The 51,170-nt window shown below is 46.1% G+C and overlaps 1 protein-coding gene across 5 annotated transcripts; it reads right to left on the bottom strand.

Annotated features, from left to right (window-relative positions):
• Positions 1-6,546: 6,546 nt before the first annotated feature.
• Uvssa (UV stimulated scaffold protein A) lies at positions 6,547-46,853 on the bottom strand. 5 transcript variants are annotated; one of them, XM_035452587.1, is made up of 15 exons: positions 46,747-46,853; positions 46,123-46,222; positions 37,413-37,743; positions 36,602-36,722; positions 35,445-35,789; positions 34,723-34,890; positions 34,388-34,500; positions 34,036-34,164; positions 23,809-23,914; positions 16,028-16,199; positions 15,204-15,326; positions 13,852-14,035; positions 13,219-13,330; positions 10,900-11,074; positions 6,547-10,143 (listed from the first exon to the last, which is right to left on the bottom strand). In XM_035452587.1, the coding sequence occupies exons 2-15, from the start codon at positions 46,218-46,220 to the stop codon at positions 10,050-10,052; spliced, it is 2,271 nt and encodes a 756-aa protein (XP_035308478.1). In that variant the 5' UTR covers positions 46,221-46,222; positions 46,747-46,853; the 3' UTR covers positions 6,547-10,049. The 5 variants fall into 5 exon arrangements, with proteins under 5 accessions (XP_035308478.1, XP_035308479.1, XP_035308477.1 ...); XM_035452588.1 differs by having other exon boundaries at positions 37,413-37,589; XM_035452586.1 differs by lacking the exon at positions 46,747-46,853 and adding an exon at positions 46,545-46,740.
• Positions 46,854-51,170: the final 4,317 nt, after the last annotated feature.

Genomic DNA, 51,170 nt, shown 5'->3' with positions numbered 1-51,170 from the left:
TGCAGTCCACCCCCCAGGACCCACAGCCTGAGCAGGTGAAGAAGCTGTTGAATCCCAAGGGCCAGCAGCTGCTTTTCTTAGAGTGCTGAGCCTTGGCCCCACTTGGACCCAGGTGCTCTGACGTGTTCCTCTTGACTCAGGGGCCTACACTGCAGCAAATACAGTGAGACTGGGTACTGGGCATTATGGAAGCCCTGTGGACAGTGCCCAGCTAGCTGAGTGGCACTGCCCAAACCCTCACTGCAGCCCCATCCTGCCAGCCACACTGGCAAATCTTTCTTATAATAAAGTCAGAGAGACCCACAGAAAATGAAGACAAAAATCACCAGGCTAATCGGTTAGTCCTAAGTCACAAGTCACACCTTACAAACTCTCTCCTACTACCCCATCCCTGATATTGCAATTTTACCTCACGACAGACATATACAAGAGTTCTTTGACCTAAATTGCATCACAAAGCTGCACAAATAAAAAGGCTGCCTATATCTCACCAGGTAGACGGCTCAGGTACCAGACCAGAACCATTGCAAGGGGGACTTGAACACGCAGTACAGGTGCTCTTTCAGACCTGAGAAGAGGTGTGGAGGGACAAGCATTAGGCTTGTAAAAATTGTATTTCCTAGTTCATATTTTTAGGCCAGTGATTTAAAGGGCAATATGGATGCACAAAGTAATAGAAGAAAACAAGGAATAATCACGGCAACTCCTGGGCTTAGCAGTTCCAATTCCAGATTGGTGTGCTCCAGCATTGTAACAATGGGTAAGGACTGATGCAGGACAGCACATCCATCCTCACAGCAGTGTCCTGCAGGGAGATCCTTCTAGAAGGTAGAATGAAGACCACTGTTCACAAAAGTAACCAACAAAACTTTTCAAAACTCTGAAAGTTAAAAAAGGTTTCTAATAGCCAATGCCCTAGGATGCTTACTAAAAGATGGCTGAGGGATAGGGTTCAGTTCAGTGGTGGGGCACCAACGTGTACACACACGTGCACACATACACATGCAAGGCCTTGGGTTCTGTCCCCAACACTGCACACACAAATACAACTGTTTCTGGTAGCACACACTTGTGATCCCAGCCTTCAAGAGGCTGAAGCAGGAGGCTCTTGAAGTCAGCCTGAGGTATATGTACCAAAAAACAAACTCAGAAGCCAGGCGTTGGTGGCGCACACCTTTAATCCCAGCACTTAGCAGAGGCAGGTGGATCTCTGTGAGTTCGAGACCAGCCTGGTCTACAAGAGCTAGTTCCAGGACAGCCTCCAAAGCCACAGAGAAACCATGTCTTGAAAAACAAAACAAAACAAAACAAAAAACCAAAAAAAAAAACCAAAAAAAAACCCTCGAAAACAAAAGCCAGCCCCCAGCCCAGTTGTCTGACTTCCATGTGTGCTTGGTCATCTTTGGCTTTGATATTCCTACCAACTTCTTCATTATATCCCTAAACATCAGCAGAGCGGCAGGGAAAGTTGTCCCAGGCATGCTTAGTAGCTGAAAATCCCCAACATGTTACTCAGCACAGTTGCCAAACAAAACACGCTTTAACAAAGAGCTAGGTGTCAATCACAAGACTGTTCTAGATGGGAAACACTAGAAATTGAGTGTTATGTGCCAACGTCAAGGAAACTCATACAAGACAAATTGTAAATCAAGACCAGTATCTTGTGGTTGGAGACTATGGTACCAAGTGCTTGGCTGAGATTCTGATCTTCAGGATCTTGTGGAGACAGAAGTTTTGGGCTTAGGAGAAGGAGAGAGAGGGAGGGAGAGAGAGAGAGAGAGAGAGAGAGAGAGAGAGAGAGAGAGAGAGAGAGAGAGAGAGAGAGAGGAGAGAGAGAGAGAGGAGACAGGGAGGGAGGAGGAGGGAAGGAAGGAGGGAGGGAGGGAGGGAGAGAGAGAGAGAGAGAGAGAGAGAGAGAGAAAAGAAAGAAAAAAACCGTCTATTGTGTTTACAACCAAAGGAAAGGTTTCAAGGAATTAAATACTTACACAACACAGAAATGGAGGAAACAAACAGTGGGTAAAAGTCCACACCTATCAGCAACACTAGATGACTGCAGAAATGAGGGGGGAGATTAACACTGTCAGTCTCCACAGTGGGCAGGAAACACAGCTACACAGACATGATGAAGGAGAAAGAGTGGGAAGAGATACACCACGAAGTAGTCATCCAGAGAGAGCTGAGAGGCTACACTGTTACAAGAGGAGGGAGACTTTGGGCCAAAGACAAGGGTCTATCCATTAGGAAGAAATGGCAAGTACAAAGGAGCTTAACACAGCCCCAAAATACACGAAGCTAAAACTATCAGAATGAGGGCAACAGAGACAACAGCTGAAGATTTCAATATCCTGCTTCAAAGGACAGATAAGGGAGGGCTGGTCAGCACACCAGGAGGGTGAAGTTTGCAGGCATCACAGTACTAAACAATGGCTGGTTCCTTGGCAGATGGATGATCATACAATGTGCTTTGTATATTCTTCAGTAAGAATAAGAAATCCTTGACATAAGGGATGTCTCGTGTTTATGGAAATTAAATAACAAACTTCTAATCAATTGAGAAAAGAAAAGAATAGGTGAAAATTTAGAAAGCTCTTTGAAATTAAAAAAAAGTTCTGGGTGAGGGGCACGTGCTTTGAATCCAAATACTTGAGAGATGGAAGTCTGCCGTTCAGGGGTTTAAAGCTAGCTGGGTAAGGTAAGACCCTGTCTCAAAAACAAAACAAAAATTTAAAAGACAAAAACATAATATGAAAAACTTAAAAGATGAAAGTAAAATAATGCTTAAACCAAACCTTGCAGCTAATAAATACCTCTATTAAAATAAGATTTTAAATCAATAAGCTAATTGATTTATGAAATTTAAGAAATATGAAAAGGAGAAAATATCCAAAACAACCCCCCAAAATAATAAGTCAGAGTGGAAATCTATAAAATAAAAAAAATGGAAAAATAACATGGAGCCAGGCAGTAGTGGTGCACACCTTTAATCCCAGCACTCGAGAGGCAGAGGCAGGTGGATCTCTGGGAGTTGGAGACCAGTCTGGTCTACAGAGTGAGTTCCAGGACAGCTAGGGCTGTTTCACAGAGAAACCATTTTGGCAAACAAAACAAAAACAATGACAACAACCAAAAAGAAAACAAAAAAATAACATCAAAAACATGCAATAGTTAAAACAACTAAAACACCATAGTTTAAAAAAACTACAAGTGACCAAGACAAAATGGACAAAGTCCTAGAAAGAGACACTATGAAACTAGACTAATCAGGCATGGAAAAATTAAAGATGGAGAATAATAAAGACATAACTAGGAAAAATACTAAATTGACAATAAAAAATGTTCTGCAAAGAGAAGTCTAAGACCAAATGGCTTTACTGATGCAGTCCACCCAATGTTTAATACCAATTCTTCACTGACTCTCCTAAAATAGAAGAGAGAAAGGAATACTTTTCAACTCAATCTATGAGGCCAAAGGCACCCTGACCCCAAAGCCAAAACATGGCAACACTGTTGTAATTTAAGAAAAGCAGTGTGTGTGTGGGGGTGTTGGAGAGATGGCTCATAGGTTAAGAGCACTGGCTGCTCTTCCGGGGATCCTGAGTTCAATTCCCAGCAACCACATGGTGGCTCACAACCATCCACAATGAGATCTGGTGCCCTCTTCTGGCATGCAGGCTTATATTCAGACAGAACACTGTATACATAACAAATAAATAAATAAATCTTACAAAACAGAAGAGAAAAGCAGTTCGAAAGAGAAAGACCCCATACAACAGGGTTCAAGCAGATGGGGTTTTTTATTAAGAAAAGTGATCATAAGAAGGGGAAAGGGAAGGAGGGAGCCCAGTCTCTGGAGACAGGAGCAGCAGGAGAGAGGAGAAAGGGGGAAAGAGAGAGAGAGAGAGAGAGGGCGAAAGAGGGGGACAGGCAGAGAGAGGGAGAGAAAGAAAGAGAAGGATGGGAGGTGGGCAGGGCCCTTTTAAAAGGGAACATAGTGAATATGCATAGGTGGTGCTCTTAGTGGCTGCAACTGAGGGAGTATCCTGTCAGAACCCCAACGACAGGCCAGTACAGATGCCTGAATACTAACAAACACAAGAAACTAGAAACCAGATGTAAAATACCAGCAAAGGGATGAGCATAAGAAAAGAATTAGACACCATGAGCAAAGGGAGTCTGTCCCATGAATGCAAGATTAGCTCAACATATGAATAGCATATAATATATTGCATCTGTCTGGACAATCATACGATCAATTCAATAAACACAGGAAAAGCATTTAGGAGTGAGACAAAACATTTTATAAAATTGAACCTTTTAAGACAAAATACTCAACGACACACACAAAAGCTGACTCAAGCCGGGTGGTGGTGGTGCACGCCTTTAATCCCAGCACTCGGGAGGCAGAGGCAGGCAGATCTCTGTGAGTTCCAGACCAGTCTGGTCTATAAGAGCTAGTTCCAAGACAGCCTCCAAAGCCACAGAGAAACCCTGTCTCAAAAAACAAACAAACAAAAAAGTTGACTCAAAATGGATTAAAGTCTCTACACATAAGAACTAAAGCTGTACAGTTCTCACAGGACCAGAGTGGTAGTAGATGACTTTGATCTCAGCACTTGGGGCACAGAGGTAGGTAGATCTCTGTGAGTTTCAGGGTTACAAAGTAAGACCCTGTTTCAAAACAAAACAAACAATAAAGAAAAGAAAAAAAAAAGAAAAAGAATGGCAAAATCAACTCTTAGCAAAAAAAAAAAAAATTAAATCTTTGTGGCTTGAAATTAGGCAATGGTTTCTTTGAAATTATACCAAAACCACAAGCAACAAAAGAAAAAAGTAAAACAACTTGATTAAAATTAAAAAGGAACATGATAAAGAGCACCTACAAACCCCCACAGCTAATATCACACTCCGTGCATGTGTGGGAGGTCAGGAGTGAGATGGAGACCTCAGCTTTCCTCACATCCTTTAGCACTGGACTGGAGGCACTGTCCAGAGTAATTCAGCACAAGAGACAGAGTGGGGGAGAGAGCCAACTCCGTATCTGGAAAGGAGAAAGGAAACGTCTCTCCTTATGGATACCAGGACTGTGCATAGAGAATTCTAAGGAACACACAGAAATACACAAAGCTATTAGAGCTAACAGAAAAGCTTCACAGAATGGCAGGATACAAGATCAAAATAAAAAATCAACTGTATTTCTATACATTAGCAACAAATATTCTAAACACAGAACTTAGAACAATCATATGTATAAAAACTTTAAATTACGTAGGGATTTAAAAACACAAGTGACATATAAAAAACTATAAAACACTGCAATTAGACAATTCTATTAAATGGAATGCTACCAGAAGTTCATGACTCATAAGTCTTAGTATTAGGAGGTCACAATTTCACAAAGTGATATTAAATTGAATGAAATCCCTATCAAAATTTTATCTCCTGGGACATAAGGCAGGAAGTGAAAAATTGGTCCTAAAATTCATTTGGAAATATACAGACTCAGAAAAGCCAAATCTAAAAGCATAACAGCAGGAATGCTCGAACCTATCTGATCCAAAGCTTACCATGTGGCTACAGTAATTAAGAGCCACAGTCTTGGCATTGCTGTGGATGTCAATGGGAAAAGAAACAGGAAACAAACCACAAGCCCACATCCAGGTGTATGGTTAGTTTTATGTCAACTTGACACAAGCTAGAGTTATCCAAGTGGAGGGAGCCTCAATTGAGAAAAATGCCTCCATAAGCCTGGGTTGCAGGGTAAGCCTGTATTTCTTAATTAGTGATTGATGGAGGAGAGCCTAGTCCACTATGGGAGATGCTATCCCTGGGCTGATGACCCTGGGTTCTACAAGAAAGCAGGTTGAGCAAGCCAATAAGCAGCACCCCTCCTCGACCTCTCTACATTAGCTCCTGCTTCCAGGTTCCTGCCCTGCTTGAGTTCCTGTCCTGACTTCCTTTGATAATGAACTGTGACGTGGAAGCATAAGCGGAATAAACCCTTTCCTCCCCAACCTTCTTTGGTCATGGTGTTTCCTCGCAGCTATAATAACCCTAACTAAGACAATGGCCAATGATTATAATGGTTAGCAATCAAAAAAATGATTTAACGGTAAAGGGTAATGTTTTCAGTAAAGGTGCAAGGACAACTATAGTCCTGAATGCAAACAATAAAGCTGGTCTATCTCACAGTACATACAAAACCTCATTCAAAAAGGGTCAGAACTTTACATGTAAGAGCTAAAACTATACAATTCTCAGAAGAACAGCACTCAAGAGGCAAGAGACTGGCAGAGTTTGAGGCCAGCTTGGTTTACATAGTGAGTTCCAGTGTAGCCAGGGCTATGTAGAGAGACCCTGTTTCAACAAAACAAACAAAACAACAAAATAAATAAAAATCTTAGAAGAACACCTAGGAGTAAATTGAGCAATACATATACATATAAATACATACATATATATATACATACACATACATATATATATATATATATATATATACACACAATATTTTAGAAATAGTAACAATAGCACAAACAGCAAAAATAAATATATAAATGTACTTTATTAAAATAAAAAACTTTGGGGCCAGTAAGATGGTTTCAGTGAGTAAAGGCACATGCTGAGTTCAACCCCCAGGACTCATATGGTTATAGGAAAGAATGGACTCTTTAAAGCTGTCTTCTGACCTCCATACATGCATGTGTGTATCCACACACACACACACACACACACACACACACACTGTAATTTTAAAAAGATTAAGAAGTTTAAAGGGAACTATCAAGGTGAAAAGACAAGGAGAAAACATTACATAGGGAATGCAGCATTTAGAACATCTACAGAAACTCATACAAGACAACCCAATTGAAAACGGGAAGTTATTTGAGCAGATACAAGTGGCCAATAAACACAAATGACTGCCATTAGTCATTAGAAAAGTGAGAATCAAAATTATAAGGTATACTTTCCACTAAAACAAAACCAAACCAAACCTGAGAGGTTAGATACAAAATGGCTCAGCAGTTACGAATAGTGGCTGCTTTCCCACAGGTCTCAGGTTTAATTCCCAGCACCCACAAAACCGCTAACGACTGTAACTCCAGTTCCAGGGGATTTGACCTGCCTTTTCTGGCCTCTGTAGAAACCAGGATAAACATGGTGCAGACATACATGCAGGCAAAACACCAATAACATAAAAAATAAAAATTCTTTAAAGAATTTATGCATATGAGTGTTTTGCTTGCATGTAGGTGCACCATATGTGTCTTATCCACTTCTTCTAAAGTTTCTAACTTAATGACCAATAGATTTTAAAAGTATTCCCTATAGTACTCTGAATCTCACTGGTATTTGTTGTGAGTTTCCCTGTTCAACTCTAATTCTTTTAATATGAATCATACCTTTGCTTCTTTTGGTTAGTTGGACCAAGGATCTGCTGATAGCTTGTCAAAGAATCAACTTTCAGATTCATTAATTCTCTGTATTTTCTTTTGATTTCATTAATTTATGCTGTTATTTTTACTTATCCCTCTCTAATGGAATTTGTTCTTGTTTTTCCAAACTATTGAATTACATAATTAAGTCATTTATTTAGTGCTTTTCTGATTTTTGGGGGGTGGCTGTTCAAGACAGGGTTTCTCTGTGTGTAGCCCTGGCTGTCCTGGAACTCTATAGACCAGGCTGGCCTCAAACTTAAGTGCTTCTGTCTCCCGAGTGCTTAGATTAAAGGCATGTGCCACCAACTCCTGGTGTGATCTATTTTAGAGAAGTGTCCATGGCCTACTGTGTAGAATGTATATTCTTTAGTGTCTGGGTGAAACATTCTGTATATATTGGTTAGTTCCATTTGATGTACAATATCACTTAATTCTGATGTTTCTGTTTATTTTTTTTATCCAGATGACCTGTCTACTGGAGAAAGTGGGGTACTGAAATCACCCACTACTACTGACTTGGAGTAATCTGTGTCTTTAAGTTCAATAGTATGTTTCTTATGAAATTGGGTGGGCCAGAGTTTGGTGCATACAGAACTGTAATGTATTCTTGGTCAACTGTCCTTGGTTAGAATGAAGTGTCTTTCTTTATCTTTTCTGATTAATTTTAGTCTGAAATATATATGTTTTTCAAGAGAGGGTTTCTTTATGTAATCCTGGCTGTCCTGGAACTCACTATACAGACCAAACTGCCTCTGCCACCCAAGTGCTAGGATTAAAGGCATGCACCATCACCACCTGCTTATTTTGCCAGATATTAAAACAGCAATACTGACTAATCAAGGTGGCACATGGCTTTAATTCTACCACTTGGAAGGCAGAAGCAGGCAGAGCTCTGTGAGTTCAAGGCCCACCTGGTTTATACAGCAGGCCAAAACTACATAGTGAGACAAAAAAAAAGTCTTAAAAAATAAAAATAGAAAAAAATAAAAATAGAAAGGTAGTGATACCTACTTGCTTCTGGACCCATTTGCTAGACTATTTTTTCCATCCTTCACTTCAAGGTATCCCTGATCTTTGAAGGTGAGTTCTTAATCCATTCAACTAACCAGTATCTCTTGATTGGAGAGCTGAGGTCATTATAGAGTTATCATTTAAAGGTGTGTGTTGGTTACTGTTGTTTTGCTCTTTGTATTCTTTGTCCTGTTTTATGATTTCATAATTACAGCTTCACTTGTTTTCTTTCTGTAGTCTCTCTCTCTCTCTCTTTTTTTGTTTTTGTTTTTTTCGAGACAGGGTTTCTCTGTGGGTTTGGAGGCTGTCCTGGAACTAGCTATTGTAGACCAGGCTGGTCTCAAACTCACAGAGATCCACCTGTCTCTGCCTCCCAAGTGCTGGGATTAAAGGCGTGCGCCACCAATGCCTGGCTCTTTCTGTAGTCTCTTAACTCTGCTTATTCCTCTCTTCGGTCCAAAGTATTGCTTCTAGTAGTATTCTCTCTGTGTAGGGTTGGCTGGTAGACATGAAGTATTGCTATGTATTACAACATGTAAGAACCTTAAAATAAAGGGAAAGAAACCAGAAACAAAAGGCTATGGACTCACCCAGGAGTGGTGGCACATGCCTTTACACCTTTAATCTCAGTACTCAAGAGGCAAAGGCAGGAGGATCTCTGTGAGTTCGAGGCCATCCTGGTCTACATAGTGAGCTCCAGGACTGTCAGAACTACATAAAGAGACCACATCTCAAAAAAACAAAACACAAAAACAAAAAGCTACAAACCCAATTATTCTAGAAAACACAAATCCTCAACAGAAAGGGAGCTTTGAAGTGGGGTTGGTAAGCAATTTGTCCTAGGGGGATAAAGTTCTGGAAGCAGACAGTGTCATTGTACTGTGCATGTACTAGGTAAGCTGCATATATGAGTTAGGGCTCAAAAGAGCCATTCCACAGAGCTCTGTACTAGGAGTTGTACATCTGTATTAAACAATGTGTGCATGAAAGGGTGGGTTTCTAAAGCCATCACCAAGTCCACAGCCCTAATGGGAACACACTTATTGCTCAAGACCTGACTTACAACCAGATGGGGTGCCTGCCTTTACCCGACTCCAATGCGGTAAGCTATTCTGAAGGGCTTTTCCTCCCCTGGAAACACACTCTCCTTACAAAGTCTGGCTGGCCTGTCACTTACTAAATATACTAGGTTAGTTTTTAACTTGTGTTGATTCTCCTGCTCTGCCTCCTAAGTGCCAGGATTACAGGTGTGCATCACCTCATATATCTTTTTGTTGTTTTTTAAGCAGCCTTGCTCTGTAACCCATACTGACCTAGAACTCACAGTCCTGTTTATGTCCCCAAGAGCTGGAATTTTAAGTGTGTTGCCATATGCATGGTTAAAATTGTTGGAAACCAAACCCTGGCCTTACTGCTAAGCTACATTCCCTGGCCTACTGGAGGGCATTTTAAGATACCATTTTCCATTGTTACTTACATACATAAACACTAAGTTCTGATTCTACCCAGACCTAACCCTATGCTCCTATCCTAGTAAACTGGTGGAAGTAAAAGAACTGACAGCCAAAGGGGACCACAGCACATTCATCCCATACCCCTTTAATTCAGTGCATAATTAAATTGGTTTGCAAACTTCTCATGTTTCTTCTGGTCCATCTGGTTCATGGCAGCAACTACTCTCTGCACAGCTGCCCTATGGAGAGAGCAAAGTAAGATATGACTAAGGACCTGACAAGACTTGGGGTCCTGGGTTGGCTTGCTGCCTTTGGACCTCATAAAGGCTTCCACTGGGTATTGGACTTCTATAAGGTGGGGCTCAGACAGAATGGGGCTCACCAGTCTGAGCTATAACCCACCATGGGCCTTGGTTGTATCTCCCAGTCCTGAAGGCAATTGCAAGAGCACACTTGGTCATCCCAGACTGCACCCCAGGGTGAAGGCACAGTGAACATGGGCCTCATGTCTAGAGGTCAGAGGATTCAGCAGAAAGAGAAAAAGGAGAAGGCAGGAGGCCTATTCGGCCCAGCCTCCACCTCACCCAAGGCTGACCAAGGAGCTTACTGATGAAGTGTCTGGACCCAGCAGTATTGGACACTATGTCTGTCTTCCCTGAGGTGACCCCTGTAACCTCAGTACAGAGCGGAGTTACCCAGGGCACAGCAAAGTAAGCATGTGGCCTTTTAGGACCATTTTGCTGGAACTGGCTCTACTTACAGAGAGGAGGCTGTGGACTCCTAAGAAGAGTACTAAAGGAACCCAGCTGCAGCTCTGTTCCCAACCAGCTCTTGGCATGGCCTGTCTCTTGTCAGGGCTGGAGGTCACTGTGATGGTTAATCCTGGTTATCACCTTGATTAATACAATCACCAGAAGCTCCTGGCAACTTGGGTGGCTCTCCCCCAACATATCCTAGACCAAAGTCCGAGGCCTTAGCCAGTGACAAGCTCTTACTTGGCAAAGATCTTCTTCTCTAGGCGGGCCCTGGTGGTGTTGGCATGCTCTCGAAGGTCAGTGAGATTGGGGTGCTTCTTCTTTTTCCCTTTGCCCTTCTTGCTGTACTTTGATGAGCCGAGGTCCACCCCTGTGGCTGCCTCCACATCCTTCATAAACTCAGGGTCCTGCCAATCTGAACAAAACTTGTGGATTTCAAAAGGTGCCTGACACCAGCCAGGGGTGACCCTTGTGGGTTTCTTCCTGATGGAGGGAGGGCTGGAGCCTGCCTGCTGCATGCTCCAGTACCATAGTCTGAGAGCATCTGTGCTGAGTGGCATGGCTACTTTGGGGATGAGATCCACACAGGGACATCTCTTTACTTATTCCCACTGCCCTGCTTCTATTACTTAGTCCCCTAGAATCCTGAGGATTCAAGGCAGGCCCAGCCCAACAGCCACTCCTGGCATTCCTGACCATTCCAGCAGGACAATACGCAAGGCCACTGGCCATAGAATCAGAGTGTCTATAGGCTGGGCTATGGTCAACCAGGCCAAGCAGCCCAGCGAGGCCAACTGTGGTGCTTTCTGACATATTTGCTGGCTAACGGGCATGTGAGGCAAGGGTGTCCAGAGTTGAGGTGTATGGCAGGCTAGAAATGGGTTCTCTGGCTCACAGAAAATGTGGTTATGGGACTCAGAGTGCAGAGCAGAGTTACCCCTCTTGTGAGCTGGGCACTACTTGTGGTGCCAGGCCAGACCCATGGCAAGACCACTCATGTGTAGGGCTGCTGAGATGGCTAGCCATAAAAATAAGCACCAGGCTCTTCTGGGGGTCAGAGCCTGCGACACCCGAGTTCCCTTGCCAGTCTCTGCTGGCTCACCTCCAGAGGCTGCCCTAAGCTCTGTTGGGCATGACATTGCTCCAGCCTGGCTTGGGGAAGTCAGCCTAGTGAAGAGTGAAGGCAAAGTAAAGCTAACTCTTCCAGGGTAAGCCTTGTAGGCAGAAGGACGCCTGACATTCCTCACTACAAGGGCACCCAAATGTCAAAGATCCATGAGCTGGGGCAGAGTGGACAGGGAACAGTGCCTGGAAAGGGTGGCAGCAAAGCCAGACTGTGAGAGGGGCACGTCCACTGAGGGAGAAGCAAGCACGCCAGACAGACAGATGGCTTGGCCTCTCCAAGCTGATTTTTTTGAAGTGAAGGAACTCAGGACTGCACGATTCAGATACAGGGACGATTAATCCAAGATTAAGGAAAACTGTCTAAACAGTTTATCTCCCAGTAATAAGAAGGCGTCACAGTTTAGGAACCTGGTGAATGGAGCAATTGTTTAAACACAACGAAAAAATGCCGGCATCCAGTGGAGATGGAATGAGCACCTCAGGAAAATGAAGGAGCAATTTAAAAGCCTTTGAAGAAAATCAATAGACGCTGGGGCTGTGTGGCCTTCCTGGGCGCTGAAGGGCCCTGGAGCACTGTGTGCATTGTCACCGAGGTTAGCACCAGGGAAAAGAAAATTGCCCCGTGTGCGAGGGAGGCGGGATCAATACTGCAGTTAGTAAAGAGATGCTATTTCACATCTGACTGGCCAGCACCGGGCTTGGCCCGTGGCCTGATACCTGTTTGTTAACAAGCCACCGAGGGCTGGAAAACTAGATACTCTTCAGGGTTGACACAAAAATAGGCACTTAATTTGCTCTTGAGAGTGAGCCACCAGGGAAGGTTTCTCCCGCAGATGAACAGGTCAGGCCCTCCCCACTGCTATACAGCCCAGACATGTCTCTGGGCACAGGATGAAACAGGAATCCGCAACTCAGCTCCACAGGGCAAGAAGCCATGAAGGAGCCTGTAGACCTGTCCCTTTACAGAAGGGTCTTCTATGGGCTGACCACAGCCTCCAGGATAGGTTTAAACACTAGTCTGAGTTTGATCACCCATGTAGATAGTGAGGTGAGTTGGAGCTGAGCAGGGCAAGTCAGAGCCAGCAGACAGACCACCAAGACTCTAGGTGCAAGAATTAGAGAGGGGACCATATCAGGAGAGAGATTGCTGCAATTTCCTCATCTGCTCAGGAAGCAGGAATAAGAACTGGAACCTGGGGGACTGCAGCTTACCTAGTATATCAAAGACCCTGGGTTCAATTCCTCTGTGCAGATGCTGATATGGTGGTGTATGGAGTCAGGAGTATCTACTTGAAGATAACTACTTCACTAGTTCTGTGTAGCCAACCTTGCCCATGGAGCCCCTGACCTGCTTCTCAGTTACAAATGGAATTTGCAACTTGGTGACCACAACTTGGCTGCACCTGCAGCCCTCTCGTGCTCCCACACGCTTACCTGGATGTGCCTGCTGCCGCTGAAGCTGTTGCCTTTGCTCACGGGCTCTGTCCTCTGGGTTGAGGGGCTGCCCCTTGTCATCTCTGGGGATGATCTTCCCATGGAATGGGCACTATACAACAAGCATAAAACATTGATGGCCAGGAGATGGCACAAATAGTTCTAGAGGAGGAGGCACAGCCAAGCCCTGTAATTATGTGCCCTCTTCAAGGAGCGGGAGATCTGGGGAGTGACAGCAGCAGGAGTCTGAGAACTCATGTCTGTCTGTCCAAACCAACTTCTCACCATTCTACTACTGTCTCCATGCATGTACATACTTCTCCAAGCTCAGGGCAGCCCACACAGGGCTCTAGCTGCAGAGCAGCAGTCTGGTTGTTTTGGTAGTCCCTTAGAAATCAATGCCAGGGCCCAGGGTAGAGAACCCCAAGCATGATTCTCTGATGACCAGTGGCTAAGCAATTATGACACGGCTTATAAGGCCTCTTCTACAGGGCTCCTCAGGACCCACACGTATCTCTGGTCTAGAATGAAGGCAAAGGCAAAGAGGACAAGCACTTCCCCAGGCCACTGGTGGTGGAGCCTCTCCCTGGGTAGCCAGAGCTTCATGCAAATGGCCTTGGCCACCAGCCTTACCTTGAGCCGATCCTGTCGTTCGCAGAGCTTGCCATTAGGCCTCAGGGCCCGGCACTGGTGCTGCACAGGCTCAAACTTCCCTGCAAAGGTAATGTGTCGGCTATGGAGCATCTCAGAAACCTGGGCACTGTCCACCTCCTCTTCTATCTCGCTGGGTTTCCAGAAGCGGTGTTGAGAGTCAGATCTGCAAGATGCACCAGAGACCCTCAAAGTAGCTACTCTGGATCCAAAAGAGGGAGTCTGGCCCAATCCCAATTGCACTTCAGCCCTGAGGAGAGCACTGGCTAGTGGTGGCCTTGAAGCCTTCCTGGACTAGAGAACACAATCATTCCAACTGGGTTCAAATACTGATGTTTATGAACCAGCCAAGGATGGTGGGTATAACCACTAGCCTGAGCTCAGATTCTCCTTGCAAAGCAGGACAGCAGCTCCAGGGCCCCAGGCTATGGCTTTGAGAGTAACATGAATCCATGTCAAGGGTCTCTTTGCCACTGAGTGGGAGAATATGGCTCTGGCATTGACAATGCCAATGCCCCAGAGGAAGAAGTAATATAAATTCATATCCAGTCTACATGCAGTGCCAAGAGACCCAAAGGATGGAGCTTTCACTATCTTGCTATCACCAAACATTGCTACCTCCCTTTCCCGGACCCAGCAGTGCTAAGGATTGGACCTAAGGCCTCATGCATGAGGTAGGAAAGCACTCTACCACTGAACTATGGCCCCAGCCCATCATCTAACCTTGTTAAAGCCACTTTTCTCTGGATGCCAGAGAATGGGGCAGGCTTTACCACTCTGCCCCCTAACTGACACATAGCAGGACCTGGTTCCTTTTCCTTAGACTTCTAGAGGTCCCAACTCCTACCATGTAAGCTTAGCACCCAGGCAGTCCAGTCTGAGCTTCACCCAATCATTGGCTTTACTAGTCTTAGACTCCCAGCTCTAGCTGTTAAATACAGGGCCAGCAAATGCAACTTGGGCCCTTCCAGCCACCCCTGACTCCTTCCTTCTACATGAGTTTTCACCTGTACTCCTAGATGTGTTCTGCTCCCCTATCTTCTCTTAGCATCTGCAGCCTGGGTTCTGCTGGCATAGCCCCACTCAGAAGGTCCTTGGGGAACAAGAATCCAGCCTCTGACCCCAGTTAACACTGTGCTCATCAGCTGCCTGCATTTTGAGCCACAATGGCAAGGAGGGTCTCAGGACTGAGCTTCCCCCTTAGCTGGATGGACTTCACTGACCTCCTGAAAAAGCAACAATAAGGCTCAAGCACCAGTGTTCTAAGAGCCAGAGCACAGATATACAAGGCCAGGCCGTGCTCTGAGTCTTGGAACCAGATAATTTACACTCACTTAAGGATCTTTCCCGATGTCAGCTTCTCCTGGCCCCAGTAGCACAGGTCCACTCCAAAGGGTACAATAGGTGCTCGGGCCCATTCTGCCTGCTTCTGGGCTTCCTCTGGCCCCAGGAATACCCTGAAAGCAGATCAGTACATGTGGGCTACCCATTCCTTGTATGGCCACTTGCCTTTCCCTCCCAGAGGGAAAGCCCAGAGGCCTGGGGTCAGCATGAATAAACTACATTGGGTCTGAGATTTCAGAATGGCTGCTGAAATCCAGCAAACAACCTGGCCTTACTGAGCACTGGCTCTGATCTGTGATGTGAACTTGTCTCACATTTTCTTCAAGAATGGGACCTGGCTGCAGGACCTTGTAGGGGAAGCTGTAGCCACGCCTACTTAGGGATTGTAGGGGAAGCTGTAGCCACGCCTACTTAGGGGCTGGCTACAGGTGTGCCTGACCACGCTTGTGAGGGTATGACTGCGTTTGCGCTTTCGTTTCACTTTGTTTCTTGCGGTACAGACTGCTACCACGCCGGCTGGCTAGGTTGCTCTGTAAGTAAGGCTTTTCCCAGTTAAATACCCTTATATTTCTACCTGACTCCGTATTGGTAATTTCCCACTATAGGACCTCTAAAGGGTTGCTGCTGGCCCAGCTGAGCACCATGTCCCACATCAACAGGTGTTGTTTGTCTAGGGTTACATACACCAGGTTACCTCTCAAAGTGGGGTGGGGATGAGGGTTCTTGGAGAACCTGTTCAAGCCAGCCTCTGCTCCAGATAGGAGGTGGCAGTATCAGGCAATGGGGCCCAGCAAAGTGGGCCATCTAGAGTCACCTCGTAGAGGAGGGTGAGTTGGACGGCAAACAGTCCTGGAGCCGCAACAGCTGGGCAGCTGCAGAGGTGGGGTCTGATGCCTCCTCTTCCTTTCTCATCCTTGTCCTCTCCTGTAAGCTGCACACAGCTGGACCTTTCTCCAGAGTCTTCAGTGGGGCCTTGGGCTCCAGCCCTGAAATGACACATGTCCACTTCTAACATCACTCTGCAACCCTGGGCAAATTGGGGGAGCACCATGTGGCCAGACCTCAGATGCACCCCTCCAACAGCACAAGAAATGCCTGTCATCTCAACTTCTTAGATAGGAGCCACACTCTTATGTAGGGACATGGCAAGAACTCAGGCTGGCCTAGTCTACAGGAACTGTCACCAGAAGCCTACTCAGAGTTGTTCACAGCATGGACCAACAACATTGTCACCTTTGCCCACGGCTTCCCACAGTGATAGGATGCACTTCGTACTGTGTGTTTTTGTGTGTCAACTTGACACAAGCTAGAGCCATCAGAGAGAAAGGAGCCTCAGTTGGGGAAATGCCTCCATGAGACCTGGCTGTAAGGCATTTTCTCAATTAGTGATCAATGTGGGGTGGGGGGTCTTAGCCCATGGTGCATGGTGCCATCCCTGGGTGCTATAAGAAAGCAGGCTGAGCAAGCTATGAGGAACAAGCCAATATGCAGGACTCCTCCATGGCCTCTGCATCAGCTCCTGCCTCCAGGATCCTGCCTTGCTTGAGTTCCTGTCCTGAATTTCTTCAGTGATGAACAGCAATGTGAAAATATAAGCCAAATAAACCACCCCCTCCCTGCCCCCCAACTTGCTTTTTGGTCATGGTATTTCACTGCAGCAATGGAAACCTCAAATAAGTCAGACTTCTATATACAAAACCTGCCACACTAAAATGAGGCTACCCATAGTGCGAACAGAGTTCCCTCCCCCTGACAGCAGGTCTCCCTCCCTTCACTGAGCAAGGAACAGAGAAAACCAGCCTTTGTATGAGGGTGACACATGATTCAAGCTGAGACTTAGTAGTACCTTTTCTCCTCTGTATTGTCCTCAGAAGAAGCACTCAAGGTTGTTCCCAACTTCTGCCCTAAACTTCAAAAGCCACAGGAGTAGCTATAGTTAGGTTTGGGTTCTGTGACTGCAATACCTTTTCTGTGGCTGTGGGGCAGATCAAGTTCCTGGCTACAGTATGCCACCCTGGAATACCTGCCCTGCTACCATCTAGAGGAGGTTATGATGTTGACACATGACAACAGGATTTGTACAGGATATGGCAGATGATGCCAACCTTAGCTCAGTGTTCACTCTCACATCTCCAATGGCAGAGTCCTGCCCCCTCTTGGGTCTGGGTCTTAGGAGGTTGCGTGTAGGGCCAACTCTGACCCTTGGTGACCTCAGAGCATAGTCTGAACTGGAACTCCAGAGGCTCTACCCACTTCTCACATTCACTGCAGGAGCAACCTCAGCTGGATAACAGCCCTGCTACCAGTGAGACCTGCACTGACAGAAAAGCTCAGACTTCTGAGTGCCCTGCCACCAAAGGGAGAGGATAGATGATGCACCATTTCTTAGACTAGGCAAATTCTACAGCTGAGATAGAGCAAGAAGGAAAACAAGCTGGGGAGGACTGTAGACAGCAGAGCACCATTCTGGCAGTCAGAAAAGGGAGGTGTTGAAGACATCGTCTATCAAAGATGAGAAGCAAGGGGCTAGAGAGATGGCTTAGTGCTAAGAGAACCAGCAGTTCTTTTAGAGGACCCAGGTTCAATTTCTAGCACCTTGTGATAGCTTATAACTGCCCGATTCCAATGCCAGGGGACCTGATACCTTCTTATGGCCTCTTCAAGTGCTAGGCACACAAATGGTGCACAAACACACAAGCTGGCAAAACATCCATACACATGAAATAAAAATTTATGAAAAAGGGGGTGAGGAGCAGGAAATACAGCAGAAGAGCAATTACTTGCTGTGTGCCTGTGGGGCAGAGGGACCAATGAGAGCCCACATGAGCAAACTTGCACAGCTCAGCAGTGTGAAGGGCAGATACACAGGTACTGGTGTCCTTGTTTCTAGAATTCCAGAGGAAATAAAATATAACCGGAGTGTGGGAAACAGTTGAAGAATGAGCCAGTTTTCCTGAAATTAAGGGACTTGCTGCCAGAGGAGGCAAAGGGACAACTATGGCTGAAAGAGGAAGTTAGAGAACATTAATGATAACAAAGAAAAAGGTGAGCTGAAAACCCCATTGGAAGCAGCACTTTCAGCCATAGCAGCAAGTTAAAGGCCTTGAAATGCCATCTTGAAGGGTACAAGGAAGGGCTGTGGGTATAGTGTTGCGGCAGAGCTTGAACCTAGTATGTGTGAAGCTCTGGGTCCCACCCTCAGCACCACAGAAGAGAAAAAAGACAAAAGAAAGTGTGTAGGAAGAAGAGCCAAGCCGAATACCCTGCTGAGCTGTCACGCCCACCACAGGCACAGGAAGGGGGTCTTGTGGACCCAAGACCTTACAAGGACCACCACTTACAGATTCTTTAAGAACACCCTTAGCAAGCTGGGTGTTGGTGGCGCACGCCTTTAATCCCTCGGGAGGCAGAGGCAGGGGCAGGTGGATCTCTGTGAGTTGGAGGCCAGCCTGGTCTACAGAGAGTTCCAGGACAGCCTCCAAAGCCCAGAGAAATCCTGTCTCAAAAAAACAAAAACAAAAACAAGAAACCCTTAGCATAAGTGATCCATTAGGAAAAAAGATCTAAATCACAAGTGCAGGACATGATAACGATGAGTAAATGACTTGCTATCAGGACACTAGGATACCAGGGTACTAGGGTACCAGGGTGGCCCAATGCCATGGAAGTAGAATAAGAGGGTCCTTGATCACCTGTCTTATATAGAGGACAGCATAGAAACCATAAAAAATTAGTGAGTGAGAGGGCTGAGGGCTGGGTAGAAAAGCATGCTTAACACATGTGCAGCCCTGGGATCCTGGGTTCTGCCCCAGAACCACAAAATGAAGCAATGAATGATAAAACTAGGCGAGTCATAAAATTAGAGACAGCCATCAGAAGGGTACAAAGATACTTTTTTGTTTGTTTGTTTGTTTGTTTTGAGACAGAGTTTCTCTGTGTAGTTTTGGAGCCTGTCCTGGAACTCGAGCTGTAGACCAGGCTGGCCTTGAACTCACAGAGATCCTCTTGTCTCTGCCTCCTGAGTGCTGGGGCCAAAGATATATCTTTAACCAAAGAATAAAGCCGAACAGTAATAGCAGCAGCAAAGCCAGAAAAAGTGTGGTGCCCAGTTCTGAGTACACCGAGGACCACCTGTCACATGGACTAGTAAGTAAATCGGTATGTGACTGGGCAAGTCAAATATGTTCATCTAATAAATAGCTACTGAGAGGCTAAAAGAAAGTAGTTAATAAACAATCAAAAGACAGCTGAGAAAACGGGTTAATACCAGGAAAGTAGATCTGAAGTTTAAAAACTAGTATAAAGAAACAAATACATGAAGGTATTATAAATGTGGATGGATCTGTACCTAATCATCAAAATATAAGCTGGATGTCACTTGTCATCCAGAACTTGGGGTGCTCAGGTTGGAGAATCTCAAGGTCAAAGCCAGTCTGGGTTACATAGTAAGAGCCTAAATCAAGAAAAAATTCATTTAAAAAATGCTAAGTCTGGGCATTAATTTCTAGACTCAAGGTCAATGAGTGCTTTAGGTATATAATACAAGCATGTGATTACAGTACTCAGAAGGCTTGGGTAAGAGGATTTCAAGTTGAAGGCAGCTTGAACTCAATGCAGGATACTGTTTCCAAAACCAAACAAAACAAAGTCTATGCACACAAAGAGACATTCATCAAGGCCAAAGCACCCGAGGCCCTTGGGAAGGCAAAGCCTACAGCTCTGAGGGGTCACAGCACTAAGTCACCAGAGTTTTGAATTCATCATGGGCTTGCTATAGCAGAGGTCAGCCTGACATAGGACAGAAACAACCAGCCCTGGAGGCAACAGGCCAAATCTGTTTTACAGCCTGTTTCTATGACAAAGTTTTACTGGTTCTAGCTATGGCCATTTGTCTGTGTTGCTTTTAGAGTGGAACCATGACACAGACCTGATGTAGCCCAGAAAGCCAAAATATTTACTTGGTGGCCCTTTATAGAAACATTTGTTATCTCTGCTCTGGTACACACTATGTACAGGTAAGGGCTCCTGTCTCTTGGAGATTCATGGGTGGGGTGCAGAAGACTTGTGCAGGGTCACTCTGAAAGGGCAATGGAGTCACAGTCTGCCACCTAAGGCTTAGGTACACTGTGCCAGAAGATAACAGGCAGCCCCTTCTCTGCTCTGTCCTTAAAAACAGTGTCCAAGGTTTGGTTGGCAAACACTTCCATGTGACCCTCCGTGTTTCCCATTACAATGTTACCGGCAATGTGGAAGCCAGCGGTAAGCTCAGCCCTGCATACATACATACATACACAGCAGGGAGGCAAGGCTGGTAAATGAACAATGTGACATTTAGATAGATACAATCGCAGCCAAAAGATCAATATGAGAATTCCTAAGAGTTACAAGAATGAAATATATTTTTCATTGATTTGTTGTTTTAAACCATTAAGAAGATGGGTAAGCGTGTTAGAGCAGGGTAAACACTCAGGGCACCGAACACACCACTGTTTTCACACCGTCGTAGAAAATCAATCTCACTGACATATTTTCAAAGTTAAAACCCAAAAAGCAGAGCATGCTTCTCAGGCCAGAGGATGTGTGACCCTAAAGAGTGAGACATCATCCTGCTGACCACCACGGCCCTGCTGCCTTGCAGGGCCTGACTCCAGTCTCTTGGCCAAAATTTACTCCCATAGTTGCTTTTAGAAAGAATCATAAAAATGTCCAAAGCTCCTTTTTTTGTTTAAATTGGCCAAGTGGCACCTATTTGCCTGAAGCACTAAAGCAGACAGTGCGGGAGAGATGGATCGATAGGAGGAAATGGAGAGGCTGGGGCTCCGCACAAAGTTAGGCTGCCTCTCGCTGACATTATTGATTTTACCTAGTTCAGCTGGCCTTGTAATTAAAATGTAAATTTGAGAAAGAGATTATGTCCTGACAGAAATGGTAGGATTAAGGGGAAGATAAAAGCCCCTCAGTGAAAATTCAGAGAAAGAAATGAGAAAGAAAAAAGAGCCTGATTTCCTCAGCTGTGTGGATTTAGACTGAATCTAACACTTCAGATTCGCCTGTGTTTAATTGGAAAAACAGTGATGGACTATAAACTAGTATTATGAACTGAGCTCTCTCACACTGTCTGTCTGTCTGGACACTCCAGCCTAGGCTGCTGACTTAGTTCCCAGGACTCCCGAGGGAGTCTCCATTTGGTGCAATGACGGAGGCTTTCCACTTTCCTTTCCTGCCACAAGTCCTGTCCATGGGGCTAGGACTTGTCCTTCTTACCCCAGCCCCTCCTGTGAATGTTCCAGGAATCATCACACACTCTAGGTGTGTCATGTATCCTGGCCTCGAGGGCCCACCAACCCTTCCTTGGTACCAGTGGCCCTCAGCCCGGTGGTGGCACTGATGGCCAGATTATATGTACTGAGTGTAGCTGTTGTAGGTCCACCTGTACATTCAGCCAGCCCACCCAGCCTCTGCCATGTTTTCCACTTGAAGTCATCTTGAAAACACAAAACAACAACACCTGGCTCAGACCACATCAGCCACCACTGCCTTCCAGGTTTAAAGTAGATGCCTTGAGCCTCTCCAAGAAAGGGATGAATTACAGGTAATGAAGCAGACACAAGGGCCTCTGCCTTTGTTAGGTTAGAATGAAGCCCCTTACCAGTTTTGGAGGCCCTTCCATGACAAGGTATACATGGAATAATACGTGGTGAACAGAGGCTGCTGTCCCCATTGGCACCATCAATGGCCATTCCCAAGCCACAGGCCAAAGACATCCTCTCCTATGATGGAATGAAGCTGTTTTGTTCTTGGCGGACAATCCTCAGTGTCAGCTTGTCACTGCTGGCCCTACTACATGTAACCTGGAGCTCCTCTAAGCCCATGTAAAGTCACACTTACCATATCTGCTAGAAGGACATGGAACATCAGAACAGGACACAGAGGCCCAAGCTAAAAAATTCTAGTGCAACCATGAGCCCTGAATCAGTGCTGGCTCCCAGGCTCCACTGAAGACCCAGTCAGCTCCTCTGAAGAGCCAGTCAGTCCCCAGCTTAAGAAGGAAAATGTGGCTTCCAAGGAGGACAGAAGAACATCTAGTCAGATAAGACCCTGTGCACAAGTAGGTGCTACCCACACTGTCTGGACCACGAGAAGTGTCCCTGCTTTACCTGACCTCACAGCCCACTGTTCTAAATATCAGCACCTTGCTAGACCAGAGCCTCATCCAGCTGAGGGTAAAAGAAACAGGCAAAGACCACTCTAAGCACAGGATGACATGGGATGGCCATGTCATCCCATGGGATACCTGAAGCATTTCTGGATAACCCAGGTGCTAGGTGTGGCACTTGGCTATGACCACTTTGGGTGAGGGTTTGGTCATGAGGTATCTCCCACTAGGTGAAAAGATAAGCTGGGAAGTGGCAAAATCAATTTTAGATAGAGATGGGTGCTTGGAGAAGCATGGGGGTGAAGGAGGTTTAGGGGTCATGGACTTGCAGACTGAAGAACTCCATGAGAGTATTGCAAGGCTGAGGTCTGCAAAGGGGGTATACAAAACTCAGCAAGGCAGGGTGCCCACAACCAGCGGGTGAGGCAAGCAGGTATAAGAGGGCATCTCTACTAGGCAGGGAGCTCTTCTTGGGGCATTACAACATTGGGACTCCTGCAGAGTGGGCCAGATCAGGCTACTGTACTCAGTCAAGGGATCACCAGTACCCCCTTAGTGTGGGAGGTTCCTCCCGACACTAAGGTTCATTCACTGACTGCGCCCCCAAGCACCCAACCTCCCCAGCATATGGCACTGGGCAGAGGACTGAGGGAGTGGAGAGGGGTGAGACTGCCTGGGCTAATTTGGTGTGACACCCCTAATGGGTCATGTCTTCCTTTACACACAAGTCATAATCATCTAAATTCTCTTAACAAATTCATATTCCACCCCACAGATGCCAGTTCAAATCTACTTGTGTACTTCCCCAGAGAAGCCAGAGTACTTGTTTGTATTTGCTTCCTCTTGACAGACGCAATGCCATAACCCAAGGCTGTGACCTGGGTCCTGGGTCCCCTTTAAGGCTACACTTTCTCTCTGGAGGGCACAAGCCTTGGGCACAGAGTGTGGCCTTTAGAGTTCTTGGAGAAGAGGAAAATCCTAGATGAGACATTCTTGCCTATCACAGTGGTGATGTGTGTGACAAGCTGATTCTTGCTAAAGTGTTCAGACATTGCTGAGTCAGAGGCCACATCTGTGACCTCACAGACACAAAGTAGGGATGCTTTTATCGTGGTATCTGCCTCCCCTCTACCCTGGCTCAGGCTCTATGTGGGCAAAGGCACTCACAACTGCCCCGCGCCAGAGCATTAAATGGCCCAGAAGATTCTGTGTGATGGAAGCCTGCCCATGTGCTGGCCCCCAGGGGATTCAGGGCACAAGAGAAAAACTCCACAACTTAAATACAAGCAACAACTATTGACACAACAGCTGTACAAGGGAAGCTGAAGGCTAAGCTCCCAGTGTTGATGTAACAACCTAGAGGCAATGTCTAGACTGGGGACCTGTCCTCCCCAATACCCTTGATGTCTAATCCTGCCCCTTGAGGGCCCACGGCTCACCATATTCAGCCCGGAGGTGGTCAGGGATTCGAGGCTCATAACCTTCTTTCTCTGGGACCTCCACAAAGTCCTGATCCTCATCCTCGCTGTCCTCCAGGGCTTCTGTCTGTGAAAACATCCCCAAGTACAAATGAGATCATCAGCTCTATGCAACAACAGCTGTCTATGGACTGTATACAGGTGCTGCTTCCCGTAGGGTCGTGTCTCTAGTTTAGGACTTCAATATCAGATGTGGTCCTTAATTACAATGCCTCTAAGGCTGTTCTTATTCTTAAATCCTAGTGCCTTTGCTTAGCTCCCACCTGGAGCCATTCCCTAGCCACCATCAACTCTCTTGTGCCTGATGCAGTGTGCATCACCAGGTACTTACACAGCTGGTCATCCCCATTAAGCAGGCAGCAGAGCCTGAATTAATGCTGCTGCCATCCTACCTACAGCTCTGCCATACCCAAGTAAGCCACCAGGGTCACAGGTCATAGAATTCGCTATGCCTAAGACCCACTACTCCTCCAATCTCATCGCAGAAACATCCTCTGACAAGGTTCCTCCCACCCTACCTCCCACTGACATCATATTCTTCCAGAGTCTTCCACACCCAGGACAGGATGCCAGAAACTCAACCTTCCTCCATTGCCCACCTGTCACACTAGAGGACCCCAGGCTCAGCTCACCAAGGCAAGGAGGTCCATGCCCCTAAGGATGTGATACTCTTTAGATTGTGGTGGCCCCTTGAGCTGTGATACCCTTGGAATTTGGGTGTTCCCCAAGTTTCAATGCCCTTGCAGCTTCCAAAGCTCCAGGGCAATTGACTGGGAATGATGGTTCATATCTTTAACCTCAAAGGGGAATGTATAAAGGCTGATGAAGAGAAGATTCAATTAGAGTAACAATAATACATTGTTGACCAGCAGGAGCTCTGCATTGAGTGTCCATGAACATCTGAGAGTGGACCAGGCTGTCAGAAGGCAGAGGCAGGTGGATTTCTGTGAGTTAGAGGAACCAACCTGGTCTATGTAGCAAGTTCCTGGCCTGCTTCATAATAGAGAGAGCATGTTTCAAAAAACAAAACAAAACAAAAAAGCCAAACAAACAAAAGCTCCAAGGCAAAGTTGAGACAAGGAAGACCCCTGTCAAATGAATGCCAACTAGTGGACCCTTATAGAGTTATAAGAAAAACTCTGAAAAACTTAAACATTAATTTAAAAACTACTTCCAACAGTAACACTTTGAATTCACAGATGTCCCTCATGGTCCTAACTATTTCCTGGAGGGAGAAAGGACATCTAAGGAGTAGCTTCTAGTCTTAGATTAGAGCTACTGTGCATCGGAAGCCAAGCCAAGCAAATGATAGCCACCATGGATGAGGGATCTACAGTGCATCACCTACTTATGCCCTAGCTCAGCATGCTGCCCGCCCAGGTAGAGCCAGGCTCCATCATGGGGCTGCTGGAGCCATCAGCAGCCACATCTGGCCGTGCCTGCTGGCCCTATGCCCCAGCCTGGGAGACTGCTGCCCGAGAGAGCATAATCAGATGCAAATGCACTTTGTTTTGGTGCAGCCCACAGTTGTGCATCTGGGAAGCACAGGAGACATTAATCATCAGAAACTGTAATTTTTGTTATCAGTCTAACACTGATCAAAAGGGAAGCCTGTCTCCACCGCTGACCTGTGAAACGTCCCAATTATACTCTTTGGAAATGACAGGGGCACTTAACTCCCGAGCTGAGCAAATGACGACGATCAATCACGTTTGAATAACAATGAGCCACGGACCTGAAAATTATTTTTGTATAGAATCTACCCAGGAATTTATGAAAGGTGGAAAGCAGCCCAAGGTTTTAGGGCATTACGGGCTCAGCTAGTGCAGTGCGTATCAAACACTAAACAGAATTTATGTGTTTTAATTTTCTAAAAGGTAGATGTGGGCTGGGTGCTACAATGCATAACATATAGTGCCAGGTTTTAAATATGGGGGTCATTTTCATAAAATATTATGCTTATTGCTCACACCCTTGAATTTTGCTGGGGACTTTTTATCAAAATTTCATTCCCTAAAAATATTCAACGGCTTAGGTAACTATTAGAATTTTATCTTCTTCCTCCCCAACTAAAATTGTTTATTTTTTAGATTAAATTTGAAGCACTGGTTTCTTCCTTGTTCTTAAATTAGCACTGATAAGGCCTCTGGCTGTCTACTCTTCCACCACCAGGTGTTTGCCTTGAAAAAGATCCAGGCTTTCTTTGGGTCCACAGAAAGACCTGCAAGCCATTTCTATACTTTACTCTGCAACTATTCTGAGATGGAGTCCTCAAACTGTAACTAGAATTTAGAGATGCCACTGTTAATACTTAGGTAAAACTAAAGTGAAGCTTTAGTTCACATTTGATAAATATTGATATTGCAAATCCTTGGTGCCAAAGTTACCAAGGATAGCTGACAGATGAGCCATACCTGCGGGATGGGAAATTACTCTGATGTGGAAAAGCTCTGAGCCCTGGCTGTTGGGACACTCCTGTGATCTGCTCAGGAGTCTGACCAGGAACAGTATGGTCACAAGAGGCAGTCCCCTGGAAAGGCATCACAGCCCAGAGGGGAGAAGGCCTTCATGGGATGGTCTTAAACCTCAGTTGACCAGCCTCCACTCACTGTTTTGGAATCTAAATAATAGAGAGGTCATGACCACTGTGGTGGTCACCAGCCTTTAAGGTCACAGGGGAGATCAGAGAGAAGCCTGCATTCTGAGGGGTCCACAAAAAGTAGCTGGATGCCAAAGGTCCTGGGAAAGAACTCATACGTGGTAATAGAGGGACTGGTAATAACTTCAAAATGGGGCCACTTTTGAATGTTCTCAAGAACAATTCACTTTTATCCCACATGAGGGCCAAGTTTTATACTGTCATGAAACTACACAAAACTTCGTGAAACCAGTGGGGAGGACCAACCCTTAATGAGATCTGCACATGGGAGCCACGCATCAGCACAGGCTGGACATCTCACTCATACATTTTCTGACAGGTGAAATCCTTGGGTGCCTTTGAGGGATAGGGTGGGTGCTCAGAAACCCTTCCAGCCAGTCAGATGACTTCTCCCAAAGCTGGCCCCCTGGTGGGAACTACTGACTCCTACAGAGGGCCAACTCAACCACCCCACAGGACAGACACAAGCTTTTACCCACTACTGTTGCCACGGTAGGGGTACTGCTGGTTTTATACAAATTGATTCTCACCCACAGTTAAAAGGATTTAGAAAAATGAGTCGTCATGATCATAATTAAACAAGCAATAAAACGGCTAAAATATACAACGCAATCAGTTTACAGAAGTCGGGTGGTGAGTGCTAATTATTTGCAAAGGAATGGGAAGAGCATCTCAACATGCTGAAAGCCATGGCCGCCAAGCCCACAGCCTAGAGATACAGCTGGGACCATTAAATAAATTTTGTACGATCTAATTAACTTGGTGCGCAATCTCAATTACTTTTCACCCAAGAAATCACTTTTGTTCAGTTTTATGTGTGTCTATTTCCCTTTTAAAAAAAAATGATGTAAGGCCTCGTCAGACAAGTGAGTTCCAAACTGCATTTGTCTTTCAGCGGCTTGATGGCTATGCATTTAAAAACCCATTCTATCTTATAAACTAAAAATTAAACGTGCTCAGCTGTGATGGCCGTCATTGCATCTGCTATTTATATGCTAATGCCCTCCCTGGAAGGCCGTGCAAATTGCCCGGCCAGGCCAATATCTCATGTGCATCTCGGCTGCCAGGGACGCACCTTCAGAGGACAGAGGGCGTAGTGGTGCTGACCATGTGATAACACAGAACAGGCACCTGGTGGTCATTGAGTCAAACCTGTCCACATGCAGGAAACTCAAGCATACGTTCAAGTCCAAATATTACACTGGTGCAAAACTTCTTTTTGTGGAATGACCGTTTCTATAAAGGCAATGTTCACAAAAGAGATCTCACAATAATAGAATTGCAGGACACACAGGGATGGGCATTTCTCCTCCTCTTTTTTCCCGATCTGAAACAGTGCAGACGGAACAGTCTACAAAACCTGTCCTTGAGAACTAGTATGAGCAAACAGCCCCAGTGCCAGGGAGTTTCCTAGAACTGTAGCTCAAGAGCTGAGTGTAGCCTGCTACAAAGTATCAGGCAAGAAGCCTTGGTCACATGTGCCTAGAAGTCCATTTCCAGAGCAAGGCTAAGACCAGAAATCTCTACTGGATCCAAACAAGCAGCTAGACAGATGGGTAAGGGAGTCACATGCTGTCAACCAAATTGAGGCCTGGTAGCCTAGGTGGACACAGGCCAGGTGTGTTCTGGATTCAGTGATCCTAATGGGGATACTCAAACCTGCTCTGGGAACCCATAATATACGTGCTCCCAATGACAAGGTTGTGTGAGTGCTGCAGAGGCAGGGAGAGTTACCATGAATGAGGTTATGTGAACTCCACACATTAACATCCAATGAAGTGTGAAATCACTAATCATTCTTCCCAGGAGTGTGCAGAGAAAGCCAACCACGCAGGGGAGAAGAGTGTCCTCACAACTAACACTTGCCAGGACTGGAACAGGGCCCTCCGGGTGCCTTGGCTGCCATCTCAGGTGAGAGCAGGTGGCCAGCCTCTGAGAACATGAGGCCAAGCTATGCTGTGTGGCCTGTCCCAAAGGAATTGGTGCCACATTCATCAAGCAGCCTTTCCACTGGGCATCTGAGACTTTAGGAGGGGTCATGACTCATACAAGTTTCTCCAGATTGCTTTCTCATCTGTAAAATGGAGGAGATAATCTAATGGGTACTCCTGGAGCTAAAGAGATAACATATGAGAAGAAGGTGTTGAGAGCTAGGTCATTCTGGAAAGACAAATGATTGGGCTGGACACTAGAGCCAGGGAGAACCAAGACCAGTCCCATGCAGTGGGGTGCGGGAGAGTATAGGCTGATGGAGAGGCTGCAGAGCTGTTTTCTCCCATCCATGTGAGCTGACCCCTCCCCACTCTGTGCTGTTGGGTTCGTGCTTGGCCTTCAGTGTGATGGAGGGAGCACAGCACTGAGAAGGCTGTTTACGGGCCCTGCTGCTGCACAAGGTCCCGCAAGGCTGATTTAGTTTCCCTGCTTTCCACGGGTGTGCCTGACGGTTCAACATTTCATTCCCCGGGTTTTCTGCCCCTGTCCTTTTCACCTACAAGAAGCAAATTCTGCACATCCCAGGGAGCTTTCTTAATGCTGCAGGAGAATAGGTGGGCCTGGGTGAGTGAGTGCCCAGCATAGCACCCATGGGCCCAGTAACGAGGCTGCTCTGAAAGGCAGGCTGGCCAGCACCCAACACAGAAAGCAAGCAAAGCTGTATAGCATGAACCAAACAGATTGATTTCTATTGCTGTGAGAGGGTGAAGATGAGACCATGGTCCATCAGGATGGCTGCCACATGGCCCACAAGACTGGTGTGCACAAAGACACATTTATAACCACATGAACAGGTAGACCAACAGTCCAGGAAGGAAACAACAGCTGCTGACAAGTCAGACGTACTGATGTCTGCAATCACTGCTCTGGCCACCAGCTGGTGGGGATTTGTATTTTGTTAATTACATAATACAAACTAACCATGATCAGAGCTACATAATGAAAAGGCAGGCAATTTAAAAGTTTTCAAAGGATTTTTATCAGTCTAAATAATGAGGCCGCCATGGATTATTACAGCTCTTCTGTAACAGAGCAGGTGGAAACTAACTCTACCAAATGGCCCTCCACATTGATCGGGTCAAGATTTATCCCCAGCCTGCCTCCAAACTGAGCTGAACTGTGCACACTCTGTAAAGCAAATGCTTAGACATGTTTAAACTGGTTTAAGTATTTTTGAAGACAGACCATCTATGTCAAAAGGAAAGCAATACAGTCCAGAAACCAAAGGCAACAATCAAATAGGAAGTAGGGCTGGATTCCACAGATGCCTAGGGGGGAGAGGGGTAACCAGCACAGCCTGCATCAACACAACCTTCCAAAGACAGCCTGGATCTGTCCAAGGTCTGGGCTGCTGTTTATGACTGGTAGTATTGTATTTGTTTCAATCTCACACATTTGTTAGAAGTTCTTAAATGTTTAAATCATGCATTATTGAATTAGTGTTCCCAGCTCAGCCTGTTCTACATGAGGAGTTAACGATGCCAATCCCGTGCTAAATGGGGAAACACTAGGAAATGATTTAAACCCTCCGTAAATTTTATTTGGAAATTAGTGAACACCTCATCATGATTTCTAATTAAAACAGCTCTAATTAACATAGACATTCATTAGCCCTCTCCCTGCCCCTCCCCCACAAGACACTGTGGTGCAGCAGCCTTGCAAGGAGCTGCCCACCAGCTGCAGGAAGGGCGGACGATGTGCAGATAGGCAGTTGCTGTATCTATTCTGGGAAGCAGTGCTCACCTGAGCCTGAGCGCTGCCACTCACAGTCTGGGAGCCGCCAATCACTTCATCTACAAGCAGCGCCTCACTCGCTCTCCAGCTGCGGCAAGCAAAATCTCCAAGGACTTCAGAGCAGTGCCTTTTGTTAAAATCAGTTTGTAGAGACAGGTCTAGGAAGTGTCCATTCAACTGACAGCAGAGCAAAGCAATATCTGCCTTCCTACTGAAGGTAGGGCATCATTAGTCCAAGGGCTACCACCTCACTGGGCCCAGGCAGCCCTACATACCCACAGGATGGCCTGGGTTAGTGTGCTGACCTGTGTGACCAGAGGAGCCAGAGGACCCCATAACACCCTGAAGGGCCTGTCTTCACAGCGGATCCTATAGGCACAAGTGGAAGTAGCCAGGTTTCAGCTTTGAGGGGTACCATCTACCTACTGAGATACACAAAGATACATGTACTAATCTGGGTAAGGTCAGCCACTGGGTGCAACAAGGGCTAGTGAGATCAGTGCAGGGCCTGGGCAGCACATCAACCCAAGACTGACCACCATGTACCACAGGAAGATTGTGATTGCAGTATTAAAGTGCTGGGTCTCAGACTCCTATGTCTGTGCCCCATGGGAGTCAGGAAATGGCCAGTGAAACTGCCCTCAGTCCTGGAAGCCAAAGTACTGAAGGCAGATCCACAACAGGAAGCTAGGACTGCAGCTGGTTTAAGACAGCTAGCAGGAGTCAGGCAAGCCTTTCAGTCTTCTTTGCTGTAGTACTGGGGATTGAACCTAGTACCTCAAACATGCTAGGCAGTACTCTACCACTGAGTTAAATCCCCAAGCCTTTATCTATTTTGAAACAAGGGCTCACTAAATTGCCCAGGCAGCCCTAGAAATCAGTCTGTAGCCCAGTCTGGTTTTTAAGTAATGATCTTCCTGACTCACCCTCTTTACCCTCTTTTTCTTTTCTTTTCTTTTCTTTCTTTCTTTCTTTCTTTTTTGTTTTTGTTTTTTTGAGACAGGATTTCTCTGTATTGTTTTAGAGGCTGTCTTGGAACTCGATCTGTAGCTCAGGCTGGCCTTGAACTCGTGATCCTCCTGCCTTCAGCAAATTCTACCAGCATGCACCACCACAACCGGCCTGACTCACGTAATTGGGATCACAGGCTTTCATCACCAGGTCCAGCTTCCACTTAGCTGCCTTGGGTGCATGGCCACTATCATACAGGTAACTGAGCCATGGTCACAAGCCATATAGGAAAAATGGAGCTTTCTTACCTGGGCTCTGGGGATGGAAGTTGTAGCACCCGGAGATGACTGAACTAAATGCAGAACCCTGACCCAGAAGTTGCATATCCTCACCACCCACAAAGGTATCATGAGTGGCCTGTAGGACAGAAGACTGCTCAGGTTCCCTCCAGCAGCCAGGAAATACAGAGCTAAGAGATATGGCTAAGGCAACAGTGCCCAACAACACCCAGCTTTGCCTATCTGACAAAGCTTTAGGCCAAGGCTTGCTAAGACCCTCAGGGCTAAGTCCTGCCAGCCCCAGTGCTGCTGGTGGTTCTAGGCCTTGCAAAACCCTTCTGTGCTACCCAAGAACATTCAAAACTCTGTGGCTACTCCCTGGAACACTGGCTACCCAAGGATAGCACTGCACTGCCAAAACCCATCAGTAAGGTGACTGCCCACATAATGTAGGAACTGGTTTGGCTGAGCTCTTCAGCAGAATAGTGAGATGGCCTTCCACTTCACAGGCTCAGTCTTGGCCAAACCTGAGGGCACTGATAACTTGGGACACTGAGTGCAGAGAACAACAAACTCTGACTGCTACAGTGAGGGTTGGAGAAATGTTCTCCACTGTAGACACACAGTGCTCAAAATTCATAAATCTGACTTAGATAAGTGACACAACAAAATGACACAACTCTCATAAGACATTAATGGCACACACCAAACACTGCCAAACAGACTCAATTGCAGCATTGTATTTTCATCATTGCCATAAACTCAACTGTTGGTCGACTGAAGGAGAAGCAAGGTCGCCCTCTGCTGGTCCACATCACACATACCCTCTGCAAAGCTGGGACCACCAGAACTGTTAGGAGCTCCCTCCTAACTCATCTGGCTCTAGCACTTCCTGTATGTACTGCCCTTCCAATGTGCCTACTAGCTGCCACAGGGTACTAATCAGGGTCTCTAAATGATAGACATTGGGTGTCCTTGGTTTCAGGCTGGAGCTGTGGATGGCTTCAAAGTTGACCTCTTCCTCAGTAAAAGACAGTGTTGTTTCCACCTCAAAGCTAACTTCCAAAACAGAATTCACAAGTCAGACTGCCCAGGTCAGCTGGCCCACTAACCTCTAAGGCAGTGGTTCTCAACCTTCCTAATACTGCAACTCTTTAATACAGTTCCTCATGTGGTGGTAACCCCCAATCATAAAATTATTTCATTACTACTTCATAACTGTAATTTAGCTACTATTATGAATTGTAATTTCAATAACTGATATGTAGGATGTCTGATAGGTGACCCCTATGAAAGGTCAGACCCACAGGTTGAGAACCATTGCTCTAAGGCTAGGCTCAGGGGCTAGGCTCAGGGTTCAGGTTTAAGACAGGATTCCACGGGGACGTGGCAGCTCTGATGTCTGTTTTCTCTGTGTGGAAATCAGCTGAGAGGAGCCAGTGAGATGTCTCAGCTAGAAAAGGCACTTGCCAAGGACCTGAGTCTTGTCTCTGGACCTACATGGTACAAGGAGAGAACTTACTCCCATAAATAAATGTAAAGTTTTAATTAAAACCACCTAAGAGAAACATGGGATGATGACTGTCAGCTGGAAGCTGTGAGAAGAAGCAGGTGACAAAGAGTCTGGACTGTGACAGTATTGTGTCGTGCAACCAAAATCTCAAGACCCATCTACCCCAAGTGCAGCCATATTCCCCAGCTCTGTGGACATTTGTCCATGCAGGCTTCAGGCACAGGGTTTCCATTCCCACTCCAAGGGCATCCCCTCATCCAGGCATAGCAATATACTTTGCCGTCCAGCCAGCTCCAGTGTACCTGGCATGGATGGCCTCTGTGGCTCCTAGGTCACTACAGGACTGAATCCTTGCCCACTACCAGGCACCCAGAGCACATGCCCCATACCTCTGTCTGGCCCTGTCTGGGACTCCTGTCTCTCCAGCCCCATCCATGGGACTCACGTACTCCTGCTCTATCTCAACACCAGATCCTCACTCAAGATACAGCACCTTGTCAGACCCCCCGAATATCAAAAATATACTGCTTTTACTTACAAACAACCTGGCCTATCCAAGTTTGAGGCCACACACAGTCCGACAGGTGGCCTTCAGATCTCCACCCCAAAGGACACAGTACCATGCCCACCTGACTACACCAGAACATTCTGTAGGTTTCATTCTGTCTGACTGATGTGCTAGCAACTCCACAGAAGTACCCTCCCCTACTTAACACTAAGCTAGGGCACACCCTGGTTCTTTGGGCTCTCAGGAGGTGCCCTTGACACATGGGTTTTCAGTACTTTGTAAGTATCCTTGGCTATAACACAGGATGAACAGACCCCAACAGCAGTAATGTAGCTACCATGAAGTGACTTCACAGAAGACCTGCTGAGGGACAGGCCAGAACCCCAAACCCAGAGGAGCAGGTCGATCCTCTCTCGGGAGAGACTGAACTGGGACCCCCACCACAAGAACTTAGTAAGGAAAAGCTCAGAATCTTCTGAAGCTTGTGACACCTGCCTGCTGAAACGGCTGAGTGCAGACTCCTGGGACCTCTCAGCTCAGCTCCACAACTCACCCTGCTCCTCTGTCCTCTCTCAGGCTTGATGTTCAGTTCCTCATATTTCTTCAGAGCAAGTTCCAATTCCATTTTCAGGTCAATGGCCTGTTTTAAGTGTTCACTGTAGATCCCTGCACGGGTAAACCGCTGTAAAACAAAGGATGACTCACAAAGGTCCCAGACGGTCCCCAGAGAGCCTGGTCTGGCCAGGAGGCCCACTGCCTAGTTGTCCCTTACAGGAAGGGACAAAGCTCTAGGGAGAGGGGTAATGTTAATCCCCACCCAGGTCAGTGTTCTCGACTTCCACATCCTTGCTTTGCCTTGTCTTTGAGCCCAAGTTCACTGCTGAAGGCCAGGTACTCAGCCTCACCTGGACCCAGGAGCACACAGCTGGCAGAAACTTGATCTGGATGAGTCTGAGCGAGTCTCGAGCAGCATGGAGGACAGCAAGGTTGTCTTCATTCTCTAGGACCTTTAGACCATCTAAAACAAGGCAGAGTAAGTCACAGAAGAATGCTAAGGCTGGCCATGTAGCAGAGGCCATTAAGCCCATTGAAAATGTGACTCCAAGCAGGTCCCAGACACTGGTCAACCCTGAGAGAAAAAACACTGTCTAGGAAAATATCTGGGATGATATAAACAATTCTGGCTCAGCATTGAGGCTGCCCCTCATACAACTCCACTGTCTCAGCCATGGCATCTCACCCAGAGGGCTAGATCTCTCAGAGCCACCTTCTCTTGTCTTTCTCTCAGGACTGTCTTCACCTGTTGGTTCCAGGGTCTCAGTGACCCCTGCCATTCTGCCTTTTCTTGACAGGCTCTTCATTTCCTTCAAATGCCTGCTAGGCAGGGTCTCCAGAAAGGACCTGTATGCTTACAAGGCAAGGTGCAGTACATCAAAGATATTAACCTGAAGCTGTGGATCTTGAAGAGGACACCTGGTCCAACAAAGATAGATAGATGGACAAGTAAGCACCTCTGTACCCACAAGGCTGGAATGTCAGAGCAAAACACTACTCTGCCACATCCCTGCCACTGTAAACACAGAAAGAAATTGTGCTTTGATCACATTTTCCTCCTAGGAAGGTGCCTCTGGTAGACCTTCACATGTAATGCCCATACAGCTGCCAGGGACTCTGTATTCCTGCTCATAATCTCATTAGTATAGGGCTATAATGCCCAGAGAATCCCAAGTAGCTGATTCATGGTGATGGAGGTCCAGCATGATGGCAGAAACCTAGAGCACAGTTACACAAAAAAGACTAACCAGATGGAGGTCCCTCTACCCGTCACAGCCCAGCCCAAGGAACTGCTGTTCCCAAGTCTAAATTCTACCATGGGACAACCTGGTGCTAGTGAGGGAGCTACAAACCTGGCTAGGTCAGAGAATCACATGGAGGCACTGCACAACATCAGCAACCAGTTACCTGAGGGGAGTTCCACGTCCAGTGTGTACTTGTGGGATCCCAGCCCATGGCTCCTCAGGAACTCCTCTGGGTCACTGTGCTCATCCTCATCCCTGGAGGGGTCTTGCATGGATGACTGGGCTAGTGCCTTCAGACCAACAACAGATTCTACATGGTATGTAGAGGCAACCAGGTCCTTGCTACAGCATGGCTGCTCTTCATTCTGGGATCCAGGGAGATCAGACTCATGAGAAGTTGCCTCACCAAAGAATTTATCCTCTGGGTATGGGCCCAAGTCCAAGGGCACCAGCAGCTTAAAGCAGTTTTCCACTTCTGTCAGGCAGCATCTGATTTCATCAGACATTTCTGCAGACATTGAAACACCTGATTATTATGTCATCTTGAGCCAGAGAGCAACAGATGGCCAAGACTACTCCTCAAGGCACCAAAGGGAGGGTTCATGGTGCCGCCAAGAAAAGCCAATGCCCTGGCACAAAAATCGTAACACTTCCAACTATTTAATAAGCTAGCACAACAGTCTTTGGATTACATCTCTGATCATGACTATGTGGCAGCTCACAGGAGCTAATGTGACCACTAACACGGGCCAACCTTCCACTCAGGATGGTGCCAGGGCAGGACATGCCATCACTACAACATACTTGACAGGGCGCCCCTTCCTGGGGCCCTCTACACCATCCACAGCACAGCTATGTGACTGCAGCCTATCCCAAGGCCTGGGCTTTCAAGCCCACACTGAGGACAGGTGTGTGCAGGAGGTTCCGGACACAAGAAGAACCTAAGACCTGCTTCTAAGAGCAGAGAGCACTGTACCATCTCACCAGGCCTGGCTCCCAGGAAGGAGGAGGATCTGGGAAAAGAACTAGCAAGAACAGATGTTGGACAGGAGAAGAATGAACAAGGTCTCCTGCTAGTGACCAAGTGTAGACTCCTTCCTGGATTCACACCTATGTCCAGCCTCTCTGTTCAGAGAGTCTTAAGCCAAGTAGTTATAGGAAGACCAAAGCACCAGGATACACATGAGCTACAGGCAGCCTGTTAAGGCTCAACCCCATCCTGAACCATCCTGTCTTGCAAACCTGAGATTGAAGAACAACTAGGGAACAAGTACAAGAAGCCATAGGGGGCAGTTTCAAGGGCTTAGCCTAGGAACTTACCTTCCATTTCCCTCTTAGCCCGTTCAGCACTTTCTCTGTGGATTTTATCCAAGTGCTTCTGCTTCTCCTCTTCTCGCTTCCTTTCTGCCACAGTCCTAGCATTGACATCCTGAAAATCCACCTGAGAATTTGAAAAGGAAGTTTAGGATTGCCTACAACAAACACAAACCCAAGTAAAGAAGACACATTGCCATCAACACAAGGCCAGGATCTTGATGGTTCTTAGTCTACAGCATCTCAAATGGGCTGCCTCATCCTGCCACATCTCCCACATCCAGCACCAAGTGCAGTGCTGTTAGGAAGCAGCATGCTTCTCTAACGGCAGTCCAGGGGCTGCCAGCTAGACCCAGAGGGGACACACAACCCAGGAGTGAACTCCGGAGAACAGGGGACATCATACAGGAACCACAACCATTCAGGAAGGCCCATCCAATGACAGGGGCATGACAGAATCTGGGCAATGACAGAAGGGCTGGAAGACATAACATTACTAAGCACAGCACCAGTCAGTGCCCATGGCAAGAATACGGTAGTCCCAGAAAGGGGAGCCCATCCTAAAGCAGAGGGCATCTAGGAGGATGATTCTACAGGTTCAGCTCCACACTCAGGCAAATGCCAGGTGCAGTTTTCTTTGCTAAGGCTGTTCTGATCTTTAGGGAGCATCCTCCATTCTACTGTATGCTGATCCAGCTGCTTTGTCTACCCAGGTCTGTACACCCTGCAAAAAAACTCAATGAAAAGAGCTCTTTCATTGGCTAGCCAGTCTCACCCACCCCAAGGAAGCAGACTGTCCTGTCCAAGACACACTTACCTTTTTGGTGTGTTTTAAGAAGTGGTAGCCCAAGGCTAGCTTCTTATAGGCCTCCCCAAACTTCTCATTCCAACCTTCTACAGCCTGCATGGCTGCTTGCTTTAGCCTCTGGGCTGCCTCCCGTGGGGGTGGCAGGGGATGGTCATTATCTGTGCCTAGGGTGAGCTCTAGGAATTCCTGGAAGTCAGAAACAAGCAGCACTCTGAACTGATGAGACCTGGTGAAGAGCTCATCCACGATCTGGAAGGCCGAGAGGCGTATCTCAGCATGGTCTTGGGTCAGCTGTGTCTTCAGCAGGTGGTAAGCATGGCTCAGCTGCTCCTCTGAAGACCTGGGAGCACAAGCCAGCCTCACCAAATGCTCACTCATGAAGGACAAAATAAGTGTCATTCTTTGTGTAGGGACACTACATTAACAAATGGCAGGGACTGTGCTTAGCATGCAATCTTCATTCTTCCCTTCTAAAGCTGAGTGGACATACTAGTGTCTAAGCACCAAAGGTGCCCATTGCTGTCCTGTTTCAGTACTGCTCCTGAGCCAAGAATATTTTCTACATTTTCAAATGGCTAAAGCAGCTGTTGATGTGGCACAATGGTAAAGCACCTGGCTAGCACGTGTGAGGTCCTCAGCTGGACCTCCAGCATTGCAAGATAAATACCATGGTTGAAACACATAAGATAATGCTTTTTTGACATATGAACATTACATTAAGCATCAAGTATAAGGGGCTGGAGAGATGGCTCAGTGGTTAAAAGCCCAAGCTGCTGGGTTTGATTCCTAGTACTCACATGGAGGCTCACAACCATCCCTAATTCCAGTTCTAGGAGATCCTACATCCTCTTCAGGCCTCCCTGAGCAGCAGGCATGCACATGGTGCACAAATACACATGCCATCAAAATACCCATATACATAAAATAATTAAAAAAAAAAAAAACAAAGTCTACCACTGGATAGTCCCCAGCTGCTTGCATAGTTGACATCCACAGTATATTAGGTCCTTCACAGTGTAACAGTAAGACAGGAAAGTAAGGCAGAGAGTGGGGTTCAGAAGGCCTTGTATAAAGCCTTACAAGATTAGGAGAAAAACATACTGGTGCCATTGACATAGGGACAGAAGTACTCTAGAATAGCTAAGAGTAATCAAAGGTTCATGCTAACACTAAAATACACAACCCTTGGTGGAAACTTAAAATGTTAATGAGTCATGTGATGCATGAAGGTACATATAGAACTATATATAACAGGAAATACACAGAAAGCTTGTACTGTGTAAATAAGCTTCCCTTGGAAGTATATCTTTCTTTCCTTCCTTCCTTCCTTCCTTCCTTCCTTCCTAAAGAAGATGTACTACTAGTGTATGTGTGTGTTAGTGCAGGCATACACATGCCATGGCATGCGTGTGGAGATCAGAAGACCATGTTCAGGAGTTGGTTCTCTCATTCCCAGAGCAAATGTAGGTTGTCAAGCTTGTAAGGTAAGTGCTTTACCCACTGAGCCATCAGCATGCCAATGCTTGAATAAGCACACCAAAAGATAATCTGGTTGGTCATGAGCAGAGGTTAGAAGTCAGCCCTTCATGAATCAATCAAGGTATGCTGCAAAAGTCACACATCAGGGGCGGGATGTAGTGGCACACACCGTTAATCTCAGCACTCCAGAGGCAGAGCCAAGTGAACCACTATCGAGTCTGAGGCCAGCCTAGTGATTTCAAAGCCAGCCAAGGCTACACAGTAAAACCCTGAATCAAAACATTAAAAAATAAAAATAAGAAAAGTCACATACCATGTCCTGTGGCAACTCCCTGGTAAGGACAAGCAATTTCTTTCTTTCTTTCTTTTTTCTCTTTCTTTTTTTCTTTCTTTCTTTCTTTTTTTCTTTCTTTCTTTCTTTCTTTTTTTGCTGCAAACTGCATGAGACTTTATTGTAATTTAACGAGCTAACCCCATGTTAGCTCTGGTCTTTTGTCCACCCACCAGGCTCACGATTGGTGTGCCTCCAGGCTTGGAGGGCTTGCCCTGTGTCGATCGGTCAACTGGTTGTTATGGCCCATAGGCCCTCCCAGGGTGGTTGCTATGCTCTGTGCGTCATTGCTGGGTGTAAAGTACACCCAGGGTCGTAAAGCATAGCACCACCAGCTAACTTCTGATTGGTTCCTTGTCACGAGGCAGGCACCTAACCTCTAGTGACTAAGACAAGGTCTTAGCGAGCACATGTTACTGTAATGGCTACTGAAATGGGGAGCTGTTTTGTTTTTTTTGTTTGTTTGTTTTGTTTTTTGTTTTTTCGAGACAGGGTTTCTCTGTATAGCTTTAGAGCCTATCCTGGCACTCGCTCTGGAGACCAGGCTGGCCTCAAACTCACAGAGATCTGCCTGCCTCTGCCTCCCAAGTGCTGGGATTAAAGGCGTGAGCCAACAACGCCCGCCCAGCAAGGACAAGTAATTTCAAAGGAGCCATTAAACCACACTTACATATCCCTCAGCAATCACTTTCTTTTGTCTCCCTGTTTGCTTGCCCCAAGGCTTAGGTGGATGCTCAGAGACTCAATTATGCAAGCATCTGTCCAGTTGGCTCAGTGCAGTTGGCAATGGTGCAGTGGATACGTCTGGAACGTATCTGGTCACTAGCTCTGTTGTATGCTGCTACCTCCTGGTGCTTTCCTGAACCATGGAAGCCCTGCTTGCCTCTCTCCAGTCTTAGCCTTCTTTTCAGAACTCCTCACTAGAGCTCTGGACTTCTAGATAGCTTCCCTGTGCCAGCCATTTTCTATCCTCTTTTGCCTTGTCCTTTCTGTTCACTTACAGTAGACAATCCACCTATAAGGCCACTGATTTAGCTTCCCAGATATTTTATATTCCCTTACATATGAGGTCCAAAGTCTTCATTTTTTTAAATGAGTCCTTTTTTTTAAAGATTTATTTATTATAAATTATTTATTATAACGTGTTCTGTCTGTCTGTATGTCTGCAGGCCAGAAAAGGGCATCAGATCTCACTACAGATGGTTGTGAGTCACCATGTGGGAATTGAACTCAGGACCTCTGGAAGAGTAGTTAGTGTTCTTAACCTCTGAGCCATCTTTCCAGCCCACTCCTGTTTCCACTTTTCACCTGGTTGACAATCTGGAAAAATACAGAGCACCCAAGCAGGCAAACTTCTTCTTTGACTAACCTAGCTGTCTGGTTATTTATTTAGAAAAATAATTTATTAGCCAGGCGTTGGTGGTGCACGCCTTTAATCCCAGCACTCGGGAGGCAGAGGCAGGGGGATCTCTGTGAGTTCGAGGCCAGCCTGGTCTCCAGAGCAAGTGCCAGGACAGGCTCCAAAGCTACACAGAGAAACCCTGTCTCGAAAAACCAAAATAATAATAATAATAATAATAATAATAATAATAATAATAATACAATTTATTTAACTTTGTTTTATGTGCACTGGTATCAGATCCCCAGGAACTGGAGTTACAGACAGTTGTGAGCTGCCATGCGGATGCTGGGAATTAAACCTGGGTCCTCTGGAAGAGCAGCCAAGCACTCTTAACCACTTGAATCATTTCTCCAGCCCCAGCTTGGGACTTTTCAGAGGCTCTCAGGAAAAGACTTTTCCCACCAAGGCAGAAAGAAATGTGCCTGTAGCAGGGACTTGCATTCCAGTCCCAGGAAATTTAATGCAGGATATGTCCCTGAAGAGACAACACTAGCCTATCTGTCAATGAGACACAGAAAAGCTGGGGCCTCAAAGCAGTGTTTCTAATCATTGGGTAAGCCACATTCAATTCACCCAGAACCCCCAGGGAGTGTGATGGACTCGGGGATATCCCAATCCCTCAAGTTTCCTGAGGATTCTACACACAAGTCAGAGGGAAGTATCTTCCTACACCCACAGGCTGCTTCTTGTCTCTCCTCTTAAGATACACACTTGGATGCCTGGCTACAGAGCATCCTCAAGAACTGAAATTATGTTTGATCCTGGGCTGTCAAAATGGCTTAGCAGGTGGATGTGCTTACTGGGTATGTCTGAAGATCTGAGTTAGATCCCTGGAACCCACACAAAAGTGGAAGGAGAGAACCAACTCCACAAAGTCATCCTCTGACCCACATACGCCTGTTTGAACCGCATGTGCATTAATGTGTGCACATACACAAATAATACATTTCAAAAATGATCCTGAGAGCTTAAAGAAAAAGAGGCTAATATTTTACTGTAACATCTTCTGGTCTTGATATAGGCTGGCTGGTAGGAAGTTTGGCCAAAGAATGAAGGACCTAAACTTGGTCCTCACTATTTGTACTCCTGACAAAAAGTAGAGGATCTGGGAAGAAAAGAAGAAGTATACCAATAGATTATTTACCCAAACTCTCACTTCTGTTCATTCTGAGTGAATACCTTCCCAGATCAGGAACTTACTAATTGGTGTCATATCACCCCAGTAAGGACTCACAGATGTAGACTGGTGATTGAAAACCTCCTTACAGGGATGAAAAGTTAAGAAACATGTCAACTACAATAAAACCAGAAAAGCTGCTCCATGTCTTAGTTTCTTCTCTATTGCTGTGATTAGACTCTATGACCAAGGAAAGTTTATTTTGGGCTTAACAGTTTCAGAGGGTTAGAATCCACAATAGTGGAGCATTAGCTGAGAGTACTCACCTTAAACCACAAGCAGGAGGCAGAGAGAGCTTGGGGATAGCACAAGGCTTTTGGAGACACAATGCCTGCCCCAATGACACATCTCCTTTAACAATAACAATTGAGGTGCCTCAGAAAATTATTGATGTGGCTGGGAAATTTTAAATTTCTTTCCAATATAGTTTGTTCTCTGCATGTCCTGATTGTTGAGAGTGTTTTGGTCAACTTGACACAAGCCAGAGTTATCTGAAAAAAAAATCTCAGTGGAGACACTGTCTCCAGACCGCCTGTGGGCAAACAAGTCTGTGGGGGCGCACTTTTTTTTGTTAATATTGATGTAGGAGGGCCCAACCCACTGGGGATGACCCACCCCTGGGCAGGTAGTCCTAAATTGTATAAGAACGCAGATTGAGCAAGCCATTGGGAGTAAGCCAGTAAGCAGTATTCCTAAATGGATTCTGCTTCAGTTCCTTCCTCCCTCCTACTTCAAGTTCCTGCCCTGGTTTCCCTCAGTGTACAATGTGACCAAGTTTTAAGATGAAATAAGCCCTTTTCCCTGCAAATTGCTTCTGGTCATAGTGATTTTATGACAGTAATAGAAAAGTAACTAAAACACAGCCTTAAGCAATAATCCAGAATCTCTTACTAAACAAACTTGTGTATAACCAGGGTTGATGGGAATGCTCAAAAGCCAAAGGAGCTATTGTTTTCTGCTTCATTTCTTGCTTCTAGGTTCCTTTCTTGAGTTCCTGTCCTGATGGACTAAAAGATGTAAGATGAAATAAGCAACTCCACTCCAAGTCACTTTTGGTATGGTGTTCACCACAGCAACAGAAAGCAAATGAGATCAAGGCCCTGGCTGTAGTCATCATGTTACTCTTGTTTGGACATTGCATTTTTAATTTCTTTGTCTTCTAATGTCTTCTAAGATACAGCAATTTCAGTGTAAACTGGGGAATCCAAATTCTCCTCCTCAGTCACTAGATGCAGTTTTGTGATCCCTCTTACTTGCCCTGAGATATCATGGAAGTAGTTATAGATGATCACTTTTTTTAACTTAAAAAAATATTGTTGTGTGTTTGACTCATGGTGTGTGTGTGTGTGTGTGTGTGTGTGTGTGTGTGTGTGTGTGTGTGTGTGTGTGCATTCTACAGCACATATGTGGAGATAAAAAGATAACTCTATGGAGTTGGTTCTCTCCTTCCACCTTCTCAAGGGTGGAAGGATTAATCTCAGGTTGCAGGCTTGCATAGGAAACACCTTCACCATTTTAACAGCCACCAGATTGCCCTTCTTCAGCTTCCTTGCTTCCCTAAAGGATTCCTAAAACCACAGATCTCAGGTGGAAAGTGAGGTCCAAAAGGCCTTGTACAACGCTTACATAATTAAAATACACTCCTGGGGGGGATTAAGATGCTAAGGAGGCATTGTCTTAGTTACTTTTCTATTGCTGTGATAAGACACCCAATCAAGGAAACTTGCAGAAGAAAGTTTACTGGGGCTTACGGTTTCAGAAGGAGAGTCCATGATCATCATGGTAGGAAGCATGGCAGAAGGCAAAGTATTGGATCAATAGCTAAGAGCTCACATCTTGAGACAACAAGAAGCAGAAAGTAAGATAAGTAGGAATGGAATGGGCTTTTAAAACCTCAAAGTCATCGGGTGTTGATGGCGCACGCCTTTAATCCCAGCACTCGGGAGGCAGAGGCAAGCGGATCTCTGTGAGTTCGAGACCAGCCTGGACTACAAGAGCTAGTTCCAGGACAGCCTCCAAAGCCACAGAGAACCCTGTCTCGGAAAAAAAAAATAAATAAAAATAAAAATAAAAAAACAAAAGACCTCAAAGTCCACCCCCAGTGACGCACCTCCTCCAACTAGGCCACACCACACCTCCTAATCCTTCCTAAACCATTCCACCAACTGGGGACCATGCATTCAAATAGATGAGCCATTCTTATTCAAGCTACCACAGATGTGGAATGCATGAACTAATTACATAGAAATACAACAGACGGAGCAGGAAAAGCTCACAATAAGATAACACAAGAGCCCAACTCTTTGTATAGCAGGGATATTTGAGACGTTAAACTTTCTCCTTTCTCTAGCTAGCTTTCTCCTTTGGAAGGGTATTCATTCTTAATAAATTCTCTTGCTTTACTTGCTACTATCTACGTGTCTCTGTTCAAGTCTTTGTTCTGAGACACAAAAACCCAGAACCCCTCCAGAGGTGTCCTCTGAACTCAAAAGTGTCAGTGGGACAGACCCAGATGCAAAGCCCCAGCCTCTTCTAAAGTGAAAGGACCTTATAGTCCTCTGGGTGGCTCCTCTTTCTCTCTAAAACACCCTGTATAAAGCAGAGTACAGAATTTTTCTGGGTGTGCAGCAAAACTAGGTCTGGACTAGAGGTGTTAAGGTGCACCTCAGTGCGCCTTACCTGCCATGGAACCCACTGAAGGGACCTGCTCCCCTTTCGGCAGCCATAACAGCCGAACAGGTGCTTGCCATAAACTTGCCTTGGTCACTTAGAGGTCAGATGCCTGTCTCGTGACAAGGAACCCATCAGAAGTTAGTCACTAGAAAGTCAGATGCCTGCCTCGTGACAAGGAACCAATCAGAAGTTAGCTGGTGGAGCTATGCTTTATGACTCTGGGTGTGCTTTACAGACAAGCGCACAGCAATGATGTAGAGAGCAAAGCAACCACCCTGGGAGGGCCTATGGGCCATAACAACCAGTTGACCAATCAACACAGGGCAAGCCCTCCAAGCCTGGAGGTACATCAATCGTGAGCCTGTGCGTACCCCTAGACACTCCCCTTATGCTGCCCTATAAGATCTCTTGGGAGGCCCTAGGAACCATCTTTTGCTAGCCATCCGCCATGGCGGGTGGGTGAAAGACCTGAGCTAACATGGGGTTAGCTCGTTAAATTACAATAAAGCCTCATGCAGTTTGCAGCAAGCTCTTGAATCCGCCTGGTGATTGGGGTGACCTGGGACTCCAAGGGTGGCCTGGGACCCCAGATACCTGAGTTTTACAGGGGTCTAACACCACCAAGGTCTCCATCACACAATATTATAACAAGAGGCTTTATTTTTATTTTTTATTTATTTATTTTTTTGGTTTTTTGAAACAGGGTTTCTCTGTGTAGCTTTGGAGCCTATCCTGGCACTTGCTCTGGAGACCAGGCTGGCCTCGAACTCACAGCGATCCACCTGCCTCTGCCTCCCAAGTGCTGGGATTAAAGGCGTGCGCCACCAACGCCTGGCAACAAGAGGCTTTATTAAAATGTAAATACTCTATCACTTCATTAACAATCACTTAAGTTTTTTTCTTTTTGTGTCTGAGGTAATGAAGAATTTTGCTTCCTCACTTATTATGACTGCCTGAAGTGGCAAGGCAGGGTGCTTTCTTTGGAGGGACTACTAAGGATAAAAACAACTACCTTAAAACAGGGAGAACACTGATATCACATGCCTATAAATCCAACCCAGCACCTGGTAAGTGGAGGCAGGAAGATCAGAAATGCACAGCCAGCCTTAACTACATTGTAAGAGGTCAACCTGGGTTACATAAGACTCTGTCTCAAATAAAACAAAAGGAAAGGGAGAGTAGAGGTAGGCATAAGCTCAGAGGCATGGTTTACCTATCGTGCTTGGGGTAAGGATGGGAAGGCAGGGCTACTCACCCAATCACACACTCCTTACTCCAACAGTAAAGAAGATGCTATACTTTTACTGACAGAGTATGGTTGCTTTATAATATACGGAAATGGTCGGAGGCACCAAGCTTAGAAATTGGGCTACATTCTGGACTAATGTACCCTGAGATTACAGCCCCAGAACTCTTTTAGTGGTTCTTTAGATTTCTGACACAAGGTCTCACTCTGTAGTGCACCCTGGCCTGGAACTCATGACCCTCTTGGCCCCACCTTCCAACAGGCAAGTGCTTCCATTCCCTCGTGATCAGGTAACTCCTTTCCAGGTGATGAAGGAAGGAGGTGGCAGAGATGCACAAGAGGGCAGAGAGGTTCAAACAGTGTGGGTGCTCAGCAGGCCAGTTGTTATATACGTTTAACCTAAATACATACTTGCAAATTTTCTTCAGTTCCTTCATTTTCTGAGCATTCAGTTGGGATTCTCCTGAAGTTGTGAGCTCCTCTATCAACTGTGAGAGTTTCTGATCCATATCTAAAAACGAGGAACACGGAGATGCAGGATGAACATCCATTGCTTCACAGTCTCGGTTTTATCAACAAAACTTTACTGGGGGCCTCTAAGTACTGGGGACTATGGCAAGGGCCCTAGAGTGGGTCTCTGCAGGATGCCTCCCAGGCTAAGGAAGCTAGCTAGCTCATTACCACCGAAGGCCATCAAGATCTCCGATGGTAATTAGCTAGGATTCTGAAGATGAGGCTAACTCTGGCGGTCTACAGTCAGCTGTGCGGGAGTCGAAGCCGAGCCGGTACTGGCTCTTTAGAGGAAAATGTCACTAAATTATACTCAAACTGGCCTTCGCAAGCTGGCCTCCAGGATACTCGCTCTCTGCAAGCGACAGCCTCTTGACAACTGCAGGGACGACCGATCCGTCCCTGTGGGCCGAGGATCTGGACGGTCACGACCCTCACTCAGTGCGCCGTATTCGCTTGCCTGACCCTCTGCCTCAGGAAACCTAGTGACACAGCCCGCCGGATGCGGCAGCTCGCTTCGCCCACCTTTTCCGGTAGTGGCAGAGCTCTGTCACAAGCCCCAGAGCGCAGAAGGCATACATTCCGGAAGGCCCGCGGCGCAGGAGCGGAAGTCAGGCCCCCGCCAGTCTCCGTCATTTGCTCGAGTGGCTCCATAGCGCAGGCGCAAGGACGCAGTAACGCGGTGACGCAGATGCGCTTCCAAGGGGCGGGGTAGTTCTAGAAGAACTACGCGCGAGAAAAAGGAGGCGGGAGGGCGCAGCAAGTTCTTAAAGGGGAGGTGGCTCCCGGGCAGGAGTCTGAGACAGAGGCGTAGAAAGAGGTTTTGATCTGGGCATCAGTTCCTTGGCCACCAGGAGGCTCGCGGCCTATGTACAGCCCCTGTACATCTGCTAAGAAAGCTCAGAAGGGTGTGTGGGCGCAAGTCCGCTGTGGAGGGGTTGGCCCACCTGCCTGACTGAGTCAGCTGACCAACCCCAGGCCGGGCCATCCTAAGAGACACAGGGCTAGGCTGTCCCACGGTAGTGGTGGTTGCTTTGATTGGATATTTTTAAGTATCAGCTCTGTCTCGGCATAGAATGATTTTAAAGGATATGAAGGCTCACAGCTGAGTTATTTGCATCCTTCAAAAGCTGAGCTTGCTGCAAACAGGAGCAAGCAGTTGCATGCCAACAAGTCACAGGGAGTCCCTTCTGAGAAGGAAATAATACTAGATGCAGATTCTGAGCAACTGAAGAACTAACTGTAAATGATAGAGATAATTTCAAATTTCTTTTTTAAATCGCATTTCAATAGATTATGAAGTTTAATATTCAGGAAAAATTATGACAAGTTACTCAAGTAACATAGAGAGAAAAAATAGTAATATATATTCCAAGAGTTGTGTTCTTAGATAATTCAGTACACTACTTGAAGGTACACTGTGATAAACAGTCACACAGTATAATGGCACTTCAGTTAATGACAGACCAAATACAACACCTAATGACACATCAGGCTTTTAAGTTTTGTTTTGTTTTTTTTTGTTTTGTTTTGTTTTGGTTTTTGGTTTTTTGAGACAGGGTTTCTCTGTGTAGCTTTGGAGCCTATACTGGCACTCGCTCTAGGGACCAGGCTGGCCTCGAACTCACAGAGATCCTGCCTCTGCCTCCCAAGTGCTGGGATTAAAGGTGTGTGCCACCGGTGGCTTTTAAGTATTCTATGATTACAAAACAATGTAACTGCCTAATGTCCCATTTCTCAGACCATAGCAACACCATCAAGTGAACCAACCCCTAAAGTAACAAAATGAATTAGATGCAAAAGGCTGGGGAGTGTGGCTTACTGATAGAGCATATATGAGGCCCTAGATTTGATCACACACACACACACACACACACACACACACACACACACACACTCTCTCTCTCTCTCTCTCTCTCTCTCTCCTCTCTCTCTCTCTCTCACACACACACACACACACACACACACACACACACACACACACACACAAAGTAAGACTGCAAAGATAAATGGGACCAATTTAAAATAAAATGGATACAGGTGAAAGTTAGAAAGAACAGAACAGAGACATAGGAAACAAGTAGCAGGCCTGGTGGCACCTGCCTTTAATTCCAGTACTCAACTTTAATTCTTACTCAGGTAGCAAGGGCAGGTGGATGTTCAAGGACAGCTTGCTCTATATCGTGAGTTCCACTACAACCAGAGCTATTTAGGGAGATCCCGTCTCAACAATAATGGCAAAAGCCTGTATGGGGGGATAAGAGGAGCTTTATTGGCCATCAGGCCAGCAATTCAGAGATGTATACCTACCACTGGCACTGAGATTTTCATTCAGTAACCTATTTGTTCTTTTTTCCACCTACACAGACACCTGCATTCAAAGTGTTTAAATGCTATTTTTGCTGTTCTTCCAGATGCTTTGCCAAACTCATAAGACACTCAGGCTAGCATTAAATAGTGAGACCTTTATACAAAGGGTGGGCAGAAGCTCTGAAGCTTCACTGCCTTTCACTCAAAGCAATGAGAATTAGTCTTGGGACTCAGGAACTATGAGGAAACTACAAAAGCCAGCAAGATCTAAAAAATTAAAACAAAAAAACAACAAACAAAAGCAAAAGTATCACTTGCATCAGTTTTTCTGTCAAAAGAGCAATGTAGGGTACAGCAGTTTTGGGCACAGCAGAATAGATTGGAGTCACCATTCTGAACTCTATCCCTCCATGATCCATCAGTCTACTCAACCACACTTTCATGTTCAAAGGGCCTGGGCTAGAGAGATGGCTCAGCCGTTAAGGGCACCAGCTTTTCTTGCAAAGAACCTGGGTTCAATTCAAAGCCAACACCCACATGGGAATTGTGACTCACAAGTGTAACTCCAGATCCAAGCGATCTGATGCCCTTTTCTGGCCTCAGTGGACATTGTATGCATGTGGTACACATCATCTATATACACATCCAGGCAAACACTCAAACACATATTTTTTTTTCTAAATAGATCTTGGGGTAACATAGTAATCTATCAGCTTTATAGGCTCGAATTTACTCAAATACATCCCTCAAACAGAATTCTCCAAGTGGTTGTGTGCATGGTGTATTCCAGCAGTATTACCTTCCTGTTCTAATTTTTAAATATTTTGTTACTTGCATGTATGTGCACCATGTGTGTGTAACTGGTGCCCTAATTTAGAAGACATTGGATTCTGTGTAACTGGAGTCACAGATAGTTGTAAAGCACCATGTGGGTGCTGGAACCCAAACCTGGGTGCTCTGCAGGAGCAACAAATGCTCTTAACCACCAAGCCTTCTCTTCAGCCCCCAGCTCCACATTTTTTAAAATTTAATTTTATTTTATGTACATTGTAGCATGAGGGTGTCAGATCCCCTGGAACTGGAGTTACAGTTGTGAGCTGCCATGTGGTAGCTGGGAATGGACTCCGGGTCCTCTGCAGGAGCAGCCAGTGCTCTTAACCACTGGGCCATCTTCTCCAGCTACACAGTTCTCTTATAGGGGGAAATACACAGTGTACTAACAAGAGTGGGGAAGAATTACTAACCCGTAGAATAAGTTTAATCTTTTTTGCTAGTACTGTTCTATTTCTGTGTCCATCTGTTGCTGTTGCTTGTTCCTGGTGCTTGCCATAAACAAAAGTACACTTGGTCCCAGTATCCACTAAAGCCCAAGTTTTGCTTATTGGTAAGGACCAACAAACATGTAATTCAATGTGGGGCCTTGGACCACCCTGCCTGACCTCATGGGCAGGCAACATTGTCCGTCTTGTTAAGGGTGCAGTGGAGATTTGTTTTGTGAGAGCTCCTACCTCCACAGCAGTGGGAATACACTTAATACCTGAAGTTGCTCTCTAGCTTCCATGTGTGCACACACACCTATACACATACAAAATTGTGGTGGTTTGAATGAGAATGGCCCTCATAGGCTCATATTTGAATGTTTGGTCTCCACTTGGAACTGTTCAGGATCAGGTGTGGCCTTTCTGAAAGAGGTGTGTCACTGGGAATGGGTTTTTTTAAAAAAGCCCCTACTACCCTTAACTATCTCAAGATGTGACCATTCAGGTACTGCTCCTGCACACCTGCCTGCTGCCATGCCTTCCACCATGATGGTCACAGACTCTAATGCTCTGGAGCTGTGAGCCCTCAAATTAAATGCTTTCTTCTATAGGCTTCACCATTCAGTGTCTTATGGCAATAGAATTAACCAAGACAAAAACCTTGCAAATCAGTATCTTTATTTTGTCCCATTATGTTTCCTATCAAATCAGAGGCTAACATGGGAAATGTCACCTGCATGTCCTTTCCCATGTGTCGTTCCTCCCTCATGCAAGCTCCCTCAAGGCAGACAGCTCAGCTTCAGTTGTACATCTCATCACCCAAGGCAGGAATCCTGCAACTGCCACTACAGCAGAGGAGCACGCCAACTTATACCACACAGAGAAAGCCAAGGCACCAGCAGACCAGAAAGGATTCCACTTAATTCCAGCTTGGTGAACCAATGAGTTTATTTGGATTACTTGTAGAACATGAGAGACTTGAAGGCAGCTACAGAACCAAGTAGTCCCCATGTAACTTAAAAGCAGCTATAACACTCCCACTCCCTTCTCTGTTTACCCTGTAAAATCTGGCACCTTCCCTCTTTCCCCAAGACAATGTTAACATGTTTAACCACCTGGAAGTCATCTGCATGTGATTGCAGCTGCTCTAAGGATGATAATGACCATACCAACACAAAGGACAGCTACATTGCAGGGAAGCACAGAAAAAGTGCTGATGTCATTCTGCAACCACTTCTCACTGGTGCCATGGGTAGAAGCAGAAGGCCCCAGACAGGCTACGGCTCCAGAATGAGTATAGAGAATGGAGCACATAGAGCATAAGGTAGCTCCAGAGAGCACTGAAAAGCAGTGGGTACCACAGGCAAAGTCTACCCATAC

Source organism: Cricetulus griseus (assembly GCF_003668045.3).
Source record: "Cricetulus griseus strain 17A/GY chromosome 1 unlocalized genomic scaffold, alternate assembly CriGri-PICRH-1.0 chr1_1, whole genome shotgun sequence".
NCBI lineage: Eukaryota > Metazoa > Chordata > Mammalia > Rodentia > Cricetidae > Cricetulus > Cricetulus griseus.
The sequence above is the reverse complement of the archived record's forward strand: the minus strand, read 5'-3'. Positions and strand labels throughout refer to the sequence as shown.

What these genes read in the sequence shown, in the direction of transcription:
- Uvssa (XM_035452587.1), bottom strand. Translation starts at nt 46,220, where the DNA reads ATGGATCAGAAACTCTCACAGTTGATAGAGGAGCTCACAACTTCAGGA. An exon ending in CTGTGTGCTCCTGGGTCCAG is followed by an intron (nt 34,165 to 34,387) that starts GTGAGGCTGAGT and finishes TTTGTTTTACAG; the next exon opens with CGGTTTACCCGTGCAGGGAT. An exon ending in AACTCACCCTCCTCTACGAG is followed by an intron (nt 15,327 to 16,027) that starts GTGACTCTAGAT and finishes ATCTGCTTTCAG; the next exon opens with GGTATTCCTGGGGCCAGAGG.